This window comes from Pantherophis guttatus, chromosome 5 (genome assembly GCF_059756535.1).
Source record: "Pantherophis guttatus breed Tessera chromosome 5, ASM5975653v1, whole genome shotgun sequence".
In the NCBI taxonomy this organism is placed as follows: domain Eukaryota; kingdom Metazoa; phylum Chordata; class Lepidosauria; order Squamata; family Colubridae; genus Pantherophis; species Pantherophis guttatus.
Window position 1 is genome coordinate 50,875,395 of NC_142067.1, and position 58,874 is coordinate 50,934,268.

General features: G+C 35.6%; 1 protein-coding gene across 3 annotated transcripts; it reads left to right on the forward strand.

The window, feature by feature from the left end:
- The first annotated feature begins 4,085 nt into the window (after nt 1-4,085).
- On the forward strand, nt 4,086-43,677 carry MAP3K7CL (MAP3K7 C-terminal like). Of its 3 annotated transcripts, XM_034429540.3 has the most exons (6): nt 4,365-4,559; nt 6,791-6,989; nt 12,149-12,257; nt 23,570-23,631; nt 39,145-39,260; nt 41,315-43,677. In XM_034429540.3, the coding sequence occupies exons 2-6, from the start codon at nt 6,966-6,968 to the stop codon at nt 41,493-41,495; spliced, it is 492 nt and encodes a 163-aa protein (XP_034285431.2). In that variant the 5' UTR covers nt 4,365-4,559; nt 6,791-6,965; the 3' UTR covers nt 41,496-43,677. The 3 variants fall into 3 exon arrangements, with proteins under 3 accessions (XP_087751183.1, XP_034285431.2, XP_087751184.1); XM_087895057.1 differs by lacking the exon at nt 6,791-6,989 and having other exon boundaries at nt 4,086-4,559; XM_087895058.1 differs by lacking the exons at nt 4,365-4,559; nt 6,791-6,989 and adding an exon at nt 11,827-11,845.
- Nucleotides 43,678-58,874: the final 15,197 nt, after the last annotated feature.

The following is a 58,874-nucleotide window of genomic DNA, read 5'->3' on the forward strand; positions in this document are numbered from 1 at the left end:
AACTTTTTCATATATCCTTGCTGTTTGTGAATGTCTTTATCCAACTGTGATTGTCAGCTAGGCACCATAGACAAAACAGATTTTTTTCTTATCCCTTTTCTCTCCTTTCTCGTTTCAAGAGATTGGAAGATTTGTGGGTGCAAGCTGAAAGAAGGAAGGTCAGGATAACTCACTGTACTTGCAAAATTATTCAGCTTTCTTGCAAAAAATGATCAGCTTTCTGTTATCTTTTTATATCAAGAACATATTATGTTCTCTTGGTGGCAGTATTGGAAAGCAGAATGATTATGTAGGATTATCTCTGGTGTCTTGTTTATCTGGTAGTGTTAAAGAAACTGTTACAGGTGATAGCAAATATGTGCAAAAAAGTGTCAAAAGATAGGAGAGCCTGCTGATTTTGCAATGTAAACATAATGTAACCCTCTCAGGCAGTGTCCTTCAAACTATTTTGAGGGATAACCTCATATTCATGACAGATACCAAAATTTGGTATTAAATTGCTGGGATGTTGAAATTCGGTGTTGATTTCAGTTTCACAAAGAATGAGTTCAAATCGGAAAAATCCATGTTTTTGGATTATAATAAATTACTTCCATTCTCTGCATTCATGTACTTGCTATGAGACACAAATCACATACGATTTTAATCTAAATAGCAGCATTTAGCTCAGTCACCATTATGCTATTATTGTGTTATAGTTAATTATTTATTCTGTTGTATTTTTCATGTTTAAGCTTGTGTTCACTTCTCAGAGTTGTGATTATGAAATAGACAGCTACATAAATTGGTAACAAAATAAAAAACCTCATTACCCCAGGGTATGAATCCAGTAGGACAGCTCCCTGACAGATGGCCATTCAGCCTCTGTTTAAACACCTTCATCAAAGTCCACTTTCTCCTGTTAGAATTTTTTTTAATGGATATTTAACTGACCTTGACTTTTTTTAACTGAAATTCCTCATTTCTTTTCCTGTATTATGGAACAACTATGAATTATTTCCTCCTCCATCCCTTACTCAAAACTTTATTTTTTGTAATAATCTAATTTCAGTAAACAGAGCTTTTCAGTTTCAGTTTCAGTGAACATGTATATTTCTCACTGAGAGATACTCTGTAGAGCAGCTTTTCCCAATTTTATGTTTCTTCAAGATACGTAGAACTATAATCCTGATCATCTACATGCTAAGCAAAGCTGATGGCAGTTAGTATCTAACAAATGTGGAGAATAGCAATTTGTGGAAAATACAGAGTTCTGTGTGTTATTTCTAAAACTCATTTTATAGGCTAACACATCAAACATTTTAGTGTCAATGAAATCATCTGCTTTACCAAAATGCTGCCAATACTAATAAGGTAAAAAGCAGGGCAGTTAAATCAAAGGAAAGCAGGTGTTTCTTATATAGAAGATACTTCTTTTTATTTATATATTCCAGGTACTAAATTTTTCAGGCTAAGTAAATAAATGAATAAAGTTACAAGCTTGTTCTAACTCTAGTGTGTAAATAAGTTGTAATGTTTCTAATTCAGGGAATGATAACATTGGAATGTGTGATGACTAAAACATGATATGTTGTATATTAGAGAGATAAGTTTCATAATCTGATCCACGATTGAAATAATTTTGCTTGGATACCAAATATTGAATGACTACAGTGCTTCAGCAAGAAACAGAACATTCCTATCCTTATGCCTAAAGGGAAAAAAATAGGAATTTGCAACTTTTCTATCTTTCCCATAGCAGAAGACATTCTCGTGTAATTACATTTATTGTATTCATTTAGTTTTTTTTAAACAAAACCTTTAAAAAAAAAGACCTAAAAAAGTTCTGTTGTTGAATTGAATATTCAATTCAATATTCAATTGCTCAAATTATTCAAAAGTCTTTACTCTTGTTGAAGAAAAAATACTACTGCAAATGTTGACAAACAACACAGATAGCAACTAATTCTGTAATGTAGATTTCCATCCCAAAAGTAATAAAACAAGTCATATATTAAAATTCCAAATCAGGATTGGCCTCTCCATTAACAGCAATTGCAACTATTTGTTATTAATAATTTCCTGAAAAGTCTATTTTATCAAAACCAAAATGTTATTAGTCTTATTTTAAAATCCAAATAAGCTAATTTCACTTTCTTCAAAGCAACCTTCCAGTAGGGTATAAGAATCATACATGTCAGTTTATTTCCAGTTTAGAATCTTCATAGGGAAACTGATGTCTGAGAGCCTTTTTCTGAGATGAATGAAAAGAAAATGCAAATCAGTATTATAAGCTACACAAATATGTAGCTTTTTAATACACACACACACTTTTTTCCCCTTCTTTTCAATCATATCCAGTTCTCAGGGTCTGCCTGAAGAAGTCTCCACAGTTTTCTTGGCAAGGTTTTTCAAAACCTCCCCATTGCTTCCTTCCTAGGGATAAGAGAAAGTGATTGGCCCAAGGTCATTCAGCTGGTTTTTTTTTTGTTTTGTTTTGTTTTTTTGCCTACTGCAGGTCTCCCAGTTTCTAGCAACTTACATTTTTGTTATAATACTTACAAATCAATTCCCAAAATAATGAACAATTGGATCAAGAATTATAGAATTAATGTTAGAACTGTAAGGAAAGGAAATGTGGGATAAAATACAAGACCATTAGCAAAATTAAAGTGAAATTATTAAAAGAAGCAGCTACTCAATAATAGACATTGTCCTGAATGTTTCAGAATGTATCAAAAACATGGAACTTTTGTTATTTGAATACTGGTTTTGAAATATAAGCTGATGTATCCCATCTTTTTTCCAACATGTTTTGTAGGAATCTATCTATCTATCTATCCATCTATCCATCCATCTACCTATCTATCTATCTTATCTATCATTTATCTCAGGGATGATATCTGAACCGATTTGGTACCGGTTCGCTGGCCATGCATGCGCACTACGTGCCAAGTGTGTGCTGTGTGCGCATGCACACTGCACACCAAACATGCGCTGCCTGTGCACCAAACGTGCTGCATGCACAGTGCATACCAAACACGTTTTTAAAAGCTACCGGTTCGAGTGAACCAGTAGTTAGCTGGTTCGGTTGAACCAGTAATTTAAAAAGTTACTGCTTCATCGAACCAGTAGCTTAAAAAAGCTACGATCCAACGATCATCTGTGCCGCGCGGTTTACCTTTGCTAGAAAGCAGGATTTCCTGCTTTCTAGCGAAGCTAAACTGCATGCCACAGCTGTTCCCCCCCTCGCTGTTTTACTTACCTTCTCAAGCCTCCTTTTGGCGCGTACTGCGTGCACGCGCACCTGCGCATTACACATCAAAAGGAGGCTTGGGAAGGTAAGTAGAACTGCAAGGGGCGGATCAGCTGTGGAGTGCAGTTTAGGTTCGCTAGAAAGCAGGAAATCCTGCTTTCTAGCAAAGCTAAACTGCGCAGCACAGGTGATTGTCGGATCGTAGTTTTTTTTAACTACTGGTTCAACTGAACTGGTAGCTTTTTTTTACTACCGGTTCACCCGAACTGGTAGTTTTTATCGCTAGTAGTTCACCCGAACTGGTAGTGTTTCACCCCTGATCTATCTCCAAATTACTTGGCTGCATTTTCAACAGTTCTAACATTCATAAGCAAAACAATTAACTACAAGCAGTATATTTTAGGGAAATACAGTATATAACTTCCCTTCCAAATCAAGCTTATGTTAGATGATGTTATTCCAAAACGTCTGTGAATGGGGCTACTGTAATTAGACTGCAAAAATCCCGGCAACCAATAGACAACAGCAGAGATAAATAGAACACTGTAATTCTCTTCTCTCCATGTAAATCTGATTTAGGCATCCAGGTTTGGTTGCCCTAGCCTAGGTGAATATGCTGAAGGCAATAAAACTCTAATATCCACTTATTGTCTTCTTTAGTGCTACAAAGTCTACTTTCTAATTTGCAGTACAGTATTGTTTGACATCTCCAAGAGTTGGCAGGAAAACTGCTAATCCAATTGCTTGATTTGACTGTAGCAGCAGCGATCAACTGTGAGCTTGCTTGCCGCTTGTTCAAATTGGCAACTTCACCCCAAGCTGATAGGAGCAACAGACATTTTTGCTGACTGGAGTCAGGCTATCTTTTCCAGTTTGCTGGAATAGACACAGACTCTGACTGGGCCATGCTGAAAACATTCCAGTCCTATGAAGCAAGTCGGTTTGTATTTTAGGTTTGGCAGGACTAATGAATTAAACATCTTGGCCTCCAGACAATTGGCTACTTTAATATGGTTCCTGAAAAAAGGGGGGGGCTGAGGAAGCATGACAATGCTGTAATCTTTCATTGCAGGGAAGGGAAGGGACGGTGGAATTGGGACGGAAAACAGAAAAGGGTGGTCCTGAGGGCGTAAAAAGCCTATGGGAAGTGCAGGTAGCAGCATGTTGTCCTGACAGCTGTTTCAACTTCTCAGACCTTGTCAGTTCACTGCTATGTAGCAGGTGCAGCCTTTTCTTTTCCTGAATCTTTACTCCATAAAGGCAACAACAAGTCAAGGCAGAGGCTGGCCCTGGATTTATACAAGTGCAGACACCACTAAGTGAGGTAAGGCAACAGGTGTGAAAACCGGACTAACTGATTGAGTTGTAACCACACTTGGGTTCGGGAGCTGAAGTTTTTTAGATATAAGCAAAGTGCATGCAGACTCACAGATAAGCCAACTAAAAGCCGTTTCCTAGATGACTGTTTCAGACATAGAATACAACAATCAAAGCTTTCTGTCTTACACAAAAGAAAAGATCAAGGTGTATGTTTGAAGCAGTTTTATTTAGTTCCTCATTTTAGTTGATACATGAACATTATATCTTCACTCTGTACTTTCTACAGTTTCCTTTTGCTTTATTTTTCTAAGAGGAAAACCTCTTGGATATATATTTTATATATATATATATATATATATATTGGAGAAAAATAAATCTGTACTGTACAGATCTCTCGGGAAAGCTTAAAACTGGATGTTTGAAAATCCTTTTATGGCTTTTATTAAAAGAAAAAAAATGTACAATTTATTTCAAGTTTCTGGCTAAATTCTTTATATTTTTTAAAAAATTTAATAGCACAATCTTTTCTAAGAAACAATGTAATTAAAGATAGAGTTCATGTGTTTTTATTATGTAGTACTTTCATGCTTTTTTAAACTTTTTGGTAAGCCACAGAATTAATGGAATAAATTAGAGACTACATTTGTAGCATCTCTGAAGCTTCCATCTGGGATATGAAGTCATAATAAACTAGACTTTGTATTTACTGAATAGAACAGCAAAACATAATTTTACTTTTCTAATCTAAACATGATATATGAGGTTTTCTTCTTACAATTTGAGGTCTACTACTGTATTTTGGATAAAGACTGTTAATCCAAATTTTGTTTATATCATTTTATCTAAAGTATGACATAATTCACATATTTATTTGAATTTTATTTAATTTGCAAGGCTAGCAAAGTAGAAATTTTTGTCAAACTGTTTTCAGAATCAACAGGATCTTATACTGCAGGGTCTTTTACTAGCATCTTTGTCTGATATAGGTAATTCCAGTACCTAACATACATGGGCAGCAAAAGTTCAGAAACCAACCAGTAGCACAAAGAGCTATAGAACTCTCTTTCTTTCCATCTTGCATCAGCCTGAATTTTTGCAACTTAAGTATAATTGCCTTATCAGTATTTTGAAAAAAAAGAGGGACATCAGCAAGCTATTTTAAAAGCATTTTACGACTTATTATTTGTTAGGTGCAAAAAAGTTTAGCTTGAGGCAATACAATAATATGTATTCTGTTATACTATGGAGTTATACTATGGAATAGTTTATTATAAACTTTGAGATGATTAATGTAGTTTAAAAATGTGAAATGTATTAGTATTCTCCACTACCTATAAATTACATTAGTATATTATCCTGAAATGAATGACAAAGATTCCTGGATTAAGTATACAGTTAATTATTATTATTTTTTTCATAATCAGATGCAAGGTAAATTGGAAATTAGATATACACTGGTCAACAAGTTAAAAGATGTCATGCTCAATTTTTATTCAGTTTACATCTCACCAATAAACCAGTTTTAATTCTGTTTTATATTTTTACCTGTATAGCTATAGCTCTTAGACTTATATACCACTTTACAGTGCTTTATAGCCCTTCTAAGCGGTTTAGAAAGTCAGCATATTGCCCCCAATAATCTGGGTCCTCATTTTACAGACCTCGGGAGGATAGAATCTTGCTGCATGAAGAGTTATCTGTTACTATAACAATAGCTATCTTATCTGAGCTGAAAAGGAATACAGAAAACTCTAATTATGCACTATCATTTTTGGCTATTGAGATTTTTTTTAGACTTATTCTATTAAAACAATAGAGAAAGCCACACACACGATTATACACACGATTATATTCTGACACCAGAGAAATTGCAGTGGCCTAGTTAGCATAGTTTTTCCAAACGGGAAAAAACTTGCACATTTATGGATATAAAAGCATACTTGATATTTAGTGGATAGGAGCAATACATATGGTAATATATCTAAGATTTATTTTACACAACAATTATACCAGTACCAGTTGTCTGTATGACACAGTTTCCAAGACAAGTTTAAACTAAGATTAAGTTGTTACAATTTTAAATTGTATCTAAAAAACTTTCCTCCACTCCCCTCCCAAGAAATATTTTGGGGTTTACTTAAGATCTGGTCTTTTCCATATCCTTCTTCTTTCCTGGAGAACAGTACATCTTGACATCAAGGTAAAAGTATAATTTTTCAACCCCATTCTTTTTAGATCCAGGAAACCTCACCACTTTCGAAGTGCTTCTTGTCTTATGTGGTTGGAGTGTTCCTGGAGCTGCCTGATCTGGCAACTGTGATATTTGCTCTAGTCATTTGCCATTACAATTATAGCAAAGTGCCCCATGGGGATGTCTTAAAAGAGATTGGGAAATTACAGCAGATTCAAAATGCAGCAGCAAGACTCTTCTCAGGTACGTCTTGGTGAGAGCATATTTTATCTACTCTGCCTAAGCTGCATTGGCTCCCAACTGATTTCCAGATCAAATTCAGTGTGCTTGGTATAAATCATTAAACAGCTGGGAGTCTGCCTACCCTGTAGAAAAGTTCCTCCATAATGGTGGTCTGGGAGCTATGGTCTTCAGACAAGGGTGCTACTACTTCAGAAGGCTGTAAGGTTTGGAGAAATCATTACATGATCAGTCTCCCTTTAGATTTACTTTGTTGGAAGCACTGCAGAATATAGTTTTGTAAAATAAATAAGTAGATGTTTCAGACCAGGCTGGATTTCAAAGCATCAGATATGGTGTAAAAGCTGCAATATAAACTCACTCTGTTGCGTGTACAATTTATCTCTTTCCATCTGACTGGACTGAGTTTTGTTTAGAAATTAAAACTGGAAGAGTGTACTGCCATCACTTTACAAGATCATTACCACTTTCAAAATAAAATTACAATAGGATGAGTGGGTAAATGATATAGTATTTTCCTACCTCCATTGTTTCCAGTTGTATTTTGTTTTGTGTTTTGCAACAATTTGTTGAATCGAGAGAGGGCAGGCAAAAGATGCTATAGGCTTTCTCTTCATCACCTGTGACCAAGTTAAATAACTTTCTTTGAAAAACAGAAGTTCCGGAAAATGGATTGTGGAGAAGGAATAGTTGGGCATCTGCCCATCTGTTTGAAGGACATGCCTGTGGAAGGAGAACATGGAGATACTTAGACTGGACTTTTTTTTAGAATTATCAAGAACTATGGTTATCTGTAAGGATCAACATATGGTTTATCATTCATTTTGTGACAGTGTAGCCAGGAATGAGTATCAGTTGAAGGTACCTGTGCAGAAAGGCTTTAGGCTATTTCCAGATAGTCAGTTCCTTGTGATGCCAGTCAAAAAGTCATTTATATTGCTTAATGCACTGTAAGCTGCCCTGAGTCTCTGGAGAAGGGCGGCATATAAATCAAATTTAAAAAAAATTACTAGGTGTGTTCTCTCTCTCTCTCACCAGAATTTCCATTGTAACTCATTGTGGTTGTAAACCTGACCCAATTTTATGACCATTTTTACAAAGGTCGTTAAGCAAATCACATGGTCATTACATGAATCCAACTTGTCCAATGGGCTTTTTTTTGTTGTTGCTAGAAATCAGCAAAAAACTTGCCTATTGTGATCACATGAGCACAGGCTGCTGCAACTGGTCATAAATGCAAGCTAGTTGCCAAGTGCTGCAACTGTGATCAGATGAACATGGGACGGTGTGACAGTCATAAATGAAAGTACAGATGGTAAATCCTTTCTTTCAAGGCCGTTGTAAAACTGAACCATTATTAAACAATCATAAGTCGAGGACTATCTTTAAGCTTCCCTAAAATGTCATGACTGTCCAGCAGCAGTTAAAATAAAAAATGTGGCTCTAGTTAGGAGTTAGGAAGAAGAGTTATTTTTTACTATAAATCACTGTTGGCATATGAATTATAATTAACTCTTCTGACATTGTATAAAAAGTGGTGTTAGTATATGGTAGCCTCAAATCAGAAGGATTTGGTAGCTTTTTTAAAGATTAATTTTTATTAAAAAGGATGTGTTTTCGTGAACTATAGTTCACTTCATGAGAGTGATTCTGTGATTTCCTACAACTTGTATTAAAGTAACCATGATGAACCTCAATGAAAGTGCATAATTTACATAGGAATTAAAGGATCACAGCTTATCCACAGATCAGCCTAACCTAGTAACCTAATTTTTGGAATGGTGTTCCAGAAAAGCTCTGCTAGCTGTCTGCATAGTATATAGTAGGTTTGAAATGTCATAAGCATTTTGTTTAGCAAGCTCCTATCATTCAGGACTAATATGAGTTAATTGTTCTCATGCAATCTGTTAGCCTGTTTATCTATTATAGTTGCATCTAGTTACATGCATGCCCATAATACTATTCCCTTTTGGGAACATTATGCAAACTACAGAAATGTATTAAGAAATAGAAAGTCACTCCCTCAAAAGACATAATGTAAAAAAAGCTACATCAATACCATCCACATTGCCCATCTCCATTCTGCCCTTGATTCTACCACATTCTATGGTGAAAGTCAGTTTAACAGCTGCTAAATTGCATTCATTGACTCAGATTACACTTTGTGCTAAACTAAATTATGGTGGTTTGTTTTAATCCTTGCTTCCATAGTAGAGTTAAAGTTAAAACAAGTCAACTGCATCAGCACAATGATTCATACAGATAGATTTTTTTTAAAGTAAACACATATTCATCAACAGAAGACCAAATATTTAAAAAGCATAATACACAGAATTCGATGAGATCAGCACTTCCATTTAATTCAAATGCTAGCATTAGAATTATATCTGCCGCTGTCACTTGATACAGCAGTCTAATTAACAGTTGCTGGAGACAACTGCTTGATTCTATCTAATGATGAACTAATCTAGAAAAAAAACTCTGATCCTTCTGCTTTTAATTTTGAAAATAAAAAAAACAAAACACCAGAGGTCATTGAGGGAGGGACTGACTTGTATAAGCCAGTCAAATTTGCTCATGATTATCACACACAGCACAATTCTATAATTTGCTCTGCATTTCTGTAGAGTATGTCAAATATTTAAATAGACCCTCTGTTATCAAAGTAAACATTTTCTGCATTTTAAAATCTCTCTATTTTGCATTTGAATATAAGAAGATATTATGGGGCCATAATTTCATTAGGGAAAAGAAAACATATGCCTAAAGGGCATCAGAAATAGTTAAAAAATCTGGCAAACAGGTTGCTTTAGTCTTTATAGATGCCCAGAAGGCATTTGATAGAGTTAATTGGGACTACATATTATTACAACTAGAATATATGGGCTTTGGGCAGAGGTTTATAAATGCGATTAAAGCTATCTATACTAAACAAAGGGCCAGATTATTGATAAATGGGGACTTGACAGAAGAATTTTCTATTGATAAAGGCACAAGACAAGGATGTCCTCTGTCCCCCTTACTTTTTATTCTATCATTAGAAACACTACTACGTAAAATAAGGAATGAGGAAAAAATTAAAGGCCTTGCAATTGGACAACAGATATATAAAACCCAAGCGTTTGCTGATGATATGGTTTTTATTTTGGAAGAACCCGTAGAATCTTGTTTAAATTTATTAGAGACAATTGAAAAATTCAGAGCTGTAGCAGGGCTATCAATAAATAAAAAGAAAACAAATATATTAACTAAGAACATTTTAGAAGAATCAAAAGGAGATCTGCAGAAGACAACTGGATTAAATGTAGTGAATAAAGTTAAATACCTGGGAATGTGGCTTACCAATAGGTGTTTGAGTCTACAGGAGGACAATTATAATAAACTACTAGCCCAAACCAAAAGAGATCTAGAAAAATGGGGAAAAATACAACTCTCATTACTAGGACGAGTAACAACAGTAAAATCTTACCTTTTACTGAAGTTCAATTTCTTATTCCAAACTGCCCCAGTCAACCTATCTAAAAAATTTTTTAGGGAGCTAAACCAATTAACAACTAAATATGTTTGGCAGAGGAAGAAACCGCGGATCAAAAGAAAGATGATGCAAGAATTAAGAGAAAGAGGAGGTTTAGGATTACCTAGTTGGGAGAATTATTATTCGGCTGCATTATTAACTTGGGTAAAAGAATGGATTACCTTAGGTAATAGTCGTCTCCTTAAATTAGAAGGGTTTGACCTTCAACAAGGGTGGCATAAGGCACTTTGGTGTGAGAATACCCCACAAAGTAAATGGTTTACCCGACACTACTTAAGAAATATCTTAATTCGAAATTGGGAAAAAGTTAGTAGAAAATACTACACTAAAACACCTTGCTGGATAGCACCTCTAGAAGCAGTGACACACCCCAACCTTTACAATGTGGCCAAAAAACTAACATATAAGGAGTTGATGAACATACAAGGGAGATTAAAATCTAGACAGGAACTAAACTCCAAAGGGGTGCAAATAGATTGGTGGAGTTACTTGCAGTTCCAATCTAAATTTCAAAAGGATAAAGATGGGAAAGGCATTAATGGGGACACACAAGAGCTAGATAAAATTCTGATGGGCCAAGAAAAAGGCATGACCTCAAAAACTTATAAATTGCTTATGAAAATGGAGATAGGTGAGGAAACAGTTAAGGAAACCATGATCACTTGGGGAAAAAATTTTGGATACCCAATATATTTAGACAAATGGCAAGAGATCTGGTGGGATAATATGAAATTAGTTGTATCTACGGCGTATAAGGAAAACATCTATAAGATGATATATAGATGGCATCTACCCCCCGATAGATTAGCAAAAATGTTCCCGGGGCATACGGCAGAATGTTGGAAATGCGGGTGGGAACATGGCACTTATTATCATCAGTGGTGGACGTGTCCAAAAGCAACGGAATTTTGGGGGAAAATAAAAAAATGGCTCAATGAGATTTTAATGGTAAAAATAGATTGGAGACCAGAGGCATGCTTGCTCGGGTCCAAGCCGGAAAATATAAAAAAGGATTTGTGGTATTTGGCTTTACATATCATCACAGCGGCGAGGTTGATATACGTCCAACTCTGGAAAAACCAGAATATCCCAACAGAAGAGGCTATTATTAAAAAAACCTTAGACTGTGCGGAAGTGGATACATTAACTAAAAAATTAAAGGAGAGAGAGCAATCACAGGGAGGTTTAGTATGGGATAAATTTTATAAATGGCTAGAAAAGAGGAAAGTAAATCCCATTTTAGAGGAGGAATGATATCTATTGAGAAACCTATCCTATATAAGATAAGTGAGGTCGGACAGACCTAATTGATATATTAAGGCATGTAAGTTGTTTTGTCTTCCCCGGATTATAATGTAGAGATACAGTACCGAATATTTGTGTATTAAGAAGTATGTATGTTTATTGTTGTTTTGTTTTTTTGTGTGTTATCTTTTTATGATGTGTTGTTTCTATGTTTTTTAACGAAAAATGTAAATAAAGATTATTTAAAAAAAAAGAAATAGTTAAAAAATCTAGATAGAAATCTCTAGTTGAACATAATTTAAAACATGTTATAGGAACATATCTGATATGCACCATCAATGAATTTGCATGACCTATAAAAATTTGCTATTTTATTCTCTAGGTGAAACATACAACTAGACACATAGATTCGAGTGCCCACATGATCACCACAGCAAGGGTACCTGCTGATAAACGGATACGAATTGCCTTCAGTTTAAATGATTCACCAGGTAATAATCTACAAAAATATTCTTTTGCTTGTCTTTGTTTCTTCCAATTATATTGTCTTTACTTTCAAAGGAGTATTTTATTTTTCTTAGGTGGCTGAAATTATATTTAAGACGTTTCCTGTAGTATTATTTAAAACATTATATTCAACTCTAAATTTTCTGAAATGTTTAAATGTATACTTTTTAACTACTATTTTTTTAAAGGGGGGATCAATCTCGGTACTTAAAATATATCATTTTCATCCAAGTCCAAAAATCCATCTATTGGAAGGTCCAGTACCTGCCTTTTGTGCAACTTTGACTAATGCTCATATTCATTACCTCATGATAAGAATTGTTGGGGACCAATCCTGTAAGGAAGGCCAAGTTGATAAACGCCCCAGTCCCAGAACCATCTGGAAAGTCTCATGTTTGAAAATGAAATTTGTAAGTAGCTTAAATCCAACTTTCCGAAAACACCTTTCTGGACATTTAATATGTCCAGATATGATTTAAAAAAGACAATTAAGTATAAATAAACCATATGAACTGTACCAAAGAAAAAGCTTGTAAAAGATATTTTAGGAAAAAGTTATGAATAAAAAAACAAACCATTCAGAATCTTATGTATGTTTAGAAGTAAGCTAGGAGTATCTAACTTGAACTGCTACTATTTGAACTACCCCTATGGGGCAGTAAAAAATAGCCACAGAACTCTTAACTCTATGTTGCCCCCTGGTAATTTAGTTTAGGCCGTCCAGGTGCCCTAAATACTTGGTAAGATTTGACTCTCTAGTAAGAGAGTTTAAGATTGGAGCATTAATGTAAATGGTCAGCAGTAAATTTAGTATCGTTTTCTGCCATCAGCCTTCCTATCTTTAACCATTCCATGAAGTAGAAACTTGGCACTGCAAAAATTTGCCTGTTATAGAAAGGTAGTCACATGTTGGTCTTCCTTTCTGATAAAAAGAGCAACATGTGCCATGGAATTAACACCCATTCATCTATTTTCATTGCCCTTCGATTCAGTTGGCACCATGATTAAACTCCACAGGGCTAATATCTGTTCTGACTTGTGGAAATGGGTCTCCTTTCTAACTGAACATTATATGTTTTTTAGCATTTTCAGGAAGACAATTATTAACACATCACTACACTTTAAATAAATCAGTTAAAATTCCTGCTCAGGTATGATTACTATTTAGTTCATAAACAAAAAAGTAAGAAAACTTTTCGTATTAGTTCTTCTGCTATTTATGTAATGAATCTTAAATCATAACAATATTCCATGCCTAATCAAGCAGACACCAGATTTATGTAATTATCTTCTGTCAAGGAAAAAAACCCTCTCAGGCATGTATGTGCTCATTTAAACATCAATGTAGGTGTTAAAGAAAAGGCCTTTTGATGTGAAATTGAAAAGGGTTAGGGTTAAATACACTGAGTTTGTCAGCTGGAAAGCTGACAGCCCAGATTCATGAGTGTTGCATGATGGGGTAGGTTCCCATTTCTTGCCCCATCTCTTTCCCATGTAGCAGTTTGATAGTATGCAAATGTAAATAGATAAATAGATACGGTACCACTTTAGTGCGAAGGTAACAACGTTCCGTACGGCTTGTCAAATAGTCATGCTGGCCACATGACCATGGAAATGTCTTTGGACAACACTAACTCCCTCAGCTAAGAAATGGAGATGAGCACCATCCTCTAGATTCGGACATGACTGGACAGGGGAAACCTTTATCTTTTGAATAGGACTTCAAATATTCATTTGTCATTCAGCAAGGATAACATATTTTTCTTATATTCTCTCATACATAAAAGTGTCTATATATTCATGCAAATATGTATGGATTTATCATATTCCTGCTCTTATCAATCAGTTGAGCCAGGACCAGCTCTCCAATAAAAAAAATTAAAAAAAAGCCACAGTAGTGGCCAAAATTGTGGAAACCTTTTGGGAAAAGTGTATTTTCTAAAACTAGCTAATAACACCACTTTTTTTTTTTTTGGAGTAGTACCAGGGATGGGTTTTACTTACCTTTACTACCAGTTTGCATTGCGCCAACAAAGCTGGCTGGGAAATTCTGGGAGTTGAAGTCCCCAGACTTAAAGTTGCCAAGGTTGGAGACCTCTGGTCTAGAAAACTGAGAACAGCTATCCAGCTTTACAAGTACAAGTTAGGTTGCAGGTATAAAACTAGAGGCCTGCCCAATCATACTCCTGGCTTTGCTCATTATTTCCCTTGTGCAAGTGAAGTCAAAATTGTCATTACTTGCTATAAGATTTCCTTGTGTAATCTAGCTATCAACTTGTGTAGGCAAAGCAGAGATAAATTTTGGCAAAGGCTCTGCTCACATGTGCAATTTCCCAAAACCCAACAACCTTCTCAAATTATGATTTTGTAGGGTTTTCTGGTCCACTGTTTGGAAATCCCTAGCTTAGTATGTTAGATGAAGTAAGCATTATCTCTGGGTGTCATAGTGTAATTTCCTAGGTGTCAGTTTTCCACATTAGTGATTAATTCTATAATACTTAGGTTGGTTAGTTTTTCCAAAACTAAACAGCAAACCTCAAAACAGTTTTTTTTTTTTTAAAAAAAAAACAGCTAATTGGCCTTGTAGCTTTTGAAAGTAGCAAAACAAGTCCCATTATAAGAAATATATGATGGTATACAATATACCATCAGTACACTAAAATTGTTTTTCGTACTACTGAGGTATCTGTTTATGAAGTTTACAAGTAAGCAGTATATATCTGTTTAAAAGAAAGGGTTGCTACACAAATGTTTGTATGAAATGGGTAAAGAAGTATGGACTGATAGGATAGAGGACTGGTTTGAGATTTAAATGGGAGGCCTTTACATTTATAAAAGATATAAATTACAGAAGATTTTTCTGAGTAGCACATCTTGTGGCATGTTCCTCATATTGCCAAAACAATCCTTAGTCCTGTGTAGCTTTGATCCTGTGTCTTTGTTGAAGCATTTGACAATTACCAGTCAAATATTATTACAGCAGCTGTCCCATTAAGGAGATTGAGTCATACTTCTTAATTCCTTTTGGCTTTTCTATGATTCATCTTTCTTCTTTTAGAACAATAGTCTTTCTTTTGAAAAAGAAATTGTAGGAGGCCACTGGTGTGTAAAGCAAAATATATGCATTCAAGTATGAAAGTAAATTGTTAAGCCTAAACACTTTTGAATACTTTTGTTGAGAGACAAACAGATACAACGTTAATTTTGCATAAGCCATTTTTGTTGTGGCTGTTTTTCAGTAGTTGCTACAGGGACAGGGAAAATAAAATTGAGTGTTTCCTCAACTACCATCATTTCAGTGCAAATGTTTTATATCTGCTTTATTAACCACAAGTTTTCATCTGTGGCTAATAGGAATAAGGAGATTTAATTTTCATAAGATTATAACAGAGAGGAAAAAAGTAAATCTTTGTCTTCATTCACCATTGTGCTCTAACATTATATTTAAATGTTTTGTATTATACATATCAAACATGAGCTGCGGTGGCACAGTGGTTAGAATGTAGTACGGCTACTTCTGCTGACTGCCGGCTGCCTGCAGTTTGGCAATTCAAATCTCACCAGGCTCAAAGTTGACTCAGCCTTCCATCCTTCTGAGGTGGGTAAAATGAGGACCCAAATTGTTGGGGGCAATATGCTGACTCTGTAAACTGCTTAGAGTGGGCTGTAAAGCTATTGCTATTGTATATTAACTTATTTGTTAGATTTAAATTCTGCCCTTTTTGAAATATAATACATAGCTCTCTTTTCTTAACTAATGTAAAGTCAGCAAGTGAGAGGAATGGGGAATTTGAATCTGAAGCTTTTTGTCCTCAAGCTATACCTTAACCATGGCATTACAACGATTATTTTCATTTAACTAGAACTACCATATTGGAACTGCAAAAAAAAAAAAAAAAAAAGGAGAATGCAAAGACAGTGTTTAATGAACTATTTTTGTGCTGTTTTAGTTGATGCTATATTTTAGTCAATGGGGAAGCAGGCAGGAGGTCACAAATGGTGACCATGTGACATACTTGCTTAATGTTTAATAGTGATTCATTCAGCCAGAAGTGCCAAAATTTCTATCACTAAGCTGCATGGTCATGTGACATTGGGCTTTTTGGACCACCTAACTTAACAACAGAAATTCCAATGCCGATTGCTGTCATTAATCAAGGACTACCTCTATACCCAAAATCAACAGAGAGTATTTAGTCAAAACTTCCAGAAATAACTAGAAGTCAGCACGGGTTTGTTAAAAACAGATCATGTCAAACCAATCTTATTTCATTCTTCAACACAGTGACTAAATTACTAGACCAGTGAAATACTTTGGACATAATATACTTAGACTTCAGCAAAGCATTCAACAAAGTAGACCACAACCTACTTCTTGGTAAATTAGAAAAAAGTGGGATAGATAGCATCACCATCAGATGGATTTGTAACTGGCTGACAAACCGTACTCAATGAATAGTCCTTAATGGTACTACATCTACTTGGAGGGAAGTAAGCAGTGGGGTAACACAAGGTTCCATCTTAGGCCCAGTACTCCTCAATATCTTCATAAACAACTTAGATGAGGGAATAGAAGGAAAAGTTACCAAATTTGTGGATGATACTAAGCTGGCAGGAATAGCTAACACCCTAGATCAGCGGTCACCAACTGGTGGTCTGCGGACCACTGGTGGTCCGCAAGAAAACTTTGGTGGTCCGCAGAAAAATTATTTGCATTTTTTATATTGCACTAAATCAGGGGTCCTCAAATTACGGCCGCTGGGCCAGATACGTGCAATGAACGTTTGTGTTGCTGCAGAGAGTGTCCTCCTTCGGGGTCTTTTTGGGTGGATCGGGGGAGCAGAAATTCGACTTGGGGTCTGCTTCGGCCTCCTAGTATAGGGCTTTGGGTGAAGGCTGGAGGGAAGCACCTTTGATGGGGAAGAGCCAGAGGGCCTTGTTCCAGTGGGACTGCATCATGGCCTGGAACTGGCTTACCATCTCAGCCCGCTGAGCCTTCAGGCACCAGCACCTGGCCTTGCACTCCCACAGGTCTTCCCTCTGCTTGGAAAGCCTATGCTCGTAGTCCTCAGTGAGGTGTTTCTGCTGAGCCTCCTTCTCAGCCAGATCCAATTTGAACTGAGTTATTTTGCCAACTCTTTCTCATGGTGGCTCCTTAGCTCCAACAACTGCTTCCTGTTGGGGCCCTATGAAGCCTGGGTGGGCAGGCGAGGAGTGGCTGGGAGGGTTGGGGCGAGTAGAGGCCAGCAAGGTGTCCCTCGATGTGAGTGACATCGAGTTGGCCACACCCACCCAGTCACATGACCACCTAGCCACACCCAGCCAGCCAGTCATTAGGCAGATCATATTAATGGCCAACAGGATTTAAAATTATGAATTTAGTTGTCCCTGAGGTCTGAAAGTTTGGTGACCCCTGTCCTAGATGATAGGCTCAAGATCCAGATGGATCTTGACAGACGTGAACACTGAGCCCTATCTAACAAAATGAAATTCAATGTAAAGAAAAGTAAAGTCTTACACTTAGGCGAGAAAAAGCAAAAGTACACATATAGACTGGGTGAAACCAGGCTTAATAGCAGTAACTGTGAGAAGGATATTGGAAAAACCAATTAAATATGAGCCAACAGTGTGCGGTGGCAACCAAAAAAGTCAATGCAATCCTAAACTGCTTTAACAGAGGGATTCCATCAAGATCAAGTGAGGTACTAATACCACTCTATAAAGCCTTAGTAAGACCACACCTAGAATACTGCATCCAGTTTTGGTCACCACATTATAAAAAAGATGTTGACTCTAGAAAGAGTGCAGGAGAGAACGACCAGTGGAGACATGATAGCAGTGTTCCAATATTTGAGGGGCTGCCACAGAGAGGAGGGGTTTAACCTATTTTTCAAAGCACCTGAAGGCCAGACAAGGAATAATGGATGGAAACTGAACAAGGAGATTCAACCTGGAAATAAGGAGAAACTTTCTGACAGTGAGAGCAATCAACCAATGGAACAGCTTGTCTTCAGAAGTTGTGGGAGCTTCATCACTGGAAGCTTTCAAGAAGAGACTGGACTGCCATCTGTCACAAATGCTTGGGCGGGGGGATTGGACTAGATGACCTACAATGTCCCTTCCAACTCTGTTAATCTGTTATCTGTTAAAAGTTAAAATGAAAGAATTCTAAACCCAAGAATTTATCTGAGCACTAAAAAATGTGATCATACATTTAACAAAGTACTACCCCAAACTTTTTTAACTTCAAAAATTCAGTTCAGGAAAGAAAATATTTTTGCATAGTTGCTGCATTTTGCATTTCTAGAAATCAGAAATTCTTGGTAGTGTAAGACTACATCCATAAATTATTTATTTTTATATCCATTCATGATTTAGACAGTATAATTGTAAATTAGTCATCATAATTCATGTCATTATTCCATATCAAAAGTTGCAGAGATTTAATTACCATTATACTCATCATTTTTGTTTTGTGGTAGGCACTATTTGCTCAGGATGCTTAAGACTGCTGGCTGGATTTTTCCATACTATTATTAGGAAATACACATTTGTTCTGAAGATCTATTTTTGGTCAAAGCATACTGTCTTCAGACTAACTGCTAAGATTAATCAGACAACTTCTCTACACTTAGTTGTAAGGCACAGTTTCCATGTGAGTAATATCTTTGCAGACCAAGGCAAACATGATGTTAATTCATAGGCAGTGGTAAAATATTCCTGGACCATGTATGGCTTTTGTGGTCTCTCCCTTACAGCCCACTCCTGATGCCCTTTTTATACATGTCCAGCTGTTGCTACAAATGTTTCTGTCCTGAAAAACAGATGATTGAGTGAAAAATATTTATCCTAAGGGGGAAAAAAATGTGAGGAGAGCACTGCTTATATGGTCTTTTGTTATGGAAATACTCCACAGCAGCCTGCTATTCAGTTGCAAGTATAGATGGACATGAGAGAGGGTGTCTTCCCTTTTCTCTTTTCCAGACAATGGGACAAAGAAATGTGTATATAGGAATGTGTGCATACCAACCTTCAGACAATATGACTTGAAATCTAAATATTACCCATATCTCCTAACTCTGCAAGTAACAATCAGAGCAGAATATTGCTATTATTGTTGTTGTTATCTATGAATCCAACAAATATCTTTATTAACAATAATAATATCATTATCATTTTCTCATCCAGATGGTCAATAAATTTTATAGACAAATTGTTGTTTCAGAGGTGCATAACTAATACAATTTGGCATAAATTCTTACATACTGAAACACATCCTATTCTCAATATTAGCAGAAACCTGAGCAAAGTTTGAAACATCTTTACTTTTTGGCAGAAGCTTGTAGGAGATGACCAGACTGAGCCCAAGGGAGAAGGTCAAACGTATCATAAATCATGAATCCCTTCATACCCACAAGAGATCTAAGTCCAACCCATTTTGAATGCCTCTCTTATCTTTCCTGCATTTCCCTTAATGGTCAGTTGGCCAGATTCTTTTAGAGAACTTAAGCTTGCAATAAATTTTTATACTCTTTTGAACTGCCTGAATCTCCTGATTTCCCAGGCACTTTACAAAGTTGCTGTTTTTGAGATGAATTCTCATTTCTCAAACTTCTCAAATTTTGAGATGAATGATTATTTCTGATGTGCCTCCATAAGATAGTTCACTACATTGCGTTAGTGTGACATGTTTTTGTTCGGTAAAATACTTCCTGAGGTATTATTATGCAAGAGCTATATGTGTAATAATCACCGAAACCTAAAATAAAGATGTTGACAAAAAATGGATGCCAAATGGAAACTGGTTTTCTAAGAGCAGTCATAGAAGGCAATTTCAGTCAGTCCATGTCAGTTAGGGAGTTTAATCTTTTTGAAAATCAGAACCACCACCTGTATCTATAATTAAATAAGAAAAAAATTAATGTGATGGGAATCCTTCTGAGAAACAGCAGTTTTGAGCTATATTGTACAGTAGTAAATTAATATATGTCATCTATCTATCTATCTATCTATCTATCTATCTATCTATCTTCTATCTATCATCTATCTACCGTCTGTCTGTCTGTCTGTCTATCTTATCTATCTATCTATCTATCTATCTATCTATCTATCTATCTATCTATCTATCTATCTATCTATTTTTCTATCCAAAAAGGCTTGATGGAGATAGCCATCTCATCCCACTTGGACTGCCTATCCCATCAGTCCCAGCAGAGGAGGCATGCTACAGGCCCCATTGGCCAGGGTATTCAGCTGGCAGAGTCCAGCAGAACATCCTTCTCTGCTGTCGCTCCTACACTTTGGAACATCTTGCCAGGTCTTTAAGCTCTTGCAGATGATCAGGAGAGTTGGAGCCAACCCTCCCAGAATGAGGTCAGCTCCAACACTCCTGAATGTCCATAAGAACTTAAAAACCTGGCTCCGACAGTTGGCTTGAGGCTCCAATGGGGGAGCTACTCATTGGAGGTGATTGATAGATTGATAACAGATCCCACTCCCCCCCCAATCCTACTCACTCACTCCTCATCTTTTAGTTAGGGTTTGGCATTCTTATAGTATAAATAAATAAGTAAGTAAATTAGTAAGTAAGTAATAAAATGATGAGCGTACATAGAGCATAAATACGGAGATTGGGCAGCCTTATTTTTATGTCAAAATCTCTGCTATTATATTTTGTCAGTGATGTAGTTAATCAAGTAAATGCTGATTTTTCAAACTACTGTCCTATCCACATATTTGGAATAAACTACATTCAACTCACCAAGATTTTCTTTGAGCAAACAAACTAATAGCTTCTACCTCTGTTCAGAAAGCCACTGGTATTAAGAAAAAAATATTTTTTGCCTTATATGTGAGAAATTTTCTAGTCAATGTTATTTATAAAAATAATTTAGTAAGCCAAAGGAACGATGAACAAAATACCTTGTTTTATTAGCCAAAGATTAGATACAATTCCACTTTTTTTCCACTGTTCAATCATATCTGATTGTTGGAGACAGGCAAGACAAGTCCCTGTAGTTTTCTTGGCAAGGTTTTTCAGAATTGATTTGATTAGATACAATTCCATATAACATGCATAAAAACGTGCCAATGAGGTATACCTCAAACTAATCACTGGAAGAGTAAACATAATGCTCATCATTGAATCCATCAATGTTTTCCCCTTACCCAGACTGGTTTGGGCTGCCTGCCATATGGCAATTTGCCGGAGATCTGCTCATTCCATTCTCATTCCAGAAGAAAAAGAGGATGTTACTATTGTCCAGCTGCTCATTCTTGACATCCCAATAGTCTTTCATGGTCCTCCTGGAGCTCTTAGGACACTTCAGACAAGGCTTTTTTGTATTGCGACATAATCCCAGAGTAGAAAATACATCTGCTGCATATCTTAGTATGAAGTGGGCACATATGTATTTTTAGCTCTTCATCTTTTTATAATAAATGTAAATAATGAAGCAAATATGAGGTCACCATTCCTCATTTAATGAATCTTTATAGTTTCTTCCTTTAGAGGAAAAACAACTTTATATGCAGTGTGAGCAAAGGCAGTCCCAACACCAGGAAAACATATATTAATGGGAAAGGTACAGCAATGAATTAAAGCTGAACAATGTCTGACTTCACACAGCATATTGGAATAAAACTGAAGAAATAATAGTAGGGCTTATTGTGATATCTGTGTATATGATGCTTCTCTTTCAGCTTATGTAAGCAACCATATTTCAGTAAGTCATACCTTGTCAAATTGTGTAAATCCAGAATACTATATGATGCCATTAAGATTCGAGAAGAAATAATATTTAGTTTTATAAACATTATAAAAGCTTCCAGCTTTCAGTGGTTTTGGGAGAGTAACTTAAATTAAATTACTAATATTACATAATGTATATTAATAATGAATAATGGATTTGTAAAAAAATAAATAAAAGGACTTGATATATTTTATTCAGGGAAAAGATGCCCATCTACAGCAATGTAAGACAATGTATGTTATACAGAATAAATGCAAGACAGAAATGTAAGATAAATTAATGCATGGCAAGCAAAGACCTTAGCGTTTTAGGAACCCCTTAGGGTCAGAGTCAGGGACCAAGAAATCATCACCTTGGTCAGACATCATGTCCCAGTGGTCTTTTTTTACATGGCTGCTACTTCTCTTGATACTCTCTCTTAAAATATACTTTACAAAATATATAAATAGAATTTTCTGTTTTACCCAACAGGCTAATATTTGTTTACAAATAATTGTTTGCATTCAGTTTTGCATGTTGTGAACACAATTGTGGGTTATTTAAACCATTCTTTTAGAACAGATGAACACAGAAGCAGAGGGTGAGTCAATCAAGTTTCAACCAGAACCAGCTAACAGCCACCATCACCAGTTGCTTGAGACAAAAAATGTAAGCCAGTTAAAACCCCAAGAAGTATTCAGAATGGCTATGACTACATTACTCTTTAAGAGTTCTGTTAGTTATATACTAATGCTGACTTAAGGTCATTGCAGAAGCACTGTATCTCTGTTCCTTCTTCCACTCCCTGTTTTCCAAGCCTTTGATCTTGTGTTACTGATACTTCTTGGTCTCTGATCATTGCTTCCATCTCTGACCATACTTAGGATTACAGACTGCTCCTTGGCTTCTGATCCTCTGGCAGCAATGTTTGGCATTATAGTCTGTAGTGTTTAGCATTTGGGGACTAAAGAAATGTTAAGAGTAGTATTGTAAAATACATTAGCACCAAGGGGGTTACAACAATGGTTTCCTGTGACTGGAGATAGACTTGGTGAATCCTCAAATATGGAATGATTGTTTCTAGTACTTCAGCAACTGTCTTTTCCAATTACAAAGAATCAGTAAAGGCAACCTCTTTCCACTAAGGTGCAACATCACAGGGGAGCTTGGTTCACATCATTCTTCTCCCCATCTTTAGTGGATTGGTAATTGTGTAATTGGAACAGAAAGTTTGATTAAAAAGCAATATCAATTACAAGAGAAAAGGGAGAAGTACCTAACCATTCTTCCAATACATGTCACAGCGGAATCCAATATGAGATTCAGGATATAACTGGCTGTAAAAAAATCCAAGGATGATACTTTCAGTGATCAATTATATTGGATAGACACTCGTACATATCTTTATTTTAAAAAATACACATATATTGTATAGATATGGAGACAATCTATAAAATGTGATAAAATGTCAATCAAAATGTTATTTCTCTACATATAAGGATACAAAGATAAGCAAACTCTAATCTTTATATCATGAGTTCATAATCTTTATGTTTTTATTTCAGATGATTCACCCCCAGAGAATGCCTTTCCTTTGGCTTTTCCAGATCTAGAACAGCAGCTTCAGGTGCCTCTGTTTTGGTTTTTTTTAATATTCAAAGCTATAATATGGAACATATTTTTGAAAATTATCAATAATATACTATTGTTAATGGGAATCCAAATGTACATGCAATTAACATATTAAGATGTTCTCAGATAGTGTTTGGTACAGAATAATCATTATGGAGAATGTCTAAAAATAATCTGGTCTGCAAGATAACTTAATAGGATTTATAATAGGTAAGATATAAGGAAGAAAATTTAAGAGACAATACCTTATATTCTTCTGGGGCAGGGGTGTCAAACTCGTGGCGTTATGTTTTCGTCACATGACATATCACAACTTTTTCCCCTTTGCTAAAATGGGGGTGGGCATGGCCAGCACGTGACACATCTGGTCCATAGGTTGCGAGTTTGCTACCCCTGTTCCAGGGCAAAGGATAAAGGAACTTTACTTAGAACAATTATGAGCTCTTCCAGAGGTAAATAAATAAATAAATTCTAAAAGCTTCTGGTGCCACAGTGTTAAAAGGGGGAAAAATTGCAATACACAATTCAGTCCAAGAAGAAAGGGAGGACATATAGGAAGGGATGTTAGAATCTCTTAGTTCCAGTTGTGTAGCGCCATTAGACAATTATGTGACATCATGGAGAGAGGTCGGTTTGGGTTGTGCATGTCATGTGTTGGCAGGTGAGAAAAAGAAAAACAAAGATTTTGAAGAAATGAACAGTAAAGAAACAAGTTTTTAACTGCAATTACAATTCAAAATGTTCAAGACATTCTGACTAACAATATAAACATAATTTGTGGCAAAAGGGTTTGTACCAGGGGTGGGTTCTAAATTTTTTTACTACCGGTTCTGTGGGCGTGGCTTATTTTATGGGTGTGGCTCGATGGTCATGTGACAATTCTTTAGGTTTTAGCAGAGATACTGGTCTACCAGGCTTTTAACTGCTTGCAGAGATGTACTGGTCTACTCATTTGTTTTTGGAGGCACTGGTGTACCCATTTATTTTTGCAGGCACCGGTCTACTCATTTATTTTTGCAGGCACTGGTCTACCCATTTATTTTTGCAGGCACCGATCTACCCATTTATTTTTGCAGACACCGGTCTACTCACTTGTTTTCTTTTAACACTGATCAGCTGTAGGACGGCCCTTTGAAGCCTGGCGGCAAGAGTTTAAACAGTTTTTTTCTCTCTAGCCGATCAGCTGGGACTCAGGAGGCAGCAATAGATTGGGGGTGGGGCCAAATAAAAGGTAAGAATAATGCATGAGGGGCGGGGGGGCGAGGGGCAGAACCGGTTCTGTGACATCATATCGTCACCGCTACCGGCTCAGCGGAACCGGGCGGAACCCACCACTGGTTGTAAGTGTAAAAAACAGTCATAAGTCACTTTTTTCAGTGCTGTTGTAATTTCAATCACTAAATTAACTGTTGTAAGTTGAGGACTACCTGTAGTAAAATAACAAAACAAAAACCTTGTGCCTTAATCATTCTCTTAGGATGCACTACCCCTTTGCTCCATGTAAAGCACATGGCAATAATCCAATCAGGAAATAATTAAGGTGTGGGTACAAGACTGACTGTTCCAGAAAAGAGTGCAATTGTCCCACAAAATGGATTTCCACAAATGCCCACCTAGCTATGGCTCATCATCAAGCAGGTGCCATGAATACAGAGATACCCTAATTGCACACCAATTTAGTGCAGGAGAGTACAGCCCCATTCAATGTCAAAGGTAACAACTCACCAGACCCAGGAGAGCCAAAAACCCAAAGCCACTCTGTGTTGCTAGGCTTAAACTGGGCTTGGATAGCACTGCAACAGTATCACCTACATGGCCCCGGTAGAGACACATACGTGGGTATCATTAGCATACTCTAGTTCCTCTGCTGGCCCAGCTAACTGGTACAATGTTGGCCATCCATCAAACCAGCCAAAACCATCATACGCAGCCACCCACCATCCACTATATCACCAAAGATCTCAACAAAATGAGCCTACCAAGCAGGCATCCACATCAGTTGCACCCTTCTATCAGGCAACCCTTAAGTAGCAATGTAAGTTTCAACAGGCAAGCTTCTCATTAAGTTGTCAGTAAGGCCCTGATACTTTTTGTTTCTTTGCTTTCTTTGCTTTTTTTTTTTTTTTTTTTAGTTCATGGTTACTTTTGTCTCCAACTCTTGTATGCAATTACCTTGGCTCATTCTTTTTCATCTGCATAGGTTCACATCTTGCTCTAAACTAGGATTTGTTTTAAGAATAGCTAATTCAATAATCCATCGTTGCCTGATTTAGACATAACGTAAGCAGTAAACAAAAATTTATATGTCACAATGGTTAAATACATCTGTTTTGCCAAGCCAAAGTTAAATAAAGACTGCTAGAATTAACTAAAGCAAAAACAAAAATAGTTGTTTTGGTAATCATGACATGTCAAAACTGATTTAGACATTTCTTCTCATTCATATAATGAGAAGTGTCAAGAGAGAAAAGGCTAAAGCAGGGTTTGATATAAAGTTCTGTAAATATTTACATAATAATCATATCAGTGCCCTTCATTCACAATATTTTGGAAGAATAATAATTAAGGAATATATGAGATTGCTTCTAAACTGTTATAACAATCTTCGCTTGTTCTGTGTTTTGGCATGGATTAAGTGGTGTTTAAGAAGCATTTATCATATGGTTTTCACTAATATGAATTTTGTCTAATTCTATGATCAATTTTCCCATTTTCCAACAACTTTCTCCTTAAATAGGATAGTATCATCTCCTTTCTGGTCTAGTTTTGCATTCGATTGGTTTTTTTTCCTTCTTAATGCTTGTTCTTATTACACTTTGTTTATTATTGCTTTTCTTTAGGTGCTAAGTAGGTAGCATAATTAATAAGAATAATTCTCTTGTTCATCTCCTCTTAGTTAACTATTTTGGTTGTAATTGTCTTTCTATTCTTAAACTGCTATCTTACAAATGCAATGGATTCCAACTCTTAATCCCAACCAACATTATTTGAAGAAGGCTGTTCTGATGACTGGAGTACTTTATCTGGCCTTCTCTAGGTGTGCATGATATGCAGGACCATTATATATACAAACCAGTCTGGTGTATATTTTATGTAGGAACTAGTATTTCATATTCATTATATATTTCATTGTTTCCTAATGTGTTTATTTTGGATTAGAATAAAAGGATGTTCTAAATTACTCTACATGTCTGTTTTTTTTCCCAATTTAACTGTCTATCTCTTATATGGTCAAATGTGGTATAAACCTCTAGAAACAGATTTCTTACTAAATATTAAAATTTTCATGGCCTGCTTCATGTGTGGCATCTTTTTTGTCTCACACTGTAGACAGTTTTGCCAAAGAACAGTGTACATAATCATATCTGAAGTCTTGAATATAATTATTTTGTTGTTAATTCAGAGATAAACAAGATCACATTCTTGTATAATTTTTCATGTTTTGCTATGTGACAGTTTTGCAATGAAGAAAAAGAATAAGTAGGGACAAAGGCAACCATGGCCTGCTGCCGGTTCAGACCGGTTCAGGCGAACCAGTAGTTCCAACCAGCAGTCTGCCCACCCGCCCTGGTGCTATCACGTCCTATATAATCGCCAGTTTTATGATGCTGCGCGCTCTCACATTTTTGATTCTGGCTGAACCAGTTGTTACATGAGTATGTGAGACCTACCTCTGGACAAAGGTGCTGCTAACATAACTGTAGTCCAATTTTGACAGAGTACACTGAATTATTCACTGGTTTATACCAGGTTAACTTCAGAATCATCTGCTACTTGTTATCCTGGAAATAGAGCAGTATGTATTCATATGAAAAACAGATTAAATTAGAAGGATAAAGCTAAAAGGTTATATGCTTAGGAGTAATTTTTGTTTAATGCTTTAGGAATTACTTCTATGTATACTCTTGGTTTTTTTGAAGTTCGTTCTGTCACAGATGGGAATCTGATCCAAGGGTATACATCTTCTAACTCAATTATAGTTCTGATCATAAGAGAGGGTGAATTATACTAAATGGATAACTCTGAAGATATGAGATGTAACATTGGTGGAGACAACTTGAGCTATTAAAATTCTATAAACTGAATCCATACAACTGGTTGACTAAAAATGACATTGCGGGAATGAGAAGCATGGAAAGAGGGAAATGACAGATTTGTTAGACAGATGGGCTGCCTTTCTCTTTATAGAAAGGGGGGGGAGATAAGAGCTGCTTAAGTCAGGAATAAAAAAGTTTTCTAGTTTTGGAAACAGGATTTACATGGTGGATAACAATAGAAACATTCATGAAAGACTAAACATGTAAGACAAGCTGAACATAGTGTTCAAATAAGAAGTATGTATTTAGTCCTTTTGTAAATACTGGGAGAAAGATCATTAATTTGAACTGAAAATTAATCAAATTAATGAAATACTTTATGAAGCAGTTATCCCTGAACATTGGGAATCAGGCCTATTTTAGACTATTGCTTCTGACTTCTGGAAGTCATCATTTCTCTACTCTTATGCGTCATTATTGGGAGCTCTTACTGTTATCATCTTGTCATCTGTGCTGTTCTTCAATTACTTCACTTTTTCAAGATACTTTTTCAAGTATCCAGATCTATTCCACAAGATATTGACTCCAACTCCACAGTCGTGTATTACAGCTGATCCAATCATGAGCTTGACAATATGGCAGTGATCTGTAGCTTTAGCCTACTTGAATTGGCTAGTGTCTCCCTCACAGCCGTTATTGTTTTTCATTGAACAGAGCCATCACAGATATGGCCTATTGCTATGTTGTAGACAAGTGACAATCAGTAATCTATAGTATGAAAAGCATACATCCCTCCAGAGATTGTAGTTATCTTAGTGGATGATGTATTTAAATTACCATTTATTTGAGTCTGGTTCAGTAGTGAATTGGCAGCCAGTGAAGATATTTTAGTACATGTAACGAACTAGCTCTAGCTTCTGGAGCAATCTCAAGGGTGACATCACATGGACTGCATTACAGCAGTTAGGTTATCATCATGAATCAGCAGAGCCAAGCTATCTCTATGCAGGGTTTGAGAATCCCTCATCTGCAGTGCTTTTTTTTTTTTTTTTTAAGAAAAAGAAATAAAGAGCCATGAATTTTTCTTCAGCACCTAGTTCATAGATGAACTCATTGCTGATCATGCACTAGTTCTCTTAATGTATATTCTTTAACTGCTTATCATTAAGCTATGGTAATATTTTAACCTAAACTTTCTATGAAGCTAGTAGCTTCATATAAATATGAAACATAAAAAATAGTTCCTTCAGGTATCCTAAATTAGAAATCCATTGTTACCTTCTAGAAATTGGCTGACGAGTGACGAGCTGACGAGTTCCATAATTGTGTGCAAACAATACTATCAAAAGCAAAATGGGGGGGGGAATCAAAGTGTCATTTTCTCTATCTCACTTCTCAAGTTATTTAGAAAATTTAAATAACTGCCCAATTTAAGCAAATAACTCTGGATGGCTAACAATACAAAACCAATATAAAAGTATACAAACAAATATAATAAATACAAAAGCTGAGGGAACTTACAAATAACTCACAGCCCAAAATTAATATATATTGAGCTGTGCTAATGACCCATACTTAAAGCCCCCACATTCTTAATCAGTTGAAGTTCCCAATGGCTTTCCAAGGGCAGACCCATATAGAGACCATTACAGTAATCTAAATGGGAAGTTACTAAAGTACTGTATGAGTGACCCTGAGCAAAGCCTCTGAATACAGGAATGGGCACAACTGTTACACAAGATGGATTTGCACAAAGACCCTCTTAACGATTACATCACCAGCTCCTTGAGCAGGACTTGAAAATCCATGAGGACTCCCAGCTTGTGCAACCACTCTGAGGAATGCTACTCTATCTGGAGTTATTGATAAAACAGCTCCAGAACATGGCACTCTGAAACCTGGAGACATTTGGTTCTGCTTGGGTTGAAATATTCATCCCTATCTATGCCCTCATCACTTCTAGCACTGGTAAGCACTTTTACTGAATCATTTGTACAATCCAGTACAGAGATGTACACCTGGGTATTAACAGCATGCTTGTAATATCTCCCCCCCAAATCCGCTGATAGATGATCTCACCCAGCAGCTTCATTCTCTAGGCTGCCCAGCCAAAATCTACCTCTGAGCAGATCCAAGTGACCTTACCCAATAGATATTTAGAATAGTCCTTGGGATGATCCAAGCCAATTCTGTCCTTAAATAATACTAATTAAAAAAGCTTTGAGACAGATCTTTAGACAAGCAATATGCTAACAGAATTGCTATAGTTAGGTTACAGCTCTGTTTGCAATCATCATCCCCAAAAGATGGCATTTACCCATGGACATCTATTATAATCTTTTGGGTCCAGAAAGATTTTTCTCAGAATAATTAAATCTTCTTAAGGACCTTAGTTACCAACTCTTCAGTAATGAATTCACTATTTATAAAATTCATCCAGATAACTCTGCATTTTGCAAAAATTTATCTGAATGCTTCAGTTAGTTTCACTTTCTTTTTCTTGGCCTGTAGCAGTAGAATAATCCAAATTACTGGGTTTCAAACTCCATTTTGATGGTCTTTTCTGGAACACTGTTTAACCATATAGATGTGAATGGATGTTAATGGCGGACATAATACAATGCATTTGTTTACCTGCACATGTAAACCAATACCTGCATATTGGCTTGAGTTCATGTCTTAAGCAGTTGAGACTTAAAGAGTTATATTTTGAGCCATAAAAATGAGCATGAGTGAAAAAAGATGCTAGTTCAAAATTTAAAATAGAATATTAATTTATAGAATTTATAATTATTGTACAATTCAAATAAATATTTTGAAATGAAAATTGATAATTTGTTTTGGAATACTAGACTCTAATTTGCTTGTAAATAACTAACTAATTGGAGGATCCACTGCAAAAAGTCAGATTTACATTTCTTAATATTTTTTAAGGTTATTGTAGTTGATACCATAGATGTTGCTTTGCTTCAACTCTATTTTCTGAGAACTGAAAACTTTTGTTTTATATTTTTGTCATGTTAATTCTGTTTCAAATATACTATGAATATAGTCTTAGTGATAACTTATTTTCCACATCTTTTCATGGTAAGCAGTGTTATGCAAAGTAGGGAAGAAGAGTAAGAAAATAAGCAAAACAAATTAAAGGAATGATATGAAGAAAAGAAAAGACAGTGCAGTAGAATCTTGATTTCATGTACCATGTCCCAATGTGGTATGCTGCAAATTCAGTATTCTGAATTTGAGTTCACACTTTCCCTCCCAAATAATGAACAAAGTCCATTATTTCCAAAGGATGATGAACAATGTTCATACATTTTATAGAAATGTATGTACCTTGTGTAAATTCAAATTTGATCAGCTTTGTTTTAATAGACATCTGTGCCCTACAAATGGCCTATAAAGTTAAATTTTTATTTCTAACAAAATGTAATTTTACTAACACCATATACCATATTCCTATCTTTCTATGCATGCAAATCATCCTTTTTTTTCCTATCAAATACATCCCCCACATTGCTACACACTGCTGTATGTGTAGCTCTTTGTGTTTCTCTTTTTAAGGATATTGTCAGTCTATCATAACTTTCCTGATCCCTATTCTTTCATACAGTTATGTAATGTGATCCTCTTTCATTCACTCTATACAATCAAAGTGAGGCTGGGGGTTCCAAACGTTTTTTTTATCAGGCTAGGTAACATCTCCAGCAGAATTTAGAGAATGCCAGTGTTGGAGTTTTTCTGCTTATAAAGGCTTCATGTAATAGTAGGTCTTGTAATGGGAGGGTCACATCAGGTGGAGGATGGGTCTTGTGATAGGCCAGGTGTGGGTGGCATCAGGTGAGGTTTTTGGGATGGGTCAATCAAAATATCCAAACTTACATCAACAGTGGGAAAAAATACTTCAGGATGGTTTGATCAAAATCAAAATTACTAACTAGAATGTGTTGTAAAAAAATAAAAATAGGAAGAAGAGCAATTATTTCTTTTCATTTTCTGGAGTTGCAAAATCTGTAGAGTGAAGAAACAGTGCTGAGTTTGGGAGGAAATTCTATTTATTTAAAGTGGCTATAAAAATTGAAAAATGAAAACCATAAAGTATTACAATGAAATTGATGCCAAATGCAAAATTAAAGTAAAACATGAAAATATAATTACTAAAACTTCACAAAAGCAGTGCTTTTGACACATGTATCTCTTTAGGAAGTATTCATTTCATGCCTGATGAAAAATTCTTTCCTGTGTACCCGAGTTGGAACTGGGGTCATCTTCAAAAAGTCGTTCTTGCTGATGTAAACTAACCATGAAGATTCACAGTGTGAAAGTCAGTCCCAAAGATTATTGAGCCTTATGCCATTTATTAATTTAGTCTGCCATCAAATCTAGCTGACACATAACATTATTTTTTTAAAAAAGTCAATTCCACCCCTTTAAATCATGTCCAGTGGGCAACTGGAACTAAGGTTAAACAGTATAGAAGATAAAAGAAAACTCTTCACCACCATAGTTCATTCACTAGAGTCTATGCATGTGCCAACAGGAACATCCAATTCTACTGCAAAACAGTGTCTCCGACACCAAAGCATCTAGGACAGCCAAAAAAGGAGATCATGTTTGATGCTACTTGAAGTTACTGAGAAGTTTAAAAGCACTAGCAGGATCCTACTCTTATGATCTGATAATTTTAAATTATAGGTCATTATTCATCAAGACAAAGCAGTCTCGGTAGAATTTCCCAAGCAAAACTTCACACTGAGACATTTCATATAACCATTAAATCCATTAAATGATTAGAAGAACATTGATCAGCTCCCTAGAGTTATTGTAAAAAGCAGAGACTTTGGTAAGATACTTTCATATTCTGATAAATGTTATGGAAACAATAACAATTAATGTTTAAATTCAAAGACTGAACTTGCATCAAAGAGAATTATAAACAGACATCAGATGTTATCATCTGTATTTGTTGTCCCAGGCCAATTATTAGTCAAAATTGTTAGCTGTTCTTTTATTGAAACTTACTAAAATAACATGCTAAAGGTTAGCGAATAATATTGTACCATTTTAAAAGGATCAATCTGAATATAAATATTCTGTGCCACTCCCTACATAGGGACTCTAAGCATTTTCCTCCACAAATAGAGGGATCTAAAACAAGGGTGCGGAGATAGAAATAGTTTCTTTCTTATAACAGAGGAATGCTAGTGCTGATTAACAGGACCACAGATGAAATTAAACAAGTCCTTACTCTTGACTCAAAATGTAGTATGGTAAGAAGTTAATTTAATCATTATAGAAATGTGTTTTACATAGTTATAGGTAAAAATAACCCATCCATCAATTTGTGTCAAAATATAGATGGTCAGCCAAATGAAACAAAAATATATCATCTGAATGAATTTATGAAATGATGCCTGTTATGGATGTGTACAAATCTTTGAGGTTTCTGATTAAAAACTTCAGGTTCCCAGAGCAGTTTCCCCCTTTTTTATTCACATAAAAGACCCCAAGAAGCAAGTTCAGCTACACTTCAATTAGAACAGTCAAATCATTTCACTTTTCTGCCTTGACTGTTTTGCATTCTTTTGCAAGCAAATCTCTCTCCTGCCTGATACTATTTTGTGATATTAAATTGTAAAACTATTCATATCTAGATTTAAGAATAATATTTGGATTTAAGAAAAAAACTTACAGAACTTAGGCAAACTTTCAGTTGTCTCTTAGCATCTGACCTGATCTAGTGATGACTCTCCTATAAATAAATCTTTGATCTTTCTTTGGTTTGTCTTGTGACACACACATAACAGGCTTACTGTCTGAATTGGCATGTTAGGTCCCATGGTAGTTTTCTTCATGAATCTTCCTCTGAGTCTGCCCCTCAAATATTTCATGAACTTCAGTCCACTCAAGAACAGATAAGCCTTCAGCAGTACAAAAAATATGATGCATCTACTTTAGGATCACTAGATATTTTTCTTGGATTAAGATATAATGTTCTACATCTATCAGAACCAAGTCAGTTTTAAACACTATTAAATCTTTAGCTGCCTACAATCATGTCCATAAGAAAGCTCCTGCTTTCCCCCCCAGAATGCTCTTTTTTAATCTTAATCTGTCATTCTCTGGGTTTTAAAACTTCCTCCTTTAGACAACTCTGTATCTGCACTTCCCCTTTTTCCCATAACTACCATGAGAATCTAATATGAGAATCTAAACTATCTTCTATTCATAACTCCCTAACAGCAAAGTATAGCCTTCAGAATTAGGACAGAACTACTGTATTTGTATATTTGCAAATACCAGCAACACACTATGGAGGAAAGCACACTCATCATAAATCATCTAATGTATTTTATAAATTAGAAATCACATAATTGACTTTGCTTTATAAAACATAGAGCACTTCTTCACCAAGTAGCTTTATCTCAGGCTCCATGATGGTGCCTTCTCTTGCCCCAGGTCATGATTTAAGCCTATCACAAAACACAGAACACAGACACAGAAGATTTAATGAAAGAAAACTAAAACAATGCATTCTTATGTTAACAACATCTTCCATTCCACACCAATTACGTTACATTAAGGTTCAGTAAAGCTGAAACACTCTTGGATTGTGCATGCTTGTCGTTATGTAGCATGCATTTTAATGCTTACTATGGAACTTCCTACTAAAACTGCCCTCTTCCAACAGAATATTATTGTGGATCCTATCCAGTAGGTATGAAAACTAGAATTTATTTCAGCAATGTGAATCTCTTCCAAATACCTTTATCTTTATTATGTAGTATGACTACATAATAGAAAAACCCACAATACTCAGCAATTGTCTGCATGTAGGTAATTTTTGTACAAAAGATTTAAAAATTTAAGGCACTATTTTTATTATTAATAATAAGCCTACAACGGATCCTCAGAATGATGGCTTCAAATTACTCCAATGAATGTTATCATTCTATCACATCCCCAAGTATTCTGTTATTGGAATGTAAAATATGTTATTAATCTAAATCAATGAACCTTTCCAAGATACTGTTGACATACATAGGACACATTTGTGATGAGAAGAGCTGCTGCCTTCCTGACACTCTAGCAGGATGTATAGAATTTCTGTCTGGCATATTCAGAAGATTAAAGGTTCATTTTTAGTAGCAATAATTACACTATGTGCCTCTAGCTGATATTTATTTATTATTGATTAAATGTAATTTAAATTAGCACAAGACTAGAAGTTCTGTTTGACGATAGACAGAGCACTCAGAGTTGTGTAGCATAGGGACAAGAGTGTTGGATTCAGAATGCAATCTCAAGCTCCCACTCAAAAAGAGTTTTCTGGGTAATTTGGAGCTAGTCATGTATCTTAATGCTAACCATCTCATTGGATTGTTGTGTAGATAAAATTAGAGGCAGAAATAATTTGTATATTGGCTTGAGCTTTTTCATGACAAAAGGGAACAAAAAAGAAATGGGATGATAAAAAACTGAAAGATAGCAGGCATTATGGTACCACACTTTAGAATTTAGAAGATGTGACCAATGACTTATTAAAGTGATAAAACAGGTGCTTGCCAAGAATATTAAATTGTTGAGATAGGAAACAATATTGCTGTATTAGATATTAGATTAGATACCCCTCATCCTATCAATTTATTATACCTCAAGTCTTTCAGAATCTTGCAAGTCTGAATGTGCTTGGAATTGTTCATCAAGCTTTTTCAGAATGCATTTAATGCACCTAATCCGCATCTTAATGCACTCCACCTCTCTCCCTTTACCTTTGTGAGATCTAGAAGAGAGTCTTATACGAGTTCTGCCCTGGGCTCAGGTTGCTTTCATCTGACAGTTGTTTGTAGTAGCAATTCCATCTATGCCTCAAGACTATTCCCTTGGTGCCTTAGTCAAATACTGCCTCCTTTATCCTTTGGGATGCTGTTCTCTTCTTTCTGTACTTTTCATCTTTGCACAGAGGAATCCCTCACTGCCTCTTCCTGCATTCTCTTGCTTGAGCCTAATACAGTCCTCTCATTGTTATTTTGTTTTATTACCCTTGTTGGACCATCCTACAGGTAGTGGTAGTCCTCAACTTATGACCACAATTGACCCCAAAATTTCTGTTGCTAAGCAAGACCACTGTTAAGTGAGATTTATCCCATTTTATGACTGTTCTTACCACAGTTGTTAAGTGAATTACTGCAATTGTTAAATTGGTAATACGTTGTTACATGAATTTGGCTTCCCCATTGACTTTTTTTGTCCCAGAAGGTTGCAGACGGTGATTACATGACCCTGTGACACTGCAACTGTCATAAATACATACCAGTTGCCAAGTATCCAAATTTTGATCACATGAGCATGGGAATGAATGTACAATGGTCATAAGAAAGAAGCGGTGGTGAGGCCCCTCCTCAAGAAGCCCTCCCTGGACCCGGCTGTGTTACCATCCTGTCTCCAACCTTCGCTTTGTTGCGAAGGTTGTTGAGAGTGCGGTTGCGCGACAGCTGCCTCAGTACCTGGATGAATCGACCTATCTAGACCCGTTCCAGTCGGGCTTTAGGCCCGGGTACAGCATTGAGACGGCATTGGTCGCATTGGTTGATGATCTCTGGAGGGCTCGGGACAGGGGTTGCTCCTCTGTCCTGGTCCTATTAGACCTCTCAGTGGCTTTTGATACCATCGACCATGGTATCATGCTGCACCAGTTGGAAGGGTTGGGGGTGGGGGGCACCGTTTTACGGTGGTTCTCCTCCTTTCTCTCCGACCGGTCGCAGTCTGTGTTGATAGGGGGGCAGAGGTCGACCCCGAGGCCCCTTGTATGTGGGGTGCCACAAGGATCGGTCCTCTTGCCCCTTCTGTTCAACATTTATGTGAAGCCGCTGGGTGAGATCATCCATGGTTTTGGGGTGAAGTACCATCGCTGATGACACCCAGCTGTACATCTCCACCCCAGACCACCCCAATGATGCCCTTGAAGTGATGTCCCAGTGCCTGGAGGCCGTACGGATCTGGATGGGGAGGAACAGACTCAGGCTCAACCCATCCAAGACCGAGTGGCTGTGGTTTCCGATGTCCCGATATAGTCAGTTGGCGCCATCACTGACTATTGGGGGCAAGTTGTTGGCCCCCACGGATGGGGTTCTCAACTTGGGCATCCTCCTGGACTCACGGCTGTCTTTAGAAGAGCATATGACGGCCGTGGCCAGGAGGACTTTTTATCAGGTTCGCCTGATTCGCCAGTTGCATCCCTTTCTGGATCGGGACTTGTTACGCACGGTCACTCACGCCCTTGTCACCTCACGCCTGGACTATTGCAATGCTCTCTACATGGGGCTCTCCTTGAGGAGCACCCGGAGGCTCCAACTGATCCAGAATGCGGCCGCGTGGGTGGTGATGGGAGCGATGTGGCGCTCCCATGTGACTCCCCTCCTGCGCGAGCTGCACTGGCTCCCAGTGGTCTTCCAGGTGCGCTTCAAGGTTTTGGTTACCACCTTTAGAGTGCTCCATGGCTCAGGACCAGGGTACTTACGAGACCGCCTTCTGCCACCAGTAGCCTCTCACCGACCAGTTCGCTCCCACAGAGAGGGGCTCCTCAGGGTGCCGTTGGCCAAACAATGTCGACTGATGGCCCCCAGGGGGAGAGCCTTCTCTGTGGGGGCACCTGCCATCTGGAACAAGCTCCCCCTGGAGATACGGAGGATCCAAGACTTACGCACCTTTCGCCACGTCCTAAAAACGTTTTTATTCCAACAGGCTGGCCTGGCCTAACTCTCCCTTTTAAATTGGGTTTTAAATGTTTTATATAAATTGGATGTTTTAAATTTGTTTCTTGAGCCCAAATTATTTAATCTATTTTTAATAGCTTTTAACTTTTGTATGTTTTTTGTATTTTTATCTTGGCTGTTAACCGCCTTGAGTCCTCCGGGAGTAGGGCGGTATACAAATATGATAAAATAAAAAATAAATAATAAATAAGTGTGAAAAACAACAGGTCATTTTTTCAGTGTCATAACTTCAAACAGTTACAACACAAATGTTGTTAATTGAAGACTGCTTGTAACTACAGTGCCACAGATTGGAGGTAAATCTCATAATGAGACGTGGCAATGGCTAAGAGCCAGAAAATTGAAGAAAGAGACAGAGGAGCTAATTCTGACTGCACAAGACCAAGACTTAAGAACAAATGCGTACAAAACTAGAATTGAGAAGACAGTAATAGACAACAAGTGCTGCCTCTACAAAGAAGCTGAAGAAGCAAGAGTTCACAAAGTCAGATCTTGCAAGAAGATTGTACAGACTGACTACAAACAACGGCATGATAAAGTAGCAACAATGATGCATTGGAATATCATGAAGAAGCTAAATTGTTCTGGGACTTTAAAATTCAAATGGACAAGCACCTGCCACATAAGTCCTAGACTTAACAATTGTCAGTAAGAAAGACAAAAAAGTTTGGATAGTGGACATACAGTAGCAGTATCTGGAGTAGCAGAATAGAAGACAAGACTGGAGGAAATACAAAGACCTGCAAAAAGAAGTAGATAAACTGTGGCAAAAGAAAGCAAAGGTAGTATGAAAAGTAAAAGGCACCTTTGATACAATCCCAAAACATCACTTGAACACCATCAGCATGGACAAAATCTTCTTTAACACCATCAGTTGCTTTCTGTATATCCCAGGTCCTTGGGAAGAACTTGATAGGTGGATAAAAATGCCAAATCCAACCTGAACATCTGGCTGACTGTGCAACAAACTATAATTTATTATTATGTATTAAACCTGTTGCCATCTGAATCTCAATGACTCTGGATGGATGCCATCTATTCCTGCCTTCCAGAAGCAATGAGAGGCCCATACTGGCAATAGGGCAAACAGAAATTATGGATTTGTCCTCACTTTTTGAGGCAGGTGGGCAGTTCAAAATGTGAAAAATAAATAAAATAAAAAACGGGATGTCACCAGAGAATATTTGGGATCTATATGCTTAATATGACCATTTCTAAATAACAACATACAGTGAAAGAAGAGTGCTTACTTTTTAAATTAAATACTGTACATATTTCTTTTAAAAAACCACATGGTGAACTTTTACTCACAATTCTTCACTAACTTGATATACTAAATTATTAAGTACTACTTTTGAAATCAAAATTCTAGGCAATACTGCCAAGTGTGATTCTAGTAATGCATTATTTTATTCAGTTTTTCTCTTCTTATGTTTTGGTTATTGCATTGCTTCTTATTTAATATTTATTCTGTTTTGTTAAATGAGGCACAAAATGGTATTCTGAATGAAAGTTAATTACTTTTTCCTTAAATAAAAAGCCAGATCATATATCTTTTTTTCCCAGGGAGAAGAGGCAATGTAAACCTTTTCACAAGAATAATATCAAATAAAGCATCTCCTCTTTATGTTCAAATGACATCTCCATTTAAATTCTATTTATATTTAAATACCTTTTTTTTCTTTATTCATAAAGCCCCTGCCTCCCTGCCATGACTCAAAGGAATCTATACAGGTGTTCAAACAACATTGCCAAATAGCAGAAGAATACTATGAAGTCAAAAAAGAAATTGCACTGCTTGAAGAAAGAAAGTAAGTTTGTTTCCCCCATATTTCACAAATACTCAGTTTGTCACTGAGTCATAAACTGGTTTAGTGATTTAACTAAGGTGAAATAAAAACGCATTTATCTCTGTGAATAGGTGGAATATGTGACTTGCATTGAAAGTAGCAAGTGTCATTTGTTGAGATTGATGGCTGTAGAAATGAAACAAACAAACAAACAAACAATAAACATAAGATATGTACTTTCCCAATGTTTCATGTTTCTCTGTCAAGACAGCGTCTGGTCTGATTTTACTTACAGTGCAATAATTTTGAAAGTACTTTAGAAATCCAGAGAATTCAAAGCATTAAGAATAAATTGAAATGTTACATCCAATAACTTGGATTTGCTTTTGCAAATGAGCAAGTTTTCATGGCTTTAATTAACTAATAGAGAAACCAGCTTTCTTCAACCTGATTCTATGACGTGTAGGACTGTTGGATGGTTTTCGGTTATAAAAATCTAGAAGAAACCATTTAAAACAAAATATGATGTGGTAGTCTCCCAATTTTCACACATGGGAGAGGAGATTTCTGAAATAAAGTCTTAATGAAAATGTTTCTTTTTGATAACCAGATATGAATTTGTGTGCTATAAGAACTGATTCAAAGTGCAGTAAATTTGAAAACAGTAAGACATATGTGATAAAATGTACTTAACCTACTAGTATTAGAAGGAATCATCATGGTTGTTGGATGGAACCAGTAGTACTCTGGAGGTCGTTTACACAGGTTGACTTCAAATATTGTTTTAGGTTCACATGACTAAAAATCTCCTTTTAGCTGTGAATTTGTTTTTCTATCTTTCTAACTTGCTCCCTGATCAATAGGAATAAGCATTCTTGTGCAGTAAAGGCTGCATTGAACAGACAATCCTAGTCAGATGCTGCTAGGAGGTAGTTCATCATGATTCCTTCCCTCATTTCTCAAGTACAGTACCGCAAATCCAAATACACACAGCATCTTCCATTTATTCACACACATATGAAAGTATACGAAACAGGTGAACCCATTTGCAGGACAGCACAAAAAAGAAGTCATGACACTTAAATTTTCTCAGTGGTTTCCTGTGTCAAGGAGCAAGTGTGCAAGCAAGGGAGAGACATAGCACAGAATTGCCTGGCTTCAGTGCCTCTCCTCTGCCTCTCTTTTTCACGGTTGCCACTGGTAATAAAAATTCAGCTCCTATATTATTGTTTCTGATAAACAGCCTCATTGAAAGTATACAGTTGCAAGGGAGGAAAATAGTTATTGTAAGTACTGTATTTAACTGAAAATAATTATTGATTGTGGGAAACTATGGCCTATGGACATAAACTGAAAACTGCCTGAACAATGGATACAACCCAATTTTTCAAAGAGCAAACCAAATGCTCAGGAACACTGAAAAATATTTTTTTTTTAAATGGCATTGTGTCTCTTACTCAGTATTTGGGTAAACTCAGCATTAGATGTTTAGTTTTATCCTTTAGTATTGTATATATTATTATATGTTATATATAATATAACATATAATAATATATAATATTGTATGTTAAGTTACACGCTTATGTTTCAAATGAGTAATTTGTTACCAATACTTACCATATTATCACTGTTGTTAATTAAAAATAGAACCTAGAACTAATGATTAAAAGACCCTTCAGACCTGTCCATAGTTGCTTTCTATTAATAACAACTGCAGCAGGGGTATCTGAAAGGGAAAAAATCAAGAGGTTATACAAAGAATGTATATAAATACTATACATACATACATACAAGACAACTATTTCTTCCTTTTAATTCAGATTTACCTACAGCTGTTAGTGAAATTATACACAATGTTACCATGATGAGCATGTTGATTGCTAATTGAACACACCAACTTGAGTTTTCCCAGGGGGAAAAATCATACATTTCCCACTAACTGATGTTTTCAGAAAGCAATTCTGCTTTTTCTTTTTTTATTCATGGGATCTTTGGATCCAAGCCAAGATATCTGTGTTCACCTTTAATATAACCTTGGAAAATAAAAGACGCTTAATTTTTGTTTTCTTTTTCAGAAAAAAGTTGATCACTAGGCTAGATGAAGCTGAAAAAGAGAACAGGGATGCTGCACAGTTAACGAAGGAGTATGCAGATCTGACAGAAGAGAACCGGACACTGAAGTTGACCCAGACACAATGTGTAGAACAGCTGGAGAAGCTTAGAATACAGTATCAAAAGAGACAGGGATCATCATAACCTGAATCAACATATCTGGGCCAATAAAAAATGCAAATCTTGAGTCTGCTGGGTAAAGGGATTTTTTTTCTTTCTCTGTCTCAAAGATTCCTTCTAAAGAGTTGGAACACTTAACTTGCAGACTATACAAGCATCTATATTTAATGTAATGCTTTCCAGCCACTAGCTAAATATGGATATTGGATATTTTATTTCAAGTAGCATAGTTAGAGGCTTATCAGTCCCTATTATATATGCAAATGGATCAAGTTTCTGTTCTAAAGATATTTCTTTCAGTTTTAAGAAGGTTTAAGTGCATTAGAAACTGGTATGAGTCATCTCTGTTGGAGGATACATTACACTAAGATGTATGGCAGGAAGAATGTTAAAATGGGGCAGGCTGTAGCAATGCTGTCTTCTAAATTTGAACTAAGAAAACTGGGAAAAAACTTTGCAAGAGAGGTAAAAAGATACTCAAATATGGAAGAATATTTAAAAGTTAGCAGCATAGTACCTAAATCACTTTCTTTGTCAAGCTACAGCTAAAAAAATTATAAACAAATTATTTGGCAGTAACCTCCAAGATATTAAATAATATTTCAATTTAGAATTTCAGTATAAATTGACAAAGTAACATGTACATTGTTAAACAATAAAGGGAAAGATCTATGTTGTACAACGGTAGTAAACTTCTTAAAAGTAAATCCTGTTGACTTTAATGGCATTTTTGGTTTAAAATTTAGTTAGGCATTATTCCCAAATAAAGGCTTGAGGATTTAATATTTGACATCAAATTCAAAATGTAACAAAATGAACTACTATACATTTTTTTTAGAAAGAAATTGAAATTGTTACCCTTTCTGTGTATAGCATAAGTATTCTTTTAGTTGTAATTTTGTACAGGAAGTCATCTCTATTAACACTCATGCTACATATAAAAGTCACTATACGTTTGAAACAACATATGGTTGTGACCACACTCTAATTAAAAGCAGTGCTCAACGTGTTGTGAGAACCAGCCTGTTTCCAAGAAAGTGCATGTTCAAACCACATTGGATCAGTTTGTTTCCATTTCTCTTTTTTGTAAAAGTATCTTCAATACCACAAAGTAATCAGACTTATAATGCTGGAAGGAATAGGGATCATTCATCCAACTTGTGCTCTGAAACTATTTTTCAGACCAGGAAAAGCACACAATTATTTCAACAGTATAATAAAAAGAATTATTATACATTTCTATGAAAGTAAATTAATAAGACTTGCAAAAGCAAATTTTATCAGGAGTTTTGTTCCATCTTCCTTCCCCATATAGTCAAATAGGGCTAAAGATTAGCTACTTAAAGAAAAAAAATCTTAAAATTCTCCCCCACCTTTCCATGCCAGCCAAACTGCCAGGACTCTATTCCACATGACAATTAAGTATGTCAACACAATCTATGAACTGTTTTCTTTCTGATTTGTTCATAACAAAGTAGCATTACAATCATAATTGGAATAGGCAAAAAATGCCACTGAAGAAAATATTTTTGCCAGTTTTGTTCATGGTGTTGTTAAAACTTATGTTGCTGTAAAATGACAAACTTAAGAAAGTTTGTGTTTTACTTTATAAAAATCTATTGTTCTGAGGCTTCAGAAACTACAGAAATGTAATATGATACATATGTGTCTGTCAGGTACAGAAAAACTATGCCATCATCATATCCTTCCAGAATTATAGGCTGAGGATTAGTCCAAACCAGAATTTGTATAGAAATGTATATGATTCTGAATACATACTTTAAAATAAATTCAGTAGTATTAAATTAGCCTTACTTCTAAACACATAAGGCTAGGATCAAGAATCTAGAAATTATTTGTAAAAAAACAACAAAAGTAACACAGAGACATGAGGTGAATAATTTTATTATATGATTGTCCATTGGAATTTCAACCCTACGGTACACACATGACTTGAAAGTAAATTCGAGTTGGGATTTACTTTTTGGTAATTTGTTTAGGTTGGTAATGAAAAAATGGTTTAGTCTTACATCCATATTTTGGTGAACTTTCTAGAAAAATGGCCGATCTTAGATAAATATTTTAAATGTTTCATTTCCTTCTTTTTCTCCACAAACTTGTTTTCCTTGAATCTGCTAAAATGTCTTTGTTATATTGTTGTTCTATTCGCACAGTATTTTTTTCATTAAAAACAATTTTAAAAACAGTCTTATTCTTGAATTTCATTACTCTGCCTAAAATTTTGAACTACTAATAGTGGATTCTAGACAGACACAGACTCTGGTAACATCTTCAAAACGAGCCATCTTTATTGGAGTATAAGCATCCACTTCATAATAAGAATAGCCTTCAAAGTCTTATCAGATCTGTATCTTTTTTGTTACCACAGACTTATAAAATTCCTCACTAACCCCACCAACCTGTCTGTTCTCCACAATGAAAAACATCAAATTTAGCTGTATGGAGCACAAATTCATAAATCTTACCAAAGTTGGGCCCAGATAGCCATCAGATGAAGTATATTTCTAATACTGTTGCAATCAAGTTAGTTAGTCTTGTGGATGCTACTAGAATCATTGAACCGCATAGTTTGCTTATACCATTGTAATACATATTAAATAAAATTCATAAAAAATTAAAATATTTTATTGATTAAGCCAGCATTTAAATTCACTTTAGTTGGCTTAATATATTGCAATACAAAGGTTTTTTAAAAAATAAATCAAATTAAACTGCACTAAGCTCTATTATTGTTTCAAATGCCAGACTATATTATGCTCTTTTAATTTTTATTTGACTATATTAAATAATAACAAAATAAAAGCCGTGATGCATCCAGTTCATAGTATTAAAGAACCAATACAATCTTAATAATCTTAATGTTGATAAACTACATATATCAGCAATTAATTGCTTTTTTCTACCACTGTATAATAACTGTTTTAGTCAGCCCTTTGTCCCCAAAATGCATAATTCTTGGTATCTCAATAGTTCAAATAACATAGAGAACATACATCTTTAACATGATATTTGATCCAGAATCATATTAATCATTTTGTTTATGTAAGTATAAAATGCAACAATAATAGAATAAGACCAAATCATATGGATTAGTGTTCCATTTTCCGAGTTATGTCTCAAAAGCAGAGTGATAGTAACCAACTCTTACTGAACATTCTCTTATGCATCCAGTAAACATGAAATATACTATCGTTGTGGAAATTCAGAAGCACTTATGAAACCTGGACCATAATAAACCAAATAAGTACTTAGATTGAGTAAACCACCAAGAATGCTGTCTTGCTTGATTCACATGAAAATGTCATTTTAAAAAACTGCAAAAATTTTAAAAGCAGTTCCTTAAAACTGATTGATTCAAAGCAATGACAATGTGAAATATACATTTTACTTAAAATGTATTTTTAAATTGGATGATTCTATATTATAAAATTCTCATGGCTACATGGATCAGAGTTGTATTTAAATTCCAGTATTATCCATATAGTAACATTAAAAACAAACGTTGAAACTTATCTGACACAAAAATGGAGGTCAAAATTTATCAGGATTTTAATGAGGGTGAGATAATAATATGCTAAGCTCAGCTTTTCAAAAACTCCAGGGCTGGTGTTTCCCTGTTTTTCTTACTTTCTGATAATACTAATAATACTCTGAAAATGAGTATTGATAATAAATATAATGAATAATGTATCAGATACTTTAATTTTACTAGGAATAAGTGGTCCTGTAGTGATTTTGAAGGAACCTCAAGCCAAAATCAATCAGTCTTTATAGGTACGTAAAGGAAGTCATAAAATTCATGAAAAGTATTATTTCATCCTCTTTTTTTCTATCAAGCCCCAATTTAGATGCCTAGATTGTCTGAATAGTTTTGGGGAGCCTACTTAATAATAAGAGATGGTATGCAAAAGAGAAAAAGGAATTAAAACGTTTAAAACTTTTATTCCAGCATTTCCCAGCCTGCCTTGCTCTTCAATTTCCAGTGCTGAAAATCCTGTGATAGCTAATCATCTACACAGCTAGAATAGACATAACTTTGATCTTTAAAAATGGTACCATGGTAGAAAATAATTAATCTCATTGAAACTTTGTTTTTAGTATGAGAGCTATTATTCTCCAACAACAATCATTTCAAAGGATGCTTAAAATATTATTTGAATTGGGTGGCCACATAAATATCCCAAATAAAAAAATAAACTAAATAAATTGAACATCTGCCAATAGAGGATTGCAGTAGGCCATAGCTTCTTTAATCACTGGTCATGAATCAATGAAAACTCTGTCATTTCATATAACCATAATCACAAACAGTTGTTTATGAATAGTGTTCACACATGCTAAGTGCAAATCAAACTTTTGTCCAGTTTCCAATCTCCCCTTTATGGAAGAGGTGGTGGAAAAGGTGGTAGAATGGCAGCTTCAGAAGGTCCTAGATGAACCAGATTATCTGGACCCTTTCAGTCAGGATTCAGGCCCAATTACAAAATCATAATTGCATTAATCACGCTTGTTAATGATCTTTCACAAGAGCAGGATGGGGTGGTGCAATCACCCTCACTCTCTCAGCGACTTTTGATACCATCAACCATGGTATACTTTTGGGTCAGTTACGGGGGCTGGGACTGATGGCACAATTTTGTGCTGGTTCGGCTCCTTACTCCAAGGCCTGTGCGAATCAGTGTTGATAGGGGAAGGTCCAGCCCTTGGCCGCTATCTTGTGGCCTGCCACAGGGCTCAGTACTCTCTCCACTCCTTTTTGACATTTACATGAAACCAAAATGACCTAGACGTTGAAAATGAAAGTAAGAACTACAGTTCTTGCCAAGGGAGGGAGGGAGGGAGAGAGGGAGGGAGGAAGGAAGGAAGGAAGGAAAGAAGGAAGGAGGAATAATTTGTAGTATTTACATGGGTTAGATTTATCAAAAGTCCCACATCTGTGAAATAGATTAGAGATAGTTACAGTGGAACCAGTGAAATCATAATGGCTGTGAAGTCTTCCTTTGAAGTGCTTTTCCTATCAGAATAATTACAGAAATTTCCTTTGTACCATTCTGACACTGATAAAAATCAGGCACTCTCAATTGTTAAAGATCACCAATACTAAATAATGCATAGTTATGAAATATAAGGTTTTAAATGGAGTGGCTTATAAATATACCAAATATGCAATGAGCTCAGACCTACTATGATACATGCAGCTGAACAAAAAATATTTCAGTTTGGAGCTTGCCATCTATTTATGCACTTTCCTATTTTAAGGGTTGCCATTATTTAATATCAGACTAAAGTTAAAGAAGCTAGAAAGCATTGAATAAGAACAAAATAAGGTTGCCACTCTTTATAAGAAAACTGTTTCATATACAGTAAATAACACTTCATAAAAAAAATCAAAAGATGAAAAAGGATAATGCATGTGTCACTGAAATGAAAGCATTAAAAATAATTCTTATTTGAGGGCACAAAATAGTTTCTAAGATTACTCTTACAGTATTTTGCTCATTTTAAAAGGTCAATTTTTGTTAGTCCTACTTTTGTGGAATTATTGTCAATTAAATATTTCTGATACAGCAATTCAATAAATAGTAAGATCGGTATAGAAACAACTATAAGGAATAGTCACTTCTAAACCATTTTTAAAAAATAATGTGCTAATATCACTAAACATTTATAGTTAATTGTTCTGATGCAATAAGATAATTAAATTAGCATCAATTTCATAGAATTAACAGAGATTAAAATAATTTATTCTAATATTTACAATAAGGACCAGAGTTTTAAAAATCATAAATATTAGCTTAATCCAGATATAACTGGTAACTGCTGACTCACGCCTGAACTGTATAATGTTTATACTGAAACATTTATCTTGATAGTAATATATTTACCACACACAACATAAGATGATGGTGGTATTAAACTTTAAAGTGCTAAACAGCTTAGGCTATCCAATTATCTTTCATTGCGATCTAAAGAAGAAATTGGCACATATCAAAACAATTTATCCTCATTTTTAAATCAGTGCATTTTAATTGTTCAATTTCCCAGAACATCATCGAGGTTGTTCTGTGAGCAAGGAAGCAAGTAATAAATTATTTGATTTGGTTATGAAGTTGTCTCCATGAGTAGCAGTAACTGACTTACACTCTGGGTTTAGAAATCAAGTGGAGTTGGGCCTGGTTAATACTCAGATAGGAATTCACTAAAGAATGCTATAGTTATATATTAAACTCTAAAGCTGTAGGAGCAGCCCAGAAAAACCACTCTGTATTGTTGCTAAAAAGCTTTACAAAGACATTTCCAGAATACTATCAGGAAATTAGTTCTGCTAAAAAATTTTTTTACATTTTTATGTTTATGCCAAAGTATGTGTGCATATAATGGCAAATATAATGGTATAACAATTCCTTGTTATGTCCTCAATGTTTGGAGACAATTTATTGAAGTAGAATCTAAACAAGCAAAACCATTTATTGGCTTAAATGGTTCTGTTCTGAGGACATCATAGCCCAGCCCAGTTTCTCCTGGATACCATCACTCAAGAATTTGAGATACCAATCAATAGTGATATGTTTACATTTGTCTTACATCTTTGAATGTTTCCAGACTAAAGAAATTAGAATATAACAAATAATGGATATTGATTTATAAAGAATGCTAAAACCTTTTTCTTTTTGTTTTCAAAAAGAAAACCTAAATAAAATTCATCTTGGCTAAAAATCTTGATATTTTGTTATCAAAATTTGATATAAAATCTTGATAAAAAGTTTCACTTTCACTCAATTCAGTGTTTCAGCATCTGAATCAGGAAAGATACTGATATATTCCCTTTGCTGAAAGGTTTTGCTTCTGTCATTCAGAAGCACTTGAATCTGTCTCTCATCTGCTGCTATAATGTCCATTATATGATGAAATTTATTGCTTTATATAGCTTCAGTTCTTAGTAGAGTTCCTGACAGATCTGATAGATTTTATATCACGATTCTTTCACAGATTCAAGTGATGATGTCACTTTCAAAATGGCTAAATTTTAATAAATTTTAATTTTTTGATGTGTGGAGACAAATGATTGACAATTTATTTGACAAGTTATTTATTTTATTTCAATGCATTTTAAAAGTTGCCCAGGACAGTTATTGTTAACATAATCTTGTATAAATGTTTTTAGTCAATTGACTACCTGCTAAGAATTGATTGTGTGTTGGAGTAATGATTTTTTATAATCATGATTGTATTAAACTATCTGATCTGAATAATGGATTGTCCCACATTCAGAACCTCTAATTACCATTGTATAAATTGCTAATGTAGTTTTTCACTATAAAGATAAAATTAATCATCCTTTTTATTTCTTTTCTACATGTTAATATGAAATAGATTTATACTTAAACTAAATACTATATTTAAAACCACATATCCTTTTTCTAACCAGACACTTATCAATCACAATTCTCATTGTTTCTTGGGTCTCTCTATAATTCAGTCATGTTTTCTATACACTCTTGTTTTTTCCCACCTATCCATTCATTTATTTAATATAAGCCTTCATTAAGCGAAGTGCAGCAGTTCCAGTCTGGGTATAGTGTATTAATGCCAAAGAAACAGATGACAGCAGAAACAATTACCTTTGGTCTTTGCAGATTCAAGGCTACCATAATTGTGTAAAGTGTAAGGTGCTAATGTGATTTCAGTCAGGTAGAATAAGCACAACTATCTGCAATTTCAGAAATAAATTAGAATTTAGTACATAATAATTCTTCAGCAAAACTCAGCATTTTTATTCTTTATAAAGCATGATTTTTTTAAAGACACATCAAAAATCAATATTAATCATTTCATGAAGAGAAATAATCAGTTTCTGTCTCTACTTCTTTTACTGAACAGATCATCATCCTGTTGTCCAAGTGTTATAATCCAATATAAATGCTTTTAGTTACTACCAGTATTATGGCTTGTCAGAAATCACAAACCTTTTTTTCCAAATTTTCATTTATTTCTTAAAATATGCTAATTTTTCTGCATCTCTAGACAAAATATTTTTGATTTTTAACATTAATAATAACTGATCTCCATTTGTTCTTCCCTTTGCCTTTCCATTAAAGTTATATTAATTTTAGGATTATCATTTTAGTATCACATCTAATGATGCAGGACAGATTATATGGCACAGTGGCACTGGAGCTCCCTCCACTGGCAGTTTACTATTGTTTTAAAATGAAAGGGAATTGGATTTTTTTTTATTCCTCTCATCTCTGATTAAAGTATACCATATTCTATGTATATTCTATAAATGTAAACATTGTTTACATTTGTAAATGTTACATACTATACATTTGTTCCTCTATTTCTTGCTGCTTAAAAAAAACACAAAAGACAAAGCAAGATGAATATTCCAAGCTAGCACAATTTGCATTAATGAGAAGGACCTTATATTCTTTTAAAATATGTGACACAAAGTCTCTTGAATTAAGTAATACGTAAGTGGATAATTAGGATTTCTTGTCATGAATAATACCACTAATATCTTATTATCCATAACACTTAATAAATCAACCACAGCAGAAGTAAATGGATTTTTCAATTTTGTTTCACTCCTTTCCTCTCCTCCCTAACATCCACCCATCACCTATCCTCCATCCCTGAATTTGGGATGAAGGTGGAGGAGAGGGTGAGTTTGGACTGAGGGCCAGGTTGGCATATTGCTATTCAAAACATTCCATTGATAGTTGGGCTGCTTTTCAATACTGGTTTATTGCTATTCCAGAAAAGCACAAAACCTATGTTCAAAAGCAGTCTAAACAACAAGTGATAGGTGTATGGACAGCACCAGGGGTGGGTTCTACTTACCTTTACTACCGGTTTGCAATGGGGCCACGCGCGCGCTTGCCTCACTCACGCAGAAGCTTCTGCACATGCGCAGAAACATTTTGATGACGGGGTTGGTGGGTGGAGCCTCCCGCCAGTTTTACTACCAGTTCTATAGAACCGGTGCGAACCGGGGGCAATCCACCACTGGACAGCACCCTCCCTCTTTTCCACTTCCCTATTACTTCTGTTGGTTATTTGCTTCCCAGCTGATCCAGCTCTATAAACAAAGAATCAGCTTAGAGATCTGGCAAATACGATTTGAAAGAATCAGAAAGCCTTACTGTTGAAAGCAGAATAGCTTTGGAAGAACAGCTCAAGAATAGGAAAGTAAAATATTTCTGTACTAGTCTGAAGTGTTCAACAGATACTGGGTTAATCCCTCTTTATGCATCTCAGCTATTTGCTTTCCCCAAGAAGGAGGCTCTACTATGAAGCCGTGTCCTCAATAGTGAGTGGATTATCTGGAGCCAGAATGTTTGGATGAAATGCATCCGATTATATTAAAATCTTGTCAGGACAAAGGTAAGAACACTACCTTAACAGGGCTAACTTAATTCGGTGTAGGGCTTGGGTTGATTATGAGCTTGAGCTGGTATTGTTCACCTATAAAGTACATCATAACTTGGCACCTTCTGGAATCACCTATGTCAAGGTTTGGCACCTATTGGAATGACCCATTATAATGTTCTTGTTGTGCCATCCTTTCATAATGCCGGGAAGATGAAGTTAGAAGATGGCTGCTTCACTGTAGAAGCACCAGCACTATGAAATGGGCTCTTCATTGAAATCAAACTGACCCTTTCCATGGTAGCTTTTAGAAAGTTATTAAAGTTATTAAACCTTTTAAAGAGACTTTTAGTAGCAACTCTTGTTGATCCTATTATTTTTTTCCTTCCCACTTTTTGCAGTTTGGATTGTATACTGTTTGTACAGTTACTTTATATTGTTTTAATTCCATTTAATTCTTCTTTAATTCTTTATATTGCTTTAATTCCTTTGGTGTTGCTTTTCCTGTGACACACTGAGAGTTGTGAGATTATGCCAAGATAAAAATTAAATAAATAAACAAGCAATAAATTTGGTTCTCCCTACTCTTAGTCCAATATTTCATTATAAAGCAATAATTGTCAAGCCTGAATTCGATTTGGGGATGGGATCATTTGTATCCTTGGATCTACTTACTGATGTTAAGCACCTCAGAGTCTTTGTATTCATTCTGGCAGTAGCAGAAAGGTGCTTTCCTAGTAGCAGACCCTGGAGTAAAGTAGTAAACATGTATCCCAGTGGTCAGAATCTCATATCCATTCTATGCTGAATGGTTGCTGATTAGAGTGAATTGTCTGGTTAAAAAAGATAACTTTAACTGACCAGTCATACGGTATATTCTCAAACAATGGCTAAGCATATATTAATACAAGTGGTGGAATTTGTTTACTACCGGTTCTATGGGCCTGGTTTGATGGGCATGGTGTGGCTTGGTGGGTGTGGCAGGGGAAGGATACTGCAAAATTTCCATTCCCATCCTACTCCAGGGGAAGGATACTGCAAAATACCCATTCCCTCCCCACTCCTGGGGGAAGGATATTGCAAAATCTCCATTCCCACCCCACTCCGGGGCCAGTCAGAGGTAGTATTTGCCGGTTCTCTGAACTACTCAAAATTTCTGCTACGGGTTCTCTAGAACCTGTCAGAATCTGCTGGATTTCACCCCTGATTAATACCAACATTTTTGTATTTTTGCAAAATTGTTGTTGATTTTAAACATTAGTATTGTGTTTATTCTCCCTTTAATAAAACATATTTCCTTTCATCCTCACAACAATCTTTTTGAGGATATGGGACAAAAGCAGTTAAAGTGTCACTAGTGAAATTAATGAGTGAATAAATTGAAGTGAATGAACCTGGGCCAATATTTTACCAATTAGACAACCATCTTTGTTAACAATTGAGCTTAAAAAGCTTCTGTTTGCACTGTGGCATTTTTGGAACATTTGGTCATGAACAAATGAAAGATTGGTGGTTTACTGGACAATCATCTGGCATGTCAAATCTATTTCTGGTATATTTTGAGATGACAGACACTAATAAATCTTTCTGTTACAATGTACAGTAGATTCAATGCCAGCATATTTTGAATTCAAATTATTTCAAATACTAGAATCTTGATGAATTAAACAAAAGTTCAGCTCCAGGATGCATATTAAAAGTATTAATTTTAACAAATTAATTTAATTTATAATATAATTAAACAATGAGTAGTATATAACCTAAATTGGATCATCTGAATTTGTTTTCCATCTGTCGTCCACTACAAAATTTTCACAAAATATGAATTGGGAAGACGTCTCAATGTCTATATTACATTTTATTTTGTTATTTTGTTATTTTGTTTATTTTGTATTATGTGGGTAGAGAACATACAATTTTGGCAAAGACTTGTGATATATAAACCAGATGCAGTGAAAGATGGGATTTTTTTGTCTATACATTAGTAATTAAGTAGGGTAGAAAAAAATGTATTTCATTAGATATGGAAGATGGGAGGAGTTGTTTACCATATGGTGACAATAAAATTTTACCTACTACATTTTTAATTCCAGCAACTTTATTTTGAAGTATTTAAAATCAGAAATTTGTATACTAATACAACTTGCTATTTGGAAAAATGAGCAGTGTGTCCATGTACCAAACAAATATTTGGTGAGAAGTATTATAATCTCTTGCACCTTATCCAAAATATGATACAGCTATATTTCATATACTGAAATTTGATCCTATATTAAAGTGGTCACATCTTTTTTCTAGAACATTATTTTCTTTTCCATGGAAAAGATGTGAAACATAGATGTGAAAAGATGAAATTATATTCTGTTTTCCAAAAATGTATCAACTAAAAACTTTATTTAATAATAAAAGTGCATGAATTGGTAGTGTAAAATATGATAAATCGTTTCACTTTAAAGAGAAAGACTGTGCTTAATTACAGAATTAAAGTTTGGCTTGTTGCAAAGGCTACTAATTTTTGTTTTGGAAATGCAAGTACTTCTTTTCTTTTCACACTTTGTACTCTGCCCTAACTCCTCCCTCTGTTTATCTTCTCTAAGCCTAGCTTAAGGTTCCTGTTGGGTCATTAGTTAACTGTTTATTTATTTATAGCAAAATATCCTATCATCATGTCTTTTCTTCTGTACCCTTCTCCACCCCAAGTATAACACTTCTATCCTTCCAGGATGTAAAAAGAATACTGTAATGTTATATGCAAATAAAGTATCAAGAAATTTTCCTATATATCCACTTCTGTTTTTTGTTTTTTTTTCTTACATTTTTCTGCAATCTTATTTCCCACCACTGACATCCTGTTCTGATTTACGCTTCTGAGCTTCTTCTTTCTCTAGATTCCTCTTTCTTCTAATTTGACAAGAGATGTGGGAATGCTATGGTTTTACATTTTCCAATCCCTCCTGACAGGTATACATATCTGCCCACATGGATAGCTTTGTACCATGAAATCCAAAGTACAGACTAACAACTTGGATGAAGTTCTCAGGTTTGTGACTCAGTAATTTTATCTTGCCTAAGCAAGATAAAGTTGAACTTCTTTAATATCCTGTCCACATTGCTTTTGTCAATTCTTAGCATATCCTGAGTCAGTTTTTCACGCCTTTCTTCTTCAGCCATAATTTTATTTCCTTAACATAAGGATTTTACTTAATATTTCTGTCTCTTCATCATCTTTATCTTCCTTCTTTCTTGACTTAGTAGCAACTTCATCTTTTTCTTCTCTTTTTACTTTAAGTGATTTCTCAACATCCTTTAGAGAAATGAGTGCTTTTGGAACTGTAAGCAATTCTTTAAAAAAAACCACCCAAGAAAAAAATCCTTCTGTTTAAAATTTATAATCTATTATTGTGTGGTCATCTCCATATTCTCAACAACTATTCTACTTTCTATAACTAATGTTCTACCTTCTTTACAATATCCCACGTTTTTTTCTTCCACTGCTTCAACTAAAACTTATATTAATTCTTTTACCATTGAATTTTCTAATGTTGTGTCTGGACATTTTCTGTAGCCAAAATTAGAAGCCTTTCTTCCTCTGGTTTCATTTTTTCCCAGTTCTTTCCCAGTATTTACTTCTCTGCAGCCACATATTTTTATATAATCTCTTCTCCATCTGTTTATTCAAACTTCTTCTGCCATTATATTTCCAGGTGCTCTGTCTTTAATCAGTGCTTTCTTAACAGCAATGCTTTCATTTTTCTGCTACTGTTGGCTTTTCTTGTCCCTACCTCTCTCAATAACACACTTTTATCCTAGGTGGTATCAGAGTTAACAACAGGATACAAATACTGTTTTCCAGTTTTGTTGTCTTTATCTCTAATGTAGGAAATAAATATGTATTGTAGAATCTATGATTCATTCTATAGTAAATGCTACCCATGTACATTCCATAAGACATGAAGGGTCCTTGGTGTTCTTTGAGCTTGTTTTCTTGCAAAAAACATTCATTACCCAAACTAGGTAACATCATCAGTGCTAGTAAGGAGTGCAGTTAGCTATCAGTTTATATTCTGGTGGTTTACCTGTCAATGTTGGTGGGGAAGATCTTACAGATTCTTTGCTTGGGCTGTTTCCTGTTGGCTTCTTTGGCAGTTTCTTGATTGGGGTATTGTTTACTTGATTGTTAATCTGATGTTAACTTGGAGTTAATCTATGCTGATCTGGGCGCCTATAGCTGGTGGAGAGAAGTTTGGGTCTTTTTCTTCCTTTTTGGGGTGGGTGGTAGCCTCTTTTGCATAATTTATACATGTTGTTAATGTTTATGTGTCTGTTGGTGGCTGATTTGTCAGGGTGCCAGGCTTCTAGAAATTTCCTGGCATTTTTGGATTTGGCTTGGCCTAGGATAGTCATATTCTCCCAATTGAAACTATGGTTCAATCTGTCTATATGTTGTGAAATTAAAGAATTTTCATCATGTCTTCTGATTGCTAGTTGGTGTTTGTGGATGCATTCCGTCAGTCTTCTGCCTGTTTGTCCTACATAGTGGTTGCTGCAGTCCTTATATTATATGTTGTAGATGACTCTCTTTTTTTTTCCCCTGGGGTTGTCAATCAAGAAACTGCCAAAGAAACCAACAGGAAACAACCCAAGTAAAGAATCTCTAAGACCAACCCCACCAACACTGACATGCAAGCCACCAGAATATAAACTGACAGCAAACTGCACTCCTTACTAACACTGATCAAGTTACTTAGTTTGGGTACTGAAACATCTGCAAGAAAACAAGCAAGCTCAGAGATTACCAAGGATCCCCGCAAATATTGCTTCAGTTGTCAGAATGCAAGTGAGAATGTCCTTTTTGTCTGCATCCTGATTTATTACGAATGTCACTGCTCAGTTAGGGATAATATTGCTTTTGTACACCAACTCTGAATAAAGAAGCACCATTCCCAAAATATTTCAGTTACCAAGGTCCCCTGGTTTTTTATTTAACAAATCACTATTAAATAATAGTAAATAATTATAACACTTTACCTTTCCTCTGAAATTTCTTTGCCTTTTCACAGCAAAAGGTTTTATTTATAGATCTTTCAGTGGATTGAGTAATAGTTTTTTTTATTTTCTTAGGTTAGCCAAAATTTGTATAGATTATTTCTTTCTATACAATGTAATAGAAATCTCAGATCCTTGTTTTACTTTATCAGCCCCATCTTCTATTTTTAATATTTAATTCATGAGCTGCGGTGGCACAGTTGTTAGAATACAGTACTTCAGGTTACTTCTGCTGACTGCTGGCTGCTTGCAATTTGGCAGTTTGAATCTCACCAGGCTCAAAGTTGACTCAGCCTTCCATCCTTCCAAGGTCGGTAAAATGAGGATCCAGATTGTTGGGGCAATCTGTTGGCTCTGTAAACCACTTACAGAGGGCTATAAACCACTATGAAGCGGTATATCAATCTAAGGGCTTTTGCTAATTGAAAACAAGTTTTATTAGTTGGACCATAAGAAAGGCTGAGTGCCAAAGAATTGAGGCCTTTGAACTATGGTGCTGGAGAAGACTCCTGCGAATCCCTTGGACTGCAAGGCGCTCAAACGGGTCAGTCCTAGAGGAGATCAACCCTGACTGCTCTTTAGAAGGCCAGATTCTGAAGATGAAACTCAAATACTTTGGCCATCTAATGAGGAGGACTCACTGGAGAAGAATCTAATGCTGGGAAAGATTGAGGGCAAAAGAAGAAGGGGACAACAGAGAACAAGGTGAGGTGGCTGGATGGAGTCACTGAAGCAGTAGGCGTGAGCTTAAATGGACTCGAGGATGGTAGAGGGCAGGAAGGCCTGGAGGAACGTTGTCCATGGTGTTGCGATGGGTCGGACAAGACTTCACAACTAACATCAACAACTATATTGTCTAGGATGGTTTCCATCTAATCATACAACCGTTATCACCGGAATATCAAGATTCACTCGTAAGCAATCTGCTTTTGTCTGCAAAACTCTATACCCTACCCTGTAGAAATCAGATGCATTTTTTTAAAAAAAAATTCATTGTTCACTTAATAATGGCATAGGTATAAGCTTTAGAATTTGTTCAATTTTGTAATAGCTCTAACTACATAGTTATTGAAATCTGATGATATTTTGACCTAATTGAATCATGCATTGGTTATTTCCTGTTAGAAGACATCGATGATAAGAGTTATTGCATAGTTTCTCTCAGTGGACAAGTTGATGATGATCAATTAAAATATTGTTAGGATATGGTGTAAGTCTAACAAGTTGTCCAGGCAATATATGTGTTCTATAACTTTAAATGTATTCTGTAATTTTAAATGTAATGCTGAGTAATTGTACTGCTGAGTCATTGTAATGACTAATGACTGCTGACTGAATGCTGACTGCAATTATCATAATTGTACTGTTGAGTCATTGCACTGCTGACTTCACTTATCTTAAGTGGCTAATTAATAGTGTAAACTGTATATAAGAAGGAAGCCGAGCTATCGTCATTGTTGGACCTGCTCTCATCATTGCTTGACTTGCTGCTTGACTGGAACTGTTGATTAGAACTGTTACCGTCATGTGTGAAGAAGTGGATGGATCTGCTATCATTGTGATTTATTACCAGCGTTGAATTGCTGTTTGTCTGGTAAGAAGATATCTGTAACTTCGGACTGATTTGAATGGCTAAAGACTTGGATTGACTACAAGACTATGCAATTGTTTCTCACTACAAAGTAAAAGCTTTGTTAAACCAGTTTGTATGTATTGTATTCATTGCTCTCAGTACCGTTTCTCTGTGCACTTACTCTGCTGGTTGGTAACACAACAATATCCTTAACAAATATTATTTAATACTAGAATAAAACTATATATAATGGCTTTTTAATGAGGTTCCCTAACAAAATTGTTCCTATGTGGTTAATTACAGAACGAAAATTAGCTTGTCATAAGAAGTTACAATTGTTTCTCTTTTTAGATTTAGATTTAGATACCCTTTCCCACTTTTTGTCAACTGTCTTAATTTTATGGCTGTTTTCCTGATAAAGTAGTTGGCAATAAACCCTTTATTGACATTCTAATACGACAAATAGAGGACACAGTGGCTCAGTAGCTAAGTTGCTGAGCTTGTCGATCGAAAGGTCAGCCATTCAGTGGTTCAAATCCCTAGTGCTGTTTATTGGGGTGAGCTCCTGTTACTTGTCCCAGCTTCTGCCAACCTAGCAGTTCGAAAGCACATAAAAAATGCAAGTAGAAAAATAGGAACCACCTTTGGTGGGACGGTAACAGTGTTCTGTGCGACGTTTAGTCATGCCGGCCACATGACCACGGAGACATTTTTGGATAGTGCTGGCTCTTTGGCTTTGAAACGGAGATGAGCACCGCCCCCTAGAGTCGGGAACGACTAGCACACATGTGTGAGGGAAACCTTTACCTTTAATACAACAAATAATGACTTTTTATTAACTTGCAGAAACCTGAACAAGTTGAAACTTTTATTATGCTTGGATCACAGTCGCACGCTCAAGTTAGAACCAGGTTTAAGTATGCTGATACAATAGTAGAGTGATCCATGGAGACTTACATTAGCCATGACAGTTTTCTAGGGCTATACAATTTATTCTGCACATATTATACTGGCTGTTCATCATCAACTTACTGTTTGTTAATGGTTTTGTAGCTTAGTGCTGCTACAAAACAATAAATATTACTGCATTCATTCTATTACTGCATTCATTTGTATGTGCATTTTTCTTTATAGAATTTTGATAACTATGAAAACGGGAATTATGTTCAAAGCATTTGCAAATTAAAAATGAAGGGTGTGTTTATTGGATGCTCAGCTGCACATACAAATGTACGTTCAAAGCATTTGCAAAAGCTGAGCAGAGGCACAGTGGTATAATTTTTCAATAGCTACTCATGTTTTGCAAACTAGAACCCCAATTTAACACAAATATATTCAGACCGACATTGTTTACAATATTACATTGTTTACAATATTAATACTATTCCGTC

Excerpts from the sequence above, each read along its gene's own strand:
- MAP3K7CL (XM_034429540.3), top strand. The coding sequence starts at position 6,966 with ATGCAGCAGCAAGACTCTTCTCAG. Across the intron at positions 12,258-23,569 it reads CAGTTTAAATGATTCACCAG|ATGATTCACCCCCAGAGAAT; the intron begins GTAATAATCTAC and ends TTTTTATTTCAG. Across the intron at positions 23,632-39,144 it reads ATCTAGAACAGCAGCTTCAG|CCCCTGCCTCCCTGCCATGA; the intron begins GTGCCTCTGTTT and ends TTATTCATAAAG.